At 35.7% G+C, this 72,089-nt stretch overlaps 2 protein-coding genes and 1 long non-coding RNA gene across 5 annotated transcripts; 1 reads left to right on the top strand and 2 right to left on the bottom strand.

Annotated features, from left to right (window-relative positions):
- Positions 1–25,278: 25,278 nt before the first annotated feature.
- LOC145011555 (uncharacterized) lies at positions 25,279–27,643 on the top strand. 3 transcript variants are annotated; one of them, XR_013664148.1, is made up of 8 exons: positions 25,281–25,534; positions 26,337–26,469; positions 26,597–26,731; positions 26,820–26,894; positions 26,992–27,035; positions 27,216–27,294; positions 27,401–27,464; positions 27,550–27,643. It is a non-coding gene; the product is annotated as an uncharacterized LOC145011555 (long non-coding RNA). The 3 variants fall into 3 exon arrangements; XR_013664147.1 differs by having other exon boundaries at positions 25,279–25,534; positions 26,980–27,035; positions 27,401–27,626; XR_013664146.1 differs by having other exon boundaries at positions 25,282–25,534; positions 27,401–27,626.
- Positions 27,644–29,336: 1,693 nt separating this feature from the next.
- On the bottom strand, positions 29,337–55,371 carry LOC145010241 (auxin efflux carrier component 5-like). Its single transcript, XM_078968806.1, has 5 exons — positions 54,695–55,371; positions 54,512–54,597; positions 54,217–54,374; positions 29,509–29,585; positions 29,337–29,412 (listed from the first exon to the last, which is right to left on the bottom strand). Exons 1-5 carry the CDS (start codon positions 55,348–55,350, stop codon positions 29,337–29,339), a joined length of 1,053 nt encoding a protein of 350 aa, XP_078824932.1. The 5' UTR covers positions 55,351–55,371.
- Positions 55,372–66,100: 10,729 nt separating this feature from the next.
- On the bottom strand, positions 66,101–67,091 carry LOC145010240 (protein FAR-RED ELONGATED HYPOCOTYL 3-like). The gene is made up of 3 exons (XM_078968804.1): positions 66,819–67,091; positions 66,529–66,714; positions 66,101–66,412 (listed from the first exon to the last, which is right to left on the bottom strand). The coding sequence occupies exons 1-3, from the start codon at positions 67,089–67,091 to the stop codon at positions 66,101–66,103; spliced, it is 771 nt and encodes a 256-aa protein (XP_078824930.1).
- Between the last annotated feature and the right edge of the window lie 4,998 nt (positions 67,092–72,089).

Here is a 72,089-nt window from a genome sequence, read left to right as displayed (position 1 = left end):
TTTTGTTTTTAATATATATTAAAGATTTTTGTGAGAGAATTGAATTAATTTAAAAAAAATGGTCCCTAGATTTTGTTGAACTCAACAATTTTGGTCTTATTTTTGTTTTAAAAAAAATGCTTTGGGCGAAGCCTGGGATCACCTATTAGTTTTATGAAAATTATAACAAAAACATTTCATATTATAATTTGCTAGAAGCAAGGTCGGCTCTCTTTGTTTTCAACAAAGATAGGGCTTAGGGCCCCCACTTCAATGGGGCCCCACTTAATCAAATACCGAATACCTATTACCTCTAATGTCCATATTAAATTAGTGAATCTGGATCGCTAGCCTTCATGTACGCCTCAAAAATTCTGTTCATTTTGTTCTACAAGCGACCATTCTTCTTCTTCTCACTTCTTGGACTTTGAATCTCTGATTAGCGATTACGATTCTAGGCTCCTTCTCCATTCTCAGCTAGTCGGCTTCTCCATGACAACATAATTGATATTCTGATAACTCCTTCTTACGATTTGTACTTTTGTAGGTAAACTCCATTGTCCAAAAATAAAACAATCACAATCTGATCATCTGAACTCTGAAGGAAAGATTCAAAGATCGATTATCTATCATCTACTCATCTGATTATCTATCACTGAAGGTAAACCCCATCAACCCATTGTTCAAAAATTTATGATATTTCTCAAACTAAAGTTCACTGTTACATTTAAACGGTATTTTATAATTTCAGTTATACTTTATTACTTTGTGAATTGTGAATTGTAACATAAAGGACCCCAAATTTTTTGTTCGCTTAGAGCCCCCAAACTTGTTGAGCCTCCCCTGGCTAGAAGGCCTGCGTGAAACCTTCTTTCGTACCGGATTTGTGTTCGATCCTTAGTCCCCCAATCTTTTGTTTTATATTACAGCCATATACGATTTTTACTTTGATTTTCGAGTGAGGTCACATTAATGGTCCCTTGAATATTGCTCATTTTCCCTACAACATCCCGTCTCTTATTTTCTTTTCTATTGTAGTTTTCTGAATTTACAAACTCACCCCCTCAAGTCTCCAAAATATCTTTGGAACATTCTAATCAAATTTATTCGGAAATTTAGTTTAACACCATCTATTTCATTTAAATATAAAACATGCTTTCTAAGTATTAGTTAAGCTCTAAAACTTGATTTATATACAAATAAGTCTTTTATAATATATTTAAAGTTCAAAATGTCTTACCCGGATTTACGTGTATTACAACTTTATATTCCATTGGTTACCTTGCATTTAAAATCTTATTTACGGTCCATAATGGTTACCTTATATATATGTTGAGTTGCATACCACTTGTAGAGTGTGCTTGAGAGATGTAGTTCATTGAGAGTTTTGAGTGAATTAATTATGTAGACTAGATTTAGTTCCTTTTTTGTAAACTCCTCATGACAATCGAATACAACTTTTAGCACCCAAATCATCATGTTCTTTGTGTTCTTTCAATTCCACATGCCAAATCACATGTTCATAATTCATTACATTTGGTATCAGAGCATGTGTTCTTGAAATTCTCAAGAATTCATCCATGATGACAACATGATTTGAGTGAATCTTCATCGTTGTGAGTTCTTGAACTTTGAGAGAGTTTTTGTTCTAGAAATCAAATTTATGCCTTGATTTGATTCAAAATTCGATTTTCCCTCTCTACAATACTTGTTAGTTTCACTTTCTCTCTCTAGGAATTGGTTCATATTCACTTTCTCTCTGTATAGATTTCATCTATATTCACTTTCTCTCTCTAGAAATATCTAAATTTTTATGATCATGGTGTATTTGGATTATGATTCTTAGATCGTGATGATTAAAGATGTCAAATACAAAGTCAATGAGAAGAAATTGTATGGGTTATTATTGAAAGGCGTGTTCATTACATGGGAAACTTTGATTTCTTATGAAGGCTTGAAAGATGATCATGGAATATTGATATTTCAACCCCATTCGAAGATTGGATGTTTGATTGAAATCCCCATGAATATGTTATCTTGGTGTGAAAATCAAAATAAAGGAAAAGAAAGAGAAATATTCAAAAAGGAATATGTTTCTCTTATTGAAGACCCAAATGATCTTCATGTTTGTAAAATTGTTGAAGTTCAAGAAATGGGAATTCGATGTGATTTTCATGAAGATGTGAAAGCTTTTCGTTCAATTTGAGTTCAAACCGACGAATGCTTGAGTTCTTGAGATTTATTTGTAGGAATGGTGCCATATCGAAAGCCTTCAGTCCAAGAAGTTCAACATATCAAACTCTAAAAGATTTAATTCAAAGTTTCAAAGTTGAAGTTGTCAAGAATGAAGTTTTTCTTGGATTCAAAACTTCAAGATCCAAGAGGAAGAAGAAGAAGAAGAAGAAGAAGAAGAAGAAGAAGAAGAAGAAGAAGATCAAAAGAAACAATTATCAAGTGTTGCAATGAATTTGAATTCCAAACCCAAAATTTTTGAAGATTCAAATGAAGATGATGCTACATCGTTGAAAATGGGGAAGAACGGATTGTACAACATGAATCGTGGGTGGTACAATGTAAAGATTAGAGATTTTCTTGTTCCAACCAAATAATCGAGATCTTTAATGATTGGCTCATGTATTGCAAATGGAAAAAGAATCATCAAGAAGGTTTCTTATATTCTTAAATTGATTCCAAAAATTTATGTTGTTATCAAAGATGAACAATCAAGTTTTTTCTCAAAATCCCAATTCAGTTTTTTTTTTAATCGTGCTTTTCATTTTTTATTGTCGATCATTTTGACTCCTTGGATCAAAATTGTTTCAACCCCATTGATGATCCAATAGATTTTTTTCTTAGATCAAGCCCAAATCTCAGCAAAATTCATAAGCCTTTTACTGTTAATCAATTCGAGCCCAAACAAATCATTGTTTGTTAATGTTCACTTAATCCAAATATATGAGCCGAAAATTTCGATCTAATACTATTCATTTGGTTAAGCCCACTTCAAAATACATTTTTTTTTCTATTTCTTTCTTGTGCATCAGACATGTATATCATTTCTTTCAATCGAAGTCAATTTATTGTTCGCTAAATTTGAAAGCCACACTACTTGATGATCAACACTATATTGGCTTGAATTCACGAGATTGGAATCGAAGGTGACTGCTTGAAATCAAAAGTCTACTAAAAGTCAAAATTAACTTTTGATTGAGAGCCTTTGTCTGAATCAATAGTAAAATCAAAAATTGTTTTTCTTTGGAGACGATTCAAGAGAATTCGATTTTGATGTTTGTTCGTCAAAGGATTGAAAGAAGAGTATTCGAAATCGATATTTCATCTACTTTAGGAACGAAAATTCAATTATCAAAGCATTAGGAACGAAGATTAAAATAGGATTTTCATGGGTGTTTCGGTTAACGAAAATCCGATGTTTAATGGTTGTTTGGAATCGAATGATTTGAAATTGATAGTTAAAATTGTTTTTGATTTGGATTTTGGTTGGCAAAAGCTTAAGGATCGAACGTTCTTGAAGTCAAACTCAATTTTGACTTACGTTCATGAGGTCTTGAAAGGAATAAAGACTTGTGTTTAGAAGTCGAAACTAGATTTTTGATCGCTAGAATCAATAGCAGCATAGGATGGTTGAGTTGAAATTGAATAGGATTTAGTGATTTCGAAATTAGATATCGCTTGGAAGTCGAATGCATGTATATGAGTAGTTCGAACTGTACTTTGTGAGTTCGATTGATGAATCAAAATTGACTTTATAGTCGATATTGATTGGGGTAGCTTTCATGGATTCGAAAGCCTTGGGTATTGATTTTTGATTTGGGAATGCCTTGTGTGACAACCTGAAATTTTCATTCGTACAAACCCTACAATCAAGCACTTCACATAAAAGTCAAATACTTTTCTGCTAATTTTTAGCTGGTTTAAAGTCCATTTGAGTATTTTTAATATTTGTTCTTCAAATGAACGAATAAAAGGACGTATATTCTAGGACTATGGGGCATCAACAAATCAACCAACAACTTGGTTAGGTGTTCATGGCCAAACAAATGGGTTTGGGTCGTGAACTCCTTGATGTGTTGTTATAGCCTTTCATCTAGTTGTTATACACCATTTCATCCATGAAATCTTTGCTTTTATATAGATCTTCAAGTGTTCTTCAAAACACCAAGAACACACACTAGTGTTCTTGAACCTTAAACACCCAAACAAGCTTCTATATTGTAAGTACTCTTGTCTTAGCTTGTTGTGTGCTTGAATGAACATGTTTACACCTTAGAAACCTCATGAAATCTGGAATGGATGAGAGTTTACGGCCAAGGCATCTCCCAAGGTCGTAAACTCCATATAAGGGTGCAATGTTTCCCTAACTTCCTTCCTAATGCATAGAACTTGGACTAGAACGAATCACCATTGAACTACGGACCTTAAACTTCAAGATTATGGAGTTTGCCATGGTTTTATGGTCGTAAACCCACTAGGGCCGTAAACCATAGGTCGTAAACTCCAAGGGAAGTGGTCCTTGGGCCGTGAACTCCATTGCAATGCCTTACACTGCTTTGATGCAACCCAATGGCCTTCTAACACTATGAACAAAGTGTTTTCGACACTTGAGGGTGTTTATACTAACTTAATTAGTGTTATTATCACTAATTATATACATACATATGTCTTTATATGTTATATGGATCATTGTGTGTGTTTAAGTCTTCACTTGACACTTAGCACCTTGTCCATCACTTCCATCCAAACCACTCACTACAGGTGAGTTCATACCCCTTAATTAACCTTTTAAATGTTTTAAATGCTTTTATGGGGGGGGGGGGATACAAGTTGAACCATAATAGTTATTATATCAATCACATCTAATTAATAACTAGCATACAAATGGATTTACTATACTTTAAACTGTTTTGTCATCAAAACCACTTGCAAATGATTATCAAACACTTTTACATGTTAAACCCTTTATAAAACTTAGTTTTAGTTTCTAAGTCTTTACTTTCAATTATTTAAACTCTTATATCATCAAATCATGTCTAACACATATATAGTTGTATAAGTAAGGTTTGAAGGACTTAGGACTGATAATATGCTCTATTTCCTGTTCTTCGTTTGGTTGTGGACTTAGAGAACCCTATTGTTTGTCTGAGTGTCGTTTGATCCTTAGTTATATATCATGTGTATATGTATAGACATAAGAGCTTGTTATCTTATTACGATACACTTAGATATACACACAACATTACTAGTAAACTATAATAGGTATAGTTTAGAGGTATACTACTTACTATTTCTAGTAAACATACAAAGATTCAGTTCATATATGAGTCAATACATACTGTAAACAATACATACACTACACTATACAACTGAACATACTATAACGAGATTCAAAGAGAACATACTATTCACTAGACAGAGAGAAAATACACTAGTACATACTATTCAAACACACTATATACTATACTAAAGAACTTACTATGATGAGAGTCACGGGAGACATACACTACACTAATACATACACTACATACACACTATAACATAAATGCGAGGCACTACTTCGGGGCATGGCATTTCTTTCTTGGCTCGTCTTATATCTAGCGTCCCTTGAAGGGAGAGTGTGAATTCGTGTATAGATCTATACTGGACTGACCGTTCTACACCTTGCTGCTAGCTATAATGGGACCTGCAGCTCTTCGGCTGATGAATGTCATAACATCTCGATGCCTTCGAACGTCGTGTTTCACTAGGTCGATCAAGTATAGTTACAATTAAATCACATTATACCTTAATTAAAAATTGGTTTAAGGTAGTTAGTACAATAGTAGTTATAATATCATAATTGTACAGTACTTCATTATTTTCCCTTTACATCTACTTTGTGATCTCCTCACAATAAAGAGTAATGTGAAATCTATATTTACTAATAATAGTAACAATTGGGAAAGATACTCATTTTTACAATGAACATACATACAGTACACTTGATACCTTGGTAGAAGGCTGCTTTTAATGAAAAATATAGGATTTTCTAGGAGATACAAACATTTTACGTACTTTTACATTTAAACACTTACAAACATTTTCATACAAATTATGACACTAAATACTTATGAATTCATCAACTTTAATGTTAATAAACTCTTTCAAAATAAGTTGTATTCTCAGGTCATCAGTAGACAGGTACCGAGGCTAGCTTTTGAGAAGATGGAGCGCACACAAGAATCATCTCTTATTTTGATTCATATTTTGGTGTCTTATAAACCACAAAACACAATTGTATTAAAATTATATTATTAATGAAATGGACGATGTTGTTTTCTTGTTTACTAATATTCTGTGTTGTGATACTATACATGATGTCCTCCGCCCCAGAACGCTTCCACTGTTTTTGGTTTTGGGGTGTGACAGATTGGTATCAGAGCATCTTTTATAGTGAATCTAGTATATCAACCCAAAAAATATATACTAACTATAAACACAATGAGATTAAAATAATCTGACCAAGAGTTTATACTTTTACATAATAAAATATTTAACTAAGTATACATGCCTGCATTCATACTACAATCAGTGTCACAATGACAAAACAAAAGTATTACGATTGTTGAACATCACAAGTAAGCTCGAGGATGTATGGTCAGTCCTGGGAGTGGCATAGCCTGCTCAACTATGCTGGTCCGAGGAGTGATTAGCATATGCCGAAGAATGGTTGTGATATGGCAATAAGTCTAAAAACTTAACAACACTACTACAATGAAAACATTGGAACAAAACTTAGGTCTAAAATTCTATAGGAGTATTTTGTGTTACTATAATTACTTATTTGAGAACTAAAAAGGATCTCTATCAAGTAGGTCAAGAGTTGTTAAGTGGATACGCTAAGGTTTTATGAAATTTAGGCGTCATAGACTTAGAATCTGTGATCTTTGCTTTACTTCCTATTCCTTGTTTGGTTGTGGATTTGGAGTTAGGGTCACTTATTCGAAGGTCAATCCTGTTTTGATTTCATATAACTGGTATACACTATACAAGTATTGAAATAATTGGTAACGATCATCTTATAATTATCTTAAGTAGTACGCCTATTTATATTAGATTCTTATACCCCTTCTCTTGCGTAGATATCATGGTTGGGTTCCATCATCATGGCGACCCGTACTTCCCAAACCAAGGCAACGCTGGATGGCTTGATGACGAGTAAGATGATGATCACCCAATCCTTTTGGATGATCACCTCGTAAAAGGCTTCTCGGATGGATCTGACTATGAGCCTGAAGTCAACAACCTACCCCAATTAGGTCACGCCCCAAATAACAACCCCCAACCAACGTTTTAGGGTCCCACACCCTTGTGGGCAACAAACTTGAATCGATGGAGCGACGAACAGGGTCAACCCTTACCCTATAACGGGGACCGAAGCTTTTACAACCTAAGCGATGGTGGCTCAGCTGATCGATTCCTACCCTCCATGGTCCGTAGTATTGATCGGAATGTCGAGCAAGGTCGAGCAGCCATTGATCGGACCATGGAAATTGATGCCAACTCGGGTGTCAACACGGTCCGCATTCGCCATCTTGAAGAGGCAATGGAAAGGACCAGGAGGAACAATGAGACTCTGTAGCAATAGCTAGCTACCTCCCGAACTGAAGTCATAGAACTTCGAGTTCGCTAGAGTGATCATGAGCGACACCTTAGAGAAGTGGTTCGTTAATTGGCAGATCTTAAGGTTCGCCCGAGGGATTCCATCGCCGATAGGAGATGTTTAGCACATCTTTTCTTTTGATTTAAGGAATAGCCTTTTTTAACTATGTTGTATGAAGCATTTGTCTGTAAAATATTACTATCCTCAAGTACTTTATCTAGACGTATAAAACTATCAACCTTTTTCCTTTATGGTTTCATGTAAGGCCTACTGTTAGGTCATATTTCCCCAAACTTGTTACATCAATAATACCAGTAATATTGACAGTTATCTAATCTGTTGGAAAAATTTGTACTCTTGTATTTCCCTACTCTCCTACTATACTACTATTACAAAACATACACTCATTCAACTGATGGAATATGGCAATTTAGCCCACGGAACACTCTCACTATACTTATAGTTGACTCTAACTATCCCACTCATCTTTATAGACTTATAGTTGAAGGATCCCTCCTCGAAAACCAACGAGGTGTAATCCTCCACCTCCACCACCACCTCCTCCAGTAATCGATACAGCAGCTCTGAATGTTGCAGTAGTTGCGGCAGTGGCAACTGCCATGGATCAGTATCACTCCACCAGTGCCAGCGGAAGTGGAACGCCAGTTCATTCTAATTAAGGTGAAATCCTTGTGCGCTCGAGAGAGTGCTCGTACAAGAACTTCACTAAATGCAAGCCAAAGTCCTTCAAAGGTACTGGCAGAGTCATTGCCCTCTCGCAATGGTTCGAGAAGACAGAGTCAATCTTCGAGATTTGCTCCTGCCCTGCCGCGAGCAAAGTCAAATTTGTTGTGTGCACCTTCGAAGAAAAAGCCCTGACATGGTGGAGTGGCCATGTCAAGTCACTAACTCTCATAGTGACAAAGGACATGGGTTGGGAAACTCTGAAAGACCTCATGATCGAGGAATACTGCTCGAGGGGAGAAATCCAGAAGTTGGAACAGGACCTATGGAGCCTAACCATGAAGGGCTCTAACATAGTTGCTTATACCGCCATATTTAGTGATCTGGTGGCCCTCTGTCCCAACATGGTTCCCACCGAGGGAAAGAAAATTGAAAGGTACATCTGGGGGCTGGTGCCTCCGTATTAGGGGAATGCCTTATCTTCAAACCCCGCTACCTTTGACAGTGCCAAACGATTCACACAACGGCTCATCGATCATGGAGTCCAATCTCTATCGTCAACAACAACCCTAGCCATCTCAGAACCCTCTAAAGCCGCTGACAACAAGCGGAAGTTCTGGGATGACACGAAGAAACAAAAAGCTGCCAAAAAGCAACAGGTTGTGACAGTTCATATCGCGATAGCACCTGCCACTACTGCTCTGGTGAAGCAGTACTCTGGAAACTTGCCTAAGTGCAACAAATGCAGTTTCTACCACAATGGACTCTACCGGAAATTGCAGTGCTCCAACTGAAACAAGAAGGGACACAATGTCCGCTTCTGCAGATCCCCGGCAAGGCCAATCAACTAGGTCCCTGGTGCTGGTGTGACTCAGTCATGCTACGGATGTGGCGACGTGGCTCACTACAAAAGGGACTGCCCCAAAGCAAGAAAGGTTGGTGGAGCGGGAAGAGTTCTGGCTATAGGCCATGGAGAAGCAGTTGCTGACCCTACGGTGGTGACTAGTACGTTTCTCCTTGAAAACTCTTATGCATGCATGCTATTTGTTAGTGGGGAAGAGAGAAGTTTCATAAACCAGAAATTTGCATGCATACTTAAAAAAAAAAAAAACCACGCACACTTAAGGAACCATTCACTGTAGAAATGGGTAACGGAAAACTGAGAGCACTAGAAGTATATACATAGGATGTACCCTAACTTTGGATAACCACACATTTTCAATCGAACTCATGCCAGTATCAATTAAAAGTTTCGACATCATAATCGGCATAGATTGGTTGAGTCTTAATCGCACTGACATCATGTGCTACGAGAAAGTTGTTCGCCTTAACCTTCCGTCTAACAAAACTCTTATCATCTATGGCGACAAACCCGACACGAGTCTTCATATCATCTCAAGTATTCAAGCACAAAAGTATTTACATAAGGAATATCGTGCGTTCCTTGCTCACGTTGTCGATACGATCCTAGAAACGAAAGACCTGAAGAACATTCCAGTAATGCGTGATTTCCCCAACATCTTTGCAGAAGAACTACCCGGATTACCTCCACAACGACAAGTCGAGTTTAGAATCGACTTAGTCCCAGGAGCTACCCCAGTAGCCAAATCGCCCTACCGATTAGCACCAGCTGAGATGCAGGAACTATCTGGTCAACTTAACGAACTAATCAGCAAGGGCTTCATCAAACCTAGCGTCTCGCCGTGGGGAGTACCAGTCTTGTTTGTTAAGAAGAAAGATGGATCATTCCGTATGTGTATCGACTACAGAGAACTCAACAAACTCACGGTCAAGAATCGTTAACCTCTGCCTCGCATAGATGATTTATTTGACCAACTGCAAGGGACGAGTTACTTTTCCAAGATTGATCTAAGATGAGGATATCACCAGTTACGAGTGCTAGGGGAGTATGTTCCGAAGACAGCCTTCCGAACTCGTTACGGACACTACGAGTTCGTGGTGATGCCATTCGGATTGACCAATGCACCTAAAGTATTCATGGACTTGATGAATAGGGTATGTCGTCCTTACTTGGATCAGTTTGTCATCTTCTTAATTGATGGCATACTGATTTACTCTCGAAGTAAGGAGGAACATAGCGATCATCTGCGACAAGTTCTAGGAACCTTACGATCGGAGAATCTCTATGCGAAGTTATCTAGAGGTGAATTTTGGATTCGAAGAGTCGAATTCTTAGGACACGTGGTTAGCCAAGAAGGAATCCATGTGGACCCTTCCAAAATCGAAGCCATTGAGAACTGGTCAGCACCAAAGATGCCTACAGAAATCCGTCAATTTCTAGGTATCGCTGGCAACTACCGCAGATTCATATAGAACTTCTCTCGGATTGCGGAACCTTTTACTACTCTGACCCAGAAAGGGGTGGCCTTTGAATGGGAAGAGAAACAAGAAAAAGCATTTCAAACGCTGAAACGAGCCTTATGCACTGCACCGATACTATCCCTCCCCGAAGGGATAGAAGACTTCGTTGTATACTGCGATGCATCCAACCAGGGGCTCGGTTGTGTTCTGATGCAAAGAGGTAAGGTCATTGCATATGCCTCGAGATAGCTAAAGACACATGAAGTCAACTACACCACACACGATCTCGAGCTGGGAGCAGTTGTGTTTGCCCTGAAGATCTGGAGACACTATCTGTATGGTACGAAAAGCACTATCTTTACAGACCACAAGAGTTTACAACACATATTCGATCAGAAGGAGCTCAACATGAGACAACAACGATGGGTTGAGCTACTCAATGACTATGAATACGAAATTCGTTATCATTCAAGTAAAGCCAACGTAGTAGAGGATGCCCTAAGTCGGAAAGAATATTCTGGTCGAAGGGTTAAATCTCTGACAATGAATATCCATTCACATTTTTCCACACAAATGAAGGAGGCTCAACTTGAAGCCTTGAAACCTGAAAACGTGGCAGGTGAATCCCTTAGAGGGATGTATAAGAACTTAGAAGTCAAGGACGATGGAGCCTTATATCTCATGGACCACATCTAGACACCAAAACACGGTGGCTTCAGAGACTTGGTCATGATCGAAGCGCACAACACTCGATATTCCGTCCACCTAGGTTCAGATAAGATGTATCTGGATCTTAAAAAGTTATACTGGTGGCCTAACATGAAAGCAGAAATTGCTACCTTCGTGAGTAAATGCCTTACTTACGCTAAGGTCAAGGTCAAATACCAGAAACCCTCCGGTTTACTACAACAACCAGAGATACCAGAATGGAAGTGGGAGCTGATCACTATGGACTTCATAACCAAGTTTCCCAAGACAACGGGTGGACATGATACCATTTGGGTCATCGTCGATAGATTGACCAAGTCCGCACACTTCCTACCTATCAACAAAACTGAAAAAATGGAGAAGCTTACAAGAACTTACATTAGGGAAATCATACGACTACATGGTGTCCCTATATCCATTATCTCCGATAGAGATAGTAGGTTCACTTCAAGGTTTTGGCAGTCGCTACAAAGTTCCCTAGGGATGAGGCTGGACATGACTACAGCTTACCACCCACTGACCGACGGACAAATTGAGATAACAATACAAACACTGGAAAATATGTTGAGAGCCTGTGTGATTAACTTTGGGAAGGAATGGGATACTCACTTAGCCCATGTCGAATTTTCCTATAGAAACAGTTATCACACGAGCATAAAGGCTTCTCCATTTGAAGCCCTCTATGGTCAGAAGTGCAGATCCCCTCTGTGTTGGGCTGAGGTGGGTGACACCTAGTTAGCTAAAGGACGAATTCTTGACAGCGCTCTCACAGGTCCAGAAATCATTCGGAAAACGACAGAGAAGATCATTCGGATTCATGAACGATTGAAGGCCTTTAGAGACTGACAGAAAAGCTGCACAGACAAACAAAGGAAACCTTTGGAATTCCAGCTGCGAAACCGCTTTCTTTTAAAAGTCTCACCCTGGAAGGGCTTGATACACTTCAAAAAGCGTGGGAAACTCAATCCAAGATACATAGGGCCTTTCAAGATTCTCGCTAGAATCACCCTGTTGCTTACAAACTCAATCTACCCCACAAGCTCAGTAACATACATTCTACATTCCACGTCTCAAACATGAAAAAGTATCTGTCCGATGAGACTCTTGTAATCCCACTCAACGAGATTGAGATCAACGAGAGCCTCAACTTCGTGGAAGAACCGGTGGAGATCATGGACCGTGAGGTCAAGCAACCGAACCAAGTCGCATCCTAATAGTGAAGGTTCACTGGAACGCCAAGCGAGGAACGAAATTCACATGGGAGCGCGAGGATCAAACGAAATTGAAATATCCTCATCTATTCGCTTAGTTATTTGTAACTACTTTATTTGGCTAAACTCTAATTTCAGGATGAAATTCCCTCTAACGGGGGGATGATGTGACAACCCGAAATTTCCATTCGTACAAACCCTACAATCAAGCACTTCAAATAAAAGTCAAATACTTTTCTGCTAATTTTTATCCGGTTTAAAGTCCGTTTGAGTATTTTTAATATTTGTTCTTCAAATGAACAAATACAATGAAGTATATTCTAGGACTATGGGGCATTAACAAATCAACCAACACCTTGGTTAGGTGTTCACGGCCAAACAAATGGGTTTGGGCCGTGAACTCCTTCTGGCCGTAAACTCATGCATATAGCATGAGTTTACTCCCCATTTCACTCATTCTTCACTTCCTAACTCAAGAACTCCCACTTTCTCTCACATTCTATTTCCAATCCTCCAAAAATGTAACTGTTTCTACCCTTGATTTGTTGTTATAACCTTTCATCTAGTTGTTATACACCATTTCATCCATGAAATCTTCACTTTTGCATAGATGTTCAAGTGTTCTTTAAAACACCAAGAACACCAAGAACACACACTAGTGTTCTTGGACCTTAAACACCCAAACAAGCTGCTATATTGTAAGTACTCTTGTCTTAGCTTGTTGTGTGCTTGAATAAACGTGTTTACACCTTAGAAACCTCATGAAATCTGGAATGGACGAGAGTTTACGGCCAAAGCATCTCCCAAGGCCGTAAACTCCATATAAGGGTGCAATGTTGCCCTAACTTCCTTCCTAATGCATAGAACTTGCACTAGAACCAATCACCATTGAACTAGGGGCCTTAAACTTCATGATTATGGAGTTTGCCATGGGTTTACGACCATAAAACCCCATAGGGCCGTAAACCATAGGTCGTAAACTCCAAGGAAAGTGGTCCTTGGGCTGTGAACTCCCATGTAGTGCCTTACACTCCTTTGATGCAACCCAATGGCCTTCTAACACTATGACCAAAGTGTTTTCCACACTTGAGGGTGTTTATACTTATTTAATCAGTGTTATTATCACTAATTAGATACATACATATATTTCTTTATATGTTATTGGGATCATTTTGTGTGTTCAAGTCTTCACTTGACACTTAGCACGTTGTCCAGCACTTCCATCCAAACCACTCACTACAGGTGAGTTCTTACCCCTTAATTAACCTTTTAAATGGTTTTACGGGGGGGGGGGGGGGGTACAAGTTGAATCATAATAGTTATTATTGTTGGAATAGTGTCTAAGGCTGCAACTATATTAGGCAAGTATTTGACCCGGTTGTGCATGGTCCTTTTGGGTTGCCTTCACCATAGCAACTTGATGGATGATTTCTTAAGAGAGAGTAAATATTATAAGGAATAATATATAGTTATTTGATTAATATACATCATAGATTAATTGGAATTAATTTGGTGACTTAAAGAGATTAATTAAATAAGAGGGTATAAACTGTCAATTGTTTGATAGTTACACTTTAGATTATAAATCCTTATCCAAGATAGGATGGATCATTTCTAGGGCTTGGATAAGCCAAAAATCGTCCATAGGGTTATCAAGGAAAGGATATGGATTAACTTAAAGTCTAAGTTATCCAATTAGGGTTAAAGCTGTAATCCTTAAGGAGTCTACAAGTATAAATAGACCCTAGGGGTGAGGGAATTCGACACACCATCTAAAGTAGAGACACTCTGGCCGAATTCCTCCCCTCTCCTCTCTCCTAAATCATCTTTCTTGCTATTGGTGTTTGTAAACCATTAGAGGAGTGACATTTGTGACTCTAGAAGCTCCAAGACAACAAGATCAACAAGGAATTCAAAGGTATGGTTCTAGATCTATTTCAATGTTGTTATTTAACCTAATTAGGCATTAGAAGTCTTGGATTTAAAGCATGTTTAATTAGAAAGCCTAGATCCGAGCATTAGGGTTTTGCATGCGCACATAGGAAAGTTCTTATGGCTAAAACACATCAGTGGTATCAGAGCCTAGCTTGGTTTTCTTTAAATTGTTGCTTGATTAACTGAAACAAACCTGCAAAATTCGATTTTTTGGGTTCTGAGTCATGGACTCGGTGAGTTCCAAAGTGGACTCAGCGAGTAGGCCTGACTCGGCGAGTCCCTTTGTGTACTCGGCGAGTCCCGGCGTCAGGATTAGCCAAAACCGGGATTTTTTCATGTTTATCTTATGGAAACTTACCTTAATCATATTAGATCAACCCTAATCCGATTTTTTGATATATATGACTATAATCTTGATCTAATTAAAGATATTTATCATCTAATAAAATATTTAATCTCCTTATATGCTAATTGATTAATTATTTTGATAATTATCTTAAAAGAAATCTTGGATAAATCAAATATAGATTATTAGAATATTAATTGTTAATTGGAATTATTTGTTATTTGATCCTCCATGGTTTAAATGTTTAAAACTTGCCCTCAAGTTTTGAAATTTATATTTGTGATTAAAAGTTTTAATTTAGACAACTTAAATTTCAAACCCTACGTTTTAGAAGGTTTAAAACACAACCTTATACTAATATGATATTACTAGAATAATATATATATATATATATATATATATATATATATATATATATATATATATATATATATATATATATATATATATATATATGTATAAATAAATGCTAGTCTTACCGTTAGTAGGCCTCATTCACGAAGCCGATCTATAAGGTGGGTATAAGGTTGCGGCCTATAAAATGGCGCTTAATGGGTGTACACTCACACCCACCGCTTACTTGATTGATGGAGGGTCGTTAGCCGAACGGGTAGGATAGGGCAACCTCATCCTCTCATTAAAAGTATGATAACTAATACAAAGTAACTACACGTTTTAAAAATTTCCCAATGTTAGTTACTTTAGGAAAAGTGAATTGATGCAATCCCATGAAATTACACTTTGCACCCTTGCTAAGAAGTTAGTGGAGCGTGTGTGGTTTACCGGAACACTAATTGGTTCTAAGCAAAGGTGGCAAATGGTGATTCATTGTTTATCATAGTTTGATGGAGCGTGTGTGGTTTACCGGCACATCGAATAGGTGATCGTTACAATGAAGGCACCATGTGAATTTGCATGGTAATTCACACCCGCTTTGTGATCCTCGGCATCCCAGTCACAAACAAGAGGGGCATATCGAGATTTAAACATGCCATTGAATAGTTTCAATGAATCTCATCCGAACCTAGGAATTCTCAATACACTTAGGACTAATAGTCTAGGTTTTGTAATGGAGAATTAGTGAATCTTCATTCACTTACCTTCAATTTATTTTCATGTTAGATTACGGCAACCCTTTTCTAATATGTAAATGTTATTGTTGGATCCTAACCCTAATTTTTCTTATTGGGTGATAATTAGGGATTCTTATTCTAATCTATCTTTGTCCTTTCTATAGATGTCGAACGCAAACAACGCTGCTGCTAGTTCTTTCACGTTGATGAACCTTTGCCAAAAGGTCACCTTCGATGGAACGAACTTTAGCGAATGGATAAGATACATTCGCACCATTGCTCGCTATAAGGATAAGGAGTATGTCCTCGATGAAAAGCTCGAGAAGATCAACCCCGAAATCGCTACTCCGGCCGAAATCACCGCTTTTGAGACTCATGAGCGAGATGCAACGAAGGTACATTGCATCATGATTGCCACCATGAACTCTGAATTCCAAAAGCCCTACGAGGACATGTATCCATACGAGATGCATCAAGACTTATTGGAGAGATACCACCAAAACGCGAGACAAGAGCGTTATGAGATTTTCACTAACATGATTTCCGCTAAGATGGGTCATGGAGAATCTCTTACCGTGCACCTGCAAAAGATGCAAAGGTATGTCGATCGCCTTCACAAGTTAAATGTTGACTTTGGGGAAGACTTGGCGATCAACATGGTGCTTCACTCTTTGCCTCCGATGTACAACCAATTTAGGATGACCTACCACATGAACAAATAGGAGGTCACCCTAAGCAAACTCCAAGGTCTTTTGAGGGTCGCTGAGAGCAACTTCAAAGACAAGTCTGTTGCACCTACTCCCAATCCGTCTGCTGCTCCTATCTTGGCAATTGGTCAAGGAAAGGGAAAGAAGAGGAAGGCTTCATCGAAGAACTATTGCAAGGTTAAAGCCCGAGATGGTGCCTCTTCTAGTGGGACCAAAGTTGATCCCACTAAGCCCTATCCTAACCCGAAGGAGGCAGAGTGCCACCACTGCCACAAGATAGGACATTGGAAGAGAAGCTGCCCAGAATACCTGCAAGCAATCAAAGAAGGAAAGATCAAGCCATCTTTCACAGGGACTAAGAAGAAGTAGGGATGTGGAGCAAGGAAGGATCAATCTAATCATGGGGAACAGAAGATCGTCGCCTGTTACCAAGATTGGAGTGTATTCTTTAGTGCTTAGGAATAATTTATGTTTAGATTTGAACAATTGTTGCTATTCGCCAGAAATGGCTAGAAACATCATTTAATTTCATGGTTCATATAGACAAGGATTTAGATTCTCTTTTAATAATGAGAATGGTTCTGTTTTGGCTTATCTAAATAGTGTCTTTTACTTTGAAGCTATACCGTGTAACGGAATATATGAAACTGTTATGATTGTTGATAACTTAGGAAATAATGTTTTGAATTGATTCTTCCACTAGTATGGATAAAGCATCCTTGTGGCATTGCCGTCTTGGACATGTCAACAAGAAACGCATAACCCAACTCCAAAAGGATGGAGTGTTGGAGTCATTCGACCTTAGGGAAGATGACACATGCGAGTCTTTTTTACTTGGAAAGATGACTAAGTCACCCTTCACGAATACTTGTGAAAGGGGTGAGGGGCTATTGGACCTAATACATACCGATGTATGTGGACCCTTTAGATCAACCATGAAGGATGGGAACCGCTTCTATGTGACTTTTACAGATGATTATAGTAGATATGGGTATATCTATTTAATCAAGCAAAAGTCAGAAACCTTTGAAAAGTTCAAAGAATTCAAGAATGAAGTGGAGAATCAATTGGGCAGGAAAATCAAGATGCTTCGATCCGATCGAGGAGGAGAGTACCTAAGTCTTGAATTCCACGATTATCTCAAGGAGTGTGGAATAGTTTTGCAATTGACGCCTCCTAGGACACCGCAGTTGAATGGTGTGGCAGAAAGGCGTAATTGAACCTTATTGGATATGGTTCGCTCTATGATGAGTCGTGCTTCACTACCTATCTTCTTTTGGGGGTATGCCTTAGAGATTGCCGCCCATATCCTTAACCGAGTCCCTACTAAGAAGGTTGCCAAAACACCTCACGAGATGTAGACGAGGAAAGCTCCCTTGTTGGCACACATCAAGGTTTGGGGTTGCGAGGCTTTCGTAAGACGAGATACTCACGACAAGCTTGAACCTCGAAGTGAGCGATGTATTTTCATCGGCTACCCGCAGACATCCTTTGGATATCTCTTCTATAGACCGAAGGACAACATTGTCTTTGTTGCGAAGAGAGGAGTTTTCCGAGAGCGAGAACTCATAAGCCAAGGAGACAGGGGGAGGAAAATCGAACTTGAAGAGATTCAAGAGTTGATAGATGAAGGAACCTCTACCACCGGCACTCAACCCGAGGAGGAAACTCCGGTTGAACCAATTGACGAGTCCTTACCTCTTAGACGTTCCGATAGAGTTAGAGTTCATCCCCAGTTTTATGGTTTTCATATTACTACCGAAGGGGACACGTATATTAGTGATGGTACACTAGTAAATCTTGATGAACCTAATAGCTATAAGGAAGCCATGGCAGGCCCGGACTCTGCAAAATGGAAAGAGGCAATGGATAGCAAGATCCAATCCATGTACGATAACCAAGTTTGGAATTTGGTTGATTATGTGCCCGAACGTAAGACCGTTGGGTGAAAATGGATCTTCAAGAAGAAGACCGACGTGGATGGGAACGTACACACGTATAAAGCGCGATTGGTTGCGAAGGGCTTTACTCAAACTCCAGGAGTTGACTATGATGAGACCTTCTCACCAGTTGCGAAGATTAAATCTATTAGAGTGATGCTAGCAATTGCCGCATTTCATGATTATGAAATTTGGCAAATGGATGTCAAGACCGCCTTCCTTAACAGAAAGTTGGCTGAGGATGTTTACATGGCTTAGCCAGAGGGGTTTGTGAATCCGAAGCATCCAAATAGAGTGTGTAAGCTTGATAAGTCCATTTATGGACTTAAGCAAGCGTCTCGCAGATGGAATCTTTGCTTCGATGAGAAAGTCAAAGAGTTTGGATTTGTACGAAGCGAAGACGAATCTTGTGTATATGTCAAAGTCAGTGGGAGTATAGTAAGCTTCCTCGTTCTATATGTCGAGGACATATTACTCATAGGAAATGACATTCCGACTCTGCAGGAAGTCAAGTCCTGGCTCGGGAAGTGTTTCGCTATGAAGGACCCCGGAGAGGCTTCTTACATTTTGGGAATAAGGATAGTAAGAGAAAGAAGTAAGAGACTAATTGGACTTAGTCAGAATACTTACTTAGAGAAGGTACTAAAACGTTTTAGTATGGAAAACTCAAAGAAGGGAGAACTACCGATACAAGGAAATGCCAAGTTGAGTAAGACTCAAAATCCGAGTACTAAAGCTGAAATAGCAGAAATGAGCCGAGTACCGTACACTTCCGCAGTTGGCTCAATCATGTACGCTATGACTTGTACTCGCCCTGATGTAGCCTTCGCTTTGAGCATGGTTAGCAGATATCAAGGGAACCCTGGCAAAGCACATTGGATTGCGATAAAGAACATCCTTAAGTACCTTCGGAGGACGAAAGAATGGTTCTTAGTCCTTGGAGGGAGTGATGACTTGAAGGTGCGAGGGTATAGTGATGCCAGTTTTCAGACCGATAGGGACAACTACCGTTCGCAGTCGGGATGGGTCTTTACCCTAAATGGAGGAGCAGTAACTTGGAAGAGTTCCAAGCAAGAAACTGTAGCTGATTCAACGTGCGAATCAGAGTACATCGCAGCGAGCGAAGCGTCGAAGGAGGCAATATGGATAAAGAACTTCATTGGTGATCTTGGAGTTGTGCCTGCCATAAAGGAGCCCATGGAGATTTTCTGTGATAACGAAGGTGCGGTTGCCTTGACCAAGGAACCGAGGGATCATGGTAGATCAAGACATATCGACAGAAAATATCACTTCATTAGACATCGTGTAGAAGAAGGACAACTCATAGTTAAGAGGATATCATCAGAAGATAACCCAGCAGATCCGCTTACAAAGGGACTGAGTAGGGTTAAGCACTTGCAGCATGCTAGGAGTATTGGGATGAAGGATGATATTAGTATAGATTAGATAGTATTAGAAACGTATAATAGATAAATGTAATTAACATTTGGCGATTAAATAAAGGAGTTTTAATTATGAGTAATGTTACTGTCTTATGTTAATCATTTAACTATTGTTTCACTTTGCATGTTTTGACTTCCAGAATAATTGAATTTATTAGGAATAATCGAATTGTTCAAATTGTCCACAATCGTTCATATGTTGGAAGTAGATATGAATGAAGATTGTCATGAATTGGTGTGTAGATTGTCTAAATGGTGATAGACATAGCAAAGGGTTGCTGCAACGTTCATGAGTGCTTATGAACTGGTTTTGAGCATTGGAACAAACCCGCGCTTGCTGGAATCACTTTATGGAATACGATATAAAAGGTGATCGCAAGATGATAATATCATATAGTCTTAAAACCTAGATATATGGTTTATTATTTGTTAATTGATTGTACATTGATAATGCGAAAACGCATCAGTAACTCGGTGTTATAAAACGCATTGTTGTGTATAGTTGGTTAATGAATAAGTAAATGCATATAAGTCGAAGTTTAACTGTAACTTTTATCAAAAGGTAAAGGCGATATCTTGGCCACTCGATGATTTGATTTGACTTATGTGTCGGGCCCGGTCAGAACTGAATTGATGTTTTTGATTAAGTTCTATGTCAAATAAATCGGAGATCGAGAAATCAAATGCTAGACTAACCATTCCATAAGATTGTCAACATGATATCTAACAGAGGACTGTACGATCCCTTATCTAAAGGACAAGATTGATTAGATCAGAGTTTGACAGCGTCTTTGAGAGCTACGATTGCAAACCGAATTGTACTTGTATAGTTACTAGACTTATCCAAGTGGGAGACTGTTGGAATAGTGTCTAAGGCTGCAAGTATATTAAGCAAGTATTTGACCCGATTGTGCATGGTCCTTTTGGGTTGCCTTCACCATAACAACTTGATGGATGATTTGTTAAGAGAGAGTAAATATTATAAGGAATAATATATAGTTATTTGATTAATATAAGTCATAGATTAATTGGAATTAATTTGGTGACTTAAAGAGATTAATTAAATAAGAGGGTATAAATTGTCAATTGTTTGATAGTTACACTTTAGACTATAAATCCTTATCCAAGATAGGATGGACGATTTCTAGGGCTTGGATAAGCCAAAAATTGTCCATAGGGTTATCAAGGAAAGGATATGGATTAACTTAGAGTCTAAGTTATCCAATTAGGGTTAAAGCTGTAATCCTTAAGGAGTCTACAAGTATAAATAGACCCTAGGGGTGAGGGAATTCGACACACCATCTAAAGTAGAGACACTCTGGCCAAATTTCTCCCCTCTCCTCTCTCCTAAATCATCTTTCTTGCTATTGGTTTTTGTAAACCATTAGAGGAGTGACATTTGTGACTCTAGAAGCTCCAAGACAACAAGATCAACAAGGAATTCAAAGGTATGGTTCTAGATCTATTTCAATGTTGTTATTTAACCTAATTAGGCATTAGAAGTCTTGGATTTAAAGCATGTTTAATTAGAAAGCCTAGATCCGAGCATTAGGGTTTTGCATGCGCACATAGGAAAGTTCTTATGGCTAAAACCCATCAATTATATCAATCACATGTGATGAATAACTAGCATACAAATGGATTTACTATACTTTAATTTGTCAACAAAACCACTTGCAAATGATTATCAAACACTTTTACATGTTAAACCCTTTATAAAACTTAGTTTTAGTTTCCATATCTTTACTTTCAATTCTTTCAACTCTTATATTGCCAAATCATATCCAATACATATATAGTTATATAAGTAAGGTTTGAAGGACTTAGGACTGATAATACGCTCTATTTCCTGTTCCTCGTTTGGTTGTGGACTTAGAGCACCTTATTGTTTGTCCAAGTGTCGTTTGATCCTTAGTTGTATATCATGTCTATATGTATAGACATAAGAGCTTGTTATCTTATTTCGATACACTCAGATATACACACAACATTACTAGTAAACTATAATAGGTATAGTTTAGAGGTATACTACTTACTATTTCTAGTAAACATACAAAGAGTCAGTTCATATATGAGTCAATACATACTGTAAACAATACATACACTACACTATACAACTGAACATACTATAACGAGATTAAGAGAGAACATAGTACTCACTAGACAGAGAGAACATACACTAGTACATACTATTCAAACACACTATATACTATACTAAAGAACTTACTATGATGAGAGTCACGGGAGACATACACTACACTAATCCATACATTACATACACACTATAACATAAATGTGACTCACTACTTCGGGGCATGGCATTTTTGTCATGGCTCATCTTGTATCCAAAGTATCCTGAAGGGAGAGTGTGAATTCGTGCATAGATCTATACTGGACTGACCATCCTCCACCTTGCTGCTAGCTATAGTGGGACCTGCAGGTCTTCGGCTGACGAATGTCATAACATCTCGACGCCTTCGAACGTCGTGTTTCACTAGGTGGATCAAGTATGGTTACAATTACATCACATTATACCGTAATTAACAATTGGTTTAAGGTAGTTAGTACAAGAGTAGTTATATTATCATAATACTACAATACTTCATTATTTTCCCTTTACATCTACTTTGTGATCTCCTCACAATAAAGAGTAATGTGAAAACTATATTTTATTAATAATAGTCACAATTGGGAAATATACTCGTTTTTTACAATGAACATACATACAATACACTTGATGCCTTGGTAGAAGGCTGCTTTTAATGGAAAATATAGGATTTTCTAGGAGATACAAACAATTACTACAAACATTTTACGTACTCATACATTCAAACACTTACAAACATTTTCATACAAATTATGACACTAAATACTTATGAACTCATCAGCTTTAATGCTGATAAACTCTTTCAAAATAACTTGCATTCTTAGGTCATCAGTAGACTGGTACTGAGGCCAGCTTTTCAGAAGATGGAGCCCACACAAGACTCATCTCTTATTTTGATTCATATTTGGTGTCTTATAAACCACAGAACACACTTGTATTAAAATTATATTATTAATGAAATAGATGATGTTGTTTGCTTGTTTACTATTATTCTGTGTTGTGATACTATATATGATGTCCTCCGCCCCAGAACGTTTCTGCCGTTCTTGGTTTTGGGGTGTGACACCTTGGACATCAGGTCGAACGAAATTGCCTTTAATTGGAGTTAGATTTCGCATCTGGAAACGTTTTACATCGAAAGCATGTTTAGCAGTTTATTTCGAATTGTGTTGGAGTAGTTCAAATTACGATCAAACATACTTGGAGTCGAATTGGAGTCTTGGGGACGAACGAGTTTTCGCATCGAACGATTATACTTGGGTCAAAATTGGTTTTGATGTGCACCCGATAATTTCGACATGTGAAGGTCGAGTTTGAATTGACTTCCCTTTGGGTTGATCGATTTACATGTCGAACACAATTTCTATATGTTGTTCAATGTGGTGCTTGCAAATTCGATGTATGATTCTCCTCGTTCGCATCTGGGAAGCGAAGTAGGGAAGAAAGGAAAATATTCGCATATGGTCCTTACAGTTTCAATGTTTTGGCAGCTAATACCCATATTCGACTTGGGAGTAAAGTTTTGTGATGAATGCAAAAATTTTGATTCGAACCCCTGAAGTTTCAACGAATTGGCAAATTTTACGACATTAGGGTAAAATTCTTTGAAGTGGGAAGAATTTTCAAATCTGGTCCCTAAAGCTTATGCGAATTGTCACTTTATGCTCAGTTTCACATTTGGCGTAAAGTTTCGCATTTGAGGCTGTTTTGGTGTAACGGGTCCCTGCAGAATTATGAAGTTGACAGTTATTACCTAGTTTTCGAAATTCTTGCAACTCTCACCTAAAAGTCGAAAATTTTCACAATATTTGGAAAATTTTCTCAGCTTTTCATGATTGTTTTTTGTGCAAGATTTTTGCGATTGCATTTTTGTCACACATCGAGGGGGACATTCGTCAAGTTTATTCCTCGAGCGCTTCTCATCCTTTGTGGGTTTTATAATCACTTATGTAGATTATAAAAGGGGAGAATGTAGAAATGGGTATTCGAAACTTCTCGGGTATTCATTTGCTGATTTGAAGAACAGTGTTATTTCAAGGGGGAGTTAATATTGATCGCGCGAGCTCGTTTGGAAATTGAAGTCAGGACATCCAATCCTAACTTTGATGGGGAAAATGTTAGGGTGTAAAGTTCTCGTTAGATGTGGCTTACCCTCTTGTATGTAAAAATGGGTTGATTCTTTCCAATAAATAGGAAGTGAGTGATTCCCATTTAGTTAAGAACTTGTAAGACCCATTTAAGAGTTAGTTTAGTAAGAGAATATTCAAAACCCATTTGTACTCTTACTATTCTAATGGAGCTTAAATGTATTTATTTACTCCTTGTGTTCTTGATGTTTGTATGATTCACTAGATATTTATAATTATGCAGATATCATCATATTTAGTGTCACTACAATACATATACCATTAAACATTGAAACTTAAATATGATAGGTTTATAATTCTCACATTAATTTTCTGATTTATTTTGGGTGGGTTATGATTATTGAGGTGTCTCAACTTGCATGACCTAACTAGAAACTAATAACTGATCTATATATTGCACAAAAAAACAAGCAACTTAAAACCTTAAGTTCAGTGTTACCATAAACCGTCCTCGGAAAAACTCTCTTGCAACCTCACTAAACACCACTTCTGTTATAGTCAATTGTCTCTACACTTCCTTATCTTCCATCTCGTTTCCATTTTGGTGTCTCTAAGGATGGAGGGTATTGTCCTATTTTCATTTTTATATCCCTAGCTATGTCAATATCAACGTCAATTTATACTCACTTCATCCATCAACCATCTCACAACCTTCACTACAAATAAAATTGCATTTAGTGACATATATTTTTAATGTCATATCTTTTTTATGCCACTATACTATGTTTTTAGTGACATATTTTATATGCCATTAGAAATTTAATATATTTAATGACACTTAAAAATTTATGTCACTAATATTAAAATTTGTTAATGGCATAAAAATTTAAAATGCCACTAAAAACTTTATATTTTGTGTCATATATTTTTATATGCCACTAAATTTTTATTGTGCAATTTTACTGATTTATTTTTGTGCCACTAAAAAGATTGAACTTATTCTTATTCCCTGTTCAATAATGAATCAATGTTTATAGCTAAAAAGTATATGTGAAATTTAACATTTCCCGGTTTCTTATACTTGTCCCCTTTTACTTTGTAGTTCTTAGAGAGCAGAGACTAATTGGTTTTTTACCCCAATTTCGTCAATCTCTTTTCTCTCTCATACGCTCCGATACCTAACACTACCTCGATACTGCCATTGCCGCTCACTGCTTCCATCTCTGATATCACAATACCAACGTTGCTACGCTACACCACTGTGACACTATCTGCCACTATACAATAGAAATTTAGACTCTCAACAACAAATCTCCATCTATTCTCCGCTCATCAGGTACTCTTTTCTTCACTCTAACCATCGAAATCGATTATCTCAACCAGAAGATAACATTGTTTGGATGCGAGGCTTTAAAGTGAAGTGAATAATCAATATTAGATAACCAGAAAATCACTTGATTAGTTTAAACTTCAAAGAATAGATACCTAATTCTATTACTTCCGTTCTAAAAAAAATGGAGAATTAATTCCCAAATTCACGTCATCACTTCGAACCTTACAGGGGTGTGCTCCCTATTTTTCGTCCCTAATTATCTTCGTCTCCCTTATAAATTGAATTCTTCACAACTATTGCTTCTCGATTTCATGCTTCGACATATATTCAACGAGTTTAGTGGTGATTTATTTGAGGGTTGATTTTGCAGACCTAAATTCCAATTACTTGAATTGTATTTCTTGATCGATTTATGATCATTGGTCGATTTATTATGTTGATTTCGTCTATTTATGTATATGGTATGAGTTGATTTCTAGTTTGATGAGTCATTGAGTCATTACTGTGTGATGGAATGCAAAACAGGATGAATAATAGTATAGTAGTTGTGTTCCTGCTTCTTTCAGTCATGTTTGTTATTGTTGGTATCTCCATTTTCAATTTAAGGATGTTAATTGTGAGAGTATAAAGCAAAAAGTTGTTCCTAAGAGCTAGTGGATAAATAAGGTCGAGTCATAGGTTGTTATGGGCCAACTGCTTCTCCATTATTCATTCACGGAACAATATTCCATGCATATGTATTCTCTATTATGCATCACATGCAATGAATTTATTATTAAATTTAACATATTTGTTGCTATTGCAGGGAGATATTCAAAAAACATTGATTGCAGAGTGAAAAGCAGCTAAAGAAAGGGGGTTTGCCTTTATAAAAACTAGCTAAAAGTGTGATGGTTTAAACCCTGAAATCTCCATAAGTCCATAGTAATAACTAACATGTATGATTGCTTTTACTTTCATTCTCATAGTTTTTTCTTTAATGGTGAAGATGTTACGTTGAAGTTTAAGCTTATTGTTGCATATTCATTGGACTAACAAAACACCATGAATTCCTCATCTAATCAGTATCTCAACTCAAAGAGGATGGATGTAGATGATCTTATACATTATTTTAGTATATGGGGAGATTTCAAAGGAAACAACTATGAGGATGCATATGCTACCATGATTATAGGGATGGATGCAAAGCTAGACAACCATGTAATCATTTAAATGCTCATCTTTCTTGTTATTCTCATGACTTTTATTGCTTTTCTGAAGAAAAAAATGTATATTGTTGTGTTTTTAGTCAGAGAATGTTTGACACACAACAATTGGATCTTCTAATCATTTCGATCAAGAAGCAAGTAAATCATGTGATAAGGTACAATATGCCAATGACTAGCCTTGCTATTGATCGATATTAGAAGTCATGCTATTCTACTTTTAGTTACTATTAATAACTAAAGTTTACTTTACAGGTTCAAATACTGAAGAACCTCGTAAAATCCATTTGCAGAAAAAGGTAGGGGATATGCAAGAGAAATCACTTTCCTTTTCAATTTAGAATTCTAAAAATTGTCTTTTATTTTATGTTATGAAGTTTAAATTGTCATCTAGTTATACAAAAATATGCATAAAATTATCATTTTTTTAATATGCTTTCATTTAACAACTTATTATGAACCTTGCATTTTCTTATTAGTAAGCCTATATGTTCGGTACAAGTTAGTCGTTTGAATCTGCTTCATCTTGAACAAGAACTTGAACAAACTAAGGCACAGGTAAGTTAACATTGACTTTTCATCTGTGCCTTATTTTAAGATACTTATCTTCCCATAGCTTCTTTTTGTCAAAGACGTTTAATTATTAAAAAAATAATTTATGTAGGTTGCTTTATTGAGTGGTTTATTCAATGCTAATCATCTTGGGATCATTGGAGCTGCAAACTCAGGTTGCTTTATTTTTCTTATTTTAACATTTCGATTCTTTATAAAGGGGAGAAAACTCAGTAAAGACGACAATGTTGATACAATTAGGAAGCGGGTCAAAGTTTACAAAATTACATGAAGTCTGGGGAAAATGTTCAGCTGTAATGAATTGTATATATATATATATATATATATATATATATATATATATATATATATATATATATATATATATATATATATATTTGTTACTTTTGTTACTTTGTTTTTTTATATATTTAATGACTATGTGGTTTGACATTTAAACATATTTGGCATTGATGTAAAACAGTGAAATTTTTATTATTTTATGTGGATTATATTTTCATTAGTTTTTTATTTTATATCATAACTAAAAAGTATGTCACTGTTAGTAGTATAATTCTAAAATCATATTAGTATTTCATGGCACAAAATATATGCTACAAAAACTTTAATTGCACTATGACAATTAAAAAGTGTCACTAAATCAGCATAAATTCTAAAATTGAATTAGTATTTATCGTCACAAAATATGTGCCACAAACAAAAATTCTACCATGGCAAATAAAAATATGTCACAAAAGCATTAAAAGCTGCAGCGTCACAAAAAATAAGCGCCACTAAAGGATTTTAGTGGAGGCATTTCTAGTGATACTTATTATGTGTGCCGCTCATTCTCTGAAAAGCCTTTAGTGACATATTTTGTGGTTTTTAGTGATATTTTTTGTGTGCCAATAAATGACATATTTTTGTAGTGTTTGAAAATTGTAATCTTTCTATTGCGTTCCAACTTTCACCTTTTTAATAAGAAAAATAAAATATATTAAATTAATAAATGAAATATGTTATTAATAGAAAAAAATTAGAAGACTAAACATTATATAAAAATATTTTATTTCCAACCCCAACATGTGTTATATTGCACGCTTACGCGTTGATACCGCATTCACCTACGTACGTTCTAGACTTCTAGTCAAATAGTAGAGTATATTGGAAGAATGTTTTATTAAAATGGCTCAAAAAAATAAGAAAGTTTAAGGGTATTTATATGTTTTTTTATAATTTATTATTATTATTATTATTATTATTATTTTGTAAAACTACTCATTTTGGGTTATAAATCATCACGACAACCTTGCAGTAGAGGCTTCTCTTTTACCGTGCCAAGTGGTGGGAAGGTGTTCCCTCCGGCACCAGTATGTGTGCTCTAAGATCGATGGTATAAACCTCTATTTATATTGGTTCACTCAATCTCCGTTGCTTGGTAATCAAATCTTCTAAATACACGTATGGTCCCTATGATTTTGGGTAATTTGCGCATTTGGTCCCTAATTTATTTTTTTAATTCGGAAAATCCCTAATGTTTGTTTTTGTTACGCGTTTGGTCCCTACTTTTGTTTTTGTTTCACGTTTGGTCCCTGTTTTACCAAAAAAGACTATTATTTTAATAGAAAAAAATGGTATGTTAGGTAGGATAATGTGAGGGGGTTGGATTTGGGGATGTGTTTATTTAGATAAGTTAAAAACTCAAGGGCAAAATAGTCTTTTTAGCTGAGATAGGAACCAAGCGTGTAATAAAAACAAACAGTAGGGATCTTCCGAGTTAAAAAAATAAGTTAGGGACCAAACACATAAATTACTCTAAACCATAGGGACCATTCGTGTAATTTACTCAAAAAATTGTTACTAAATAGAAGCGTACGTACTATAAACGAACTTATACGTATGATGTTAACCAAAGGAACCGGACTTTATGTAGAGGTGGATTGCTTGTGAATGTTCAAAGAAAAGTTTTCACATTATTGAAGTGTTACAATATCATGTGAATATTCAAATATACCGACAAACGAAAATAATAATAAAATATAACGCCATTATGTTACTAAGACGTCTAGTACAGCATAATATGCAATCAGCACAGGAATGGATACAATTGTGCCAAATATGACCCTGGATGTTAAATTGTACAACTGTGAGATCAAATTAATTGAACATTATTTTTAATTTATCACATTATTTATGAAATGGAAGTGTAAATGAACTTACGCTGTGCTAAGCACATTCGTATGAAGTTGGTATTCCTTAGCAAACACAAAAGACGCAATGGCTTGTGGTAGCGCAGCCTGTAAACCATGAAAACAGTCAATTCAAACAAGATGAAAATGGAGGAAGATATAGGTGAATTATTAAAATAATGGTAACATACACATGGACTTTTCTGTTATATTTTTCTACTTTAGACATTCAAATTAATTTATACTAACAATTTTCAAGCACCATATGTGCCCAAATTTTATGGCGATTACAATCAATGGAGGTTTGTTATTGAAAACCTACTTCATCCAAATTTAGGAATATTGGAGGGTGATAGATATTGGAGAAATTTTTTTGAGCAGTATGTTGATTGTTTTCTAGTGTTTGGCTACATTAGGCATGTAGACGTACATGCCTAAACAAATAAGAATAAAGCTAAATAACTATCACGCCCCGTTCTTAAAGTATTTAATTATGAGTTCCTGAGATTTAAGAGAAAGGGTAATTTTGGTCCTTTTGCGGGAAATGGGTTTTATCTGAGAAGGTTTGGTCTGGTGAGTGTGTTGATAGAAGCATAGGACTTCTCGCCACCCTCGTGTGAATGTAAAGTTTATTGAGAGCGTGTAACGCCCGCAGATCCGGGCTAGTCAATTTAGAGGCAATAGGGGTCAAAAATGTCTTTTCGACAAAAGATTATTTAGAATGAATAGTCTTAACCAAGTTTTAGAATATTTCACAAGGTTTCCGTACATATAAAGAACGCCGAAATCCGAGTTATAACGAAGAAGTTATGGCCCGCCGAAGTTTTACGGCAAAACCGACACAACACCGGAAGACGTAAATAGTGAATTTACGATAGAAGACTTTTTAGCCTTAGCAATCTAAACAAAAGTCGTATAATATGTTAAACTAAGAGCGTCGATAAAAAGAACGCCCAAATCTGACTTCGTATGAGGAAGTTATGATTTTTCTAAGATTCGGCTTAGCAGTGTACAGCCCGAAACTCGAATTTTAGTTCGAGCGGTTTTTGGCTTACGTGAAATAAATGAGAGTTGAAGATCTCATTAATAGGAACTCAACGGTAAAAAGACAGACGAAAACGGAGTCCGTATGAAGGAGTTACGAATTCTTTGCGGTCATTTAACAGTCTAAACGCCTCGTACTGTTAAATTTAAGATTGGTCGAGAATTAGCCGACGGAGTCAAAATGAAAGTTGTAGATATTATTTTTACCTACGCGTGGATATAAAGAACGTCAAAAACGGAGGTCGTATGTGAAAGTTACGGATTTTAGAAGTCGGAAGTGTGTTGTGCGAAAATGGGTGATGTGGCACAATCTTGGCCATTGCTTTCTCCCCAAGTTTTGCCACTAGATGGTGACATGTGGCACCAAGTTCAGCCATTTTCACCCTATAAATACCACCTCTCCCACCCTCATTTTCTTCACACCTTTCCCATTCTTTCTTCTCTTTACTCTCTCTCTAGAACCTCTCTCTAGCCCCGAAATCCCCCGAAAAGCCTAGGGAACCTCCCTAGCACGAGGCGGAAGCCCCGGAGTGCTCGACGGCTCCGAGAAGAAGAGCTTTTCGGCTCGGAAACGCTGCTCCAAGCAAAACCTGGTTTTCTATAAAAACCCGTTGTAAGTGAGCTACGCCTACGCTATTTTTAATATAGTTTTTATTTAATTATATTAACGTTATTAAGAACATATAATAAATACTTGGGCTATTATTATGGGTTATATAAGTATTTTTTTAACGTTTATATAATAGTAATAATAGCTAGACTATTAATTAGTCTCGGCGAATAATAGACTAAAATCTATTGGTGATAATACTAGGTTTCGTCGAAAGAAATTATTTTAAAGTAAACGAAGCGCTGTCCGAGTACCGAGTCACCACCTTCTCAGGTGAGTGCATGGTCCCTTTCATCTTACACATAGATATGAAGTATTTATTATATAATTTACGTGTTGTGAGTGCATAGTCTCTTTCATCTTACACATAGATATGAAGTATTTTATATAAACTACGTGCTATGTGTGCATATTATCCGAATACTTGCTGTCTATGCTGGATGAACGTTTTATACATGTTTTAAAGGATTTAAACTGTATACGTATTTTATATATACGAATATGTTGGGTATGATGATGGGTAGATAAATGATGATAGATAGAAGATGATGTGAGTATACATTCGCAGCTATAGACTTAGTGCCTATGGGACAAACACCGGTAGCTATGGACTTAGTACCTGTTAGACGTTGGTAGCTATGGATTTAGTACCTGTTGAACATTGGTAGCTATGGACTTAGTACCTATTAGATAAAGACTGGTAGCTATGGATTTAGTACCCGATGAATAGACTATAGCAGCTATGGAATTAGTGCTTTATGAACGAACATTGGCAGCTATGGATTTAGTGCCAGTCCTAGAACCCTGGAAGTAAGGGACTTCGGAATAAACGAATGAAGAATAGATGACTCTTAGGATAAATCCTTAAAGAGTAAAAAAAAAGATAACGGGGATGGGTAATTGGGTTGATTCTTTGATTGAACATAATAATTATATTATTGTGGGTTGAAAACCCTATGTACTCACCAGGTTTCCCAACCTGACCCACTCGGTTTATTTATATCACAGGTGTTGATACGAAGTCACTTTACACTGAGAGATTTAAAGAGATGTAGATCACTAGTGTAAATACATGTAAGTTCTGTTTATGCTTATGTTTCTGTATTAACGATGACATCCCAAACGTTTTAAATGAATAAAAATACGTTTCTTCGAAAATGTTTTAATAACGTATTTATCGTGTTTTTCTGGGAACAAATTCCGCAACCTTTTTATAAAATGAAGTACTCTGATTTTTATAAAGCATAAACAAAATCGGTCTTTTCTGGCCGTGAAAATGGGGATGTCACAGTTGGTATCAGAGCATTAGTTTAAGCGAACTAGGAATATGGATTTATTTCTAGACTTAAACTTAGAATGCTAAGCGATGATTGTGAGGTGTGAGCACTAGATTATTTTAGGAATTGTGCCTAAAATGCTTTTATGTGCTAAATACTTGTGCCTGATATGCTGTTAGTTGTTCGGATCTATGGTCTGTTGCCGACCGGATCTGGAAACCTTATGTGTTTAGGATTCTAAACGTACGACTACGATATTAGAACTAGCATATAAACGTTTCGGAGTGATAAGGATGATTTAACCATCAATCCTAAGTAAAGATCTAGATTCACCTTATTCGGTGTATAGATCAAGATGGCAAGAACCCGTAGTGGAAACATGAATGCAAATGGGAACAGAAACCAACCCCCAGTGATTGAGCAAATACCGGTGATAGAAGCCGCCGCTGAGCCAGTCCCAATGGCCGGAGTGCAAGCGATGATCCAAGCGATGTTGGATCGTCAAATGGAGGAAACTAGATGTTTGCTCCAGCAAAATCGTGAGGAAGCCACTATTCAGATCGAACAGCCCGAGTTGAACGAAGGGCGGACTGAGGAAGGAAACTACAGTGGGACTGTTGGTCAAGTCAACCCACCAATAGTTCGACAAAACAACCAAGATGACGAAGTCGAGAGGAATGGATGCAAGTACAAGGATTTTCTGACTTGCAAGCCATCGACTTTCACTGGAAAGGAGGATCCGATCGGGGTCATGGATTGGATCTCGGAGATGGAGTTAGCCTTCATGACATGCGGTTGCAGAGAGAAGCTACAGACCACATTTGCAGTGCGTCAGTTTCGAGGAAGTGTTGTACGTTGGTGGAATACCTTGGGGAAGACTCTGAGCCCTAATGAGCCCCTGCAACTGACATGGGCAGAATTTCTGGTGCAATTCAAACGAAAGTACTGCTCAGCTCAAAACCTGCTTGAGCTAGAGAACCAGTTTCTAACCCTGAAGAAGGGAAGCATGTCAATCGATGAATACACGAACAACTTTACAGAAAAGATGGAGTTTGCCTTGCGTCTTGTTCCGGATGAGCTGACGAAAATCGACAAGTACGCAAAGGGACTTCCATGGGAGTACGCGGTGCCAGTGCGTCAGGCACCTACTCTGGAGGCAGCTATCTGGGCTGCCAAGTATGTGGAAGATATGATTAAGGGAAGAGCTGCCAACAAGATTGAGGTTGGCGAAAAGAGGAAGTTTGAGGAATCTACGAGGCCCAATAAGAAGATCAAGTCTGGTTCAAAGGAGTCTAGCGGAGGAGGAAACAAAGTGAAATGGTGCGAGAAGTGCAAAAAGAATCACTTTGGGAAATGTAGCGAAGAAGTGACTTGCTACAAGTGTGGGAAGACCGGACATTACGCCAACGAGTGCAAAAGGGTGTGTTATGAATGCCGTGAAGAAGGGCATGTTGCTAAGGATTGCCCAAAAAAGAAAGAGGCGGAAAAACCAAACATTCCGCCAAAACCGAAGGCAAGAGCATTTCATATGATCCTAGACGAAGCAGATGACAATGCGAGGATTCAGGAATGACGGCTTGACATCCAAGGATCGAGTTATAATGTAGCCATAGAATCATATGATGTAGCCTATTAGAGGCATAGTCTAGGGTGAACTTAAACACATATGTAATCGTTTCAAGAAATAATATGAAACCTTTGTTTTGTTATCTGATGTGTTAAGTTGTTTTTTTTCTTGTATGGTGACTTGGAGAGACTGCGGGACAATACTTGGGACGAGTATGAGTAGGTGTGAATGGTAGTAGAGGCCTATACTACCGGAAGCACAGGACTCACACTTGGATCAGGGAAAGTCACAAGGTTACCAAGAAGCCAGTAATTGATTTCGTTTTATTCAAGTATGCCGTTACCATTGTTTCGGTAATGACTAAGAAGATTGTTGTTATCCCGACCCTAGTGGTCATATCACCTTGAGTCCGACTACGATGAGTAGGTTACGTGGTTCAGAGAACCAAGTTTGATATAGAGTCCGACATAAACCAAACGATTAATAATCAAAGCGATCAATAGAAGTATCGCGCTCGTTGGTAGCTAGAAATGCTACATGTTAAAGTATGATTATATCACATTAGAACATGAAGGAAGGCTTAGTCTATTTTAGAATTTAAGAGACCTGAGTCTAAACGTACATCACATGATGATAGGTCATAATTTGGAGTCTAATATGAGGTAGAGAGCAGGTGCACGATCAAGTACTGCTTACAGTCAATAAGTCTAAGAGATAGACTTGAAGGAATAAAGAAGTTATAATTATTACCTAGGATGAAGAGATGACGTATGGAGTCATTATACGATCCTTGTTTCGTTGATGATTCCGGGACGTAATCATTCTAAGGGGGAGATAATTGTAACGCCCGCAGATCCGGGCTAGTCAATTTAGAGGCAATAGGGGTCAAAAATGTCTTTTAGACAAAAGATTATTTAGAATGAATAGTCTTAACCAAGTTTTAAAATATTTCACAAGGTTTCCGTACATATAAAGAACGCCGAAATCCGAGTTATAACGAAGAAGTTATGGCCCGCCGAAGTTTTACGGCAAAACCGGCACAACACCGGAAGACGTAAATAGTGAATTTACGATAGAAGACTTTTTAGCCTTAGCAATCTAAACAAAAGTCGTATAATATGTTAAACTAAGAGCGTCGATAAAAAGAACGCCCAAATCTGACTTCGTATGAGGAAGTTATGATTTTTCTAAGATTCGGCTTAGCAGTGTACAGCCCGAAACTCGAATTTTAGTTCGAGCGGTTTTTGGCTTACGTGAAATAAATGAGAGTTGAAGATCTCATTAATAGGAACTCAACGGTAAAAAGACAGACGAAAACGGAGTCCGTATGAAGGAGTTACGAATTCTTTGCGGTCATTTAACAGTCTAAACGCCTCGTACTGTTAAATTTAAGATCGGTCGAGAATTAGCCGACGGAGTCAAAATGAAAGTTGTAGATATTATTTTTACCTACGCGTGGATATAAAGAACGTCAAAAACGGAGGTCGTATGTGAAAGTTACGGATTTTAGAAGTCGGAAGTGTGTTGTGCGAAAATGGGTGATGTGGCACAATCTTGGCCATTGCTTTCTCCCCAAGTTTTGCCACTAGATGGTGACATGTGGCACCAAGTTCAGCCATTTTCACCCTATAAATACCACCTCTCCCACCCTCATTTTCTTCACACCTTTCCCATTCTTTCTTCTCTTTACTCTCTCTCTAGAACCTCTCTCTAGCCCCGAAATCCCCCGAAAAGCCTAGGGAACCTCCCTAGCACGAGGCGGAAGCCCCGGAGTGCTCGACGGCTCCGAGAAGAAGAGCTTTTCGGCTCGGAAACGCTGCTCCAAGCAAAACCTGGTTTTCTATAAAAACCCGTTGTAAGTGAGCTACGCCTACGCTATTTTTAATATAGTTTTTATTTAATTATATTAACGTTATTAAGAACATATAATAAATACTTGGGCTATTATTATGGGTTATATAAGTATTTTTTTAACGTTTATATAATAGTAATAATAGCTAGACTATTAATTAGTCTCGGCGAATAATAGACTAAAATCTATTGGTGATAATACTAGGTTTCGTCGAAAGAAATTATTTTAAAGTAAACGAAGCGCTGTCCGAGTACCGAGTCACCACCTTCTCAGGTGAGTGCATGGTCCCTTTCATCTTACACATAGATATGAAGTATTTATTATATAATTTACGTGTTGTGAGTGCATAGTCTCTTTCATCTTACACATAGATATGAAGTATTTTATATAAACTACGTGCTATGTGTGCATATTATCCGAATACTTGCTGTCTATGCTGGATGAACGTTTTATACATGTTTTAAAGGATTTAAACTGTATACGTATTTTATATATACGAATATGTTGGGTATGATGATGGGTAGATAAATGATGATAGATAGAAGATGATGTGAGTATACATTCGCAGCTATAGACTTAGTGCCTATGGGACAAACACCGGTAGCTATGGACTTAGTACCTGTTAGACGTTGGTAGCTATGGATTTAGTACCTATTGAACATTGGTAGCTATGGACTTAGTACCTATTAGATAAAGACTGGTAGCTATGGATTTAGTACCCGATGAATAGACTATAGCAGCTATGGAATTAGTGCTTTATGAACGAACATTGGCAGCTATGGATTTAGTGCCAGTCCTAGAACCCTGGAAGTAAGGGACTTCGGAATAAACGAATGAAGAATAGATGACTCTTAGGATAAATCCTTAAAGAGTAAAAAAAAAAAGATAACGGGGATGGGTAATTGGGTTGATTCTTTGATTGAACATAATAATTATATTATTGTGGGTTGAAAACCCTATGTACTCACCAGGTTTCCCAACCTGACCCACTCAGTTTATTTATATCACAGGTGTTGATACGAAGTCACTTTACACTGAGAGATTTAAAGAGATGTAGATCACTAGTGTAAATACATGTAAGTTCTGTTTATGCTTATGTTTCTGTATTAACGATGACATCCCAAACGTTTTAAATGAATAAAAATACGTTTCTTCGAAAATGTTTTAATAACGTATTTATCGTGTTTTTCTGGGAACAAATTCCGCAACCTTTTTATAAAATGAAGTACTCTGATTTTTATAAAGCATAAACAAAATCGGTCTTTTCTGGCCGTGAAAATGGGGATGTCACAGAGCGGGTTTAGAGTTGAAGAGTTACGGCGTTTCGAAGGTGATACCAATTATAGCTCCTTAGGGGTAATTAGAGAAAAAGGTCCCATGCATGCATGCATGCATGTTTGAGTTGGCTGGGTACGCCCAGCGTAAGCTGGACATACGCCCAACGTAGTGAGGGAAGAAACGCGGGGGGCAAGGACGAGTACACCCAGCGTACTAGAGGTACGCCCAGCGTACTCTCAGAATCCCCAAACCCTGATCTTAAGGGCAACCACTATATAAGGAACATAATGGTTCCCTCCTAAGCCTCCATAGACACTCTCTTAACCTCAGGAACCCTAAATAGTCGTCCCACCTCCATTGTTGGGTGTCTTTGGCCTTGGAAAACTTATTTTGGAAAAGGAAAAGCTAGAAGAAGAAAGGAGAAGTTGTCAAAGAAGGAGAGGAACGATTGGAGCTTATAGATCTGGAAAGACATCATCCTTTGGAGTCTATTTGAGGTATAAAGCTTCTTTCTTGACATTCATATTGTGTAGATCTATGTATTGTGAAGCTTTGACATCATTCTTGTCCCAAAAGTCCTCATCTTGTTGCATGTTTCAAGTTGGTCAAGATTATTTGTCCTTTCAGACCTTAGGAGAGGTCTTGAGTGAGAAAAATGAGGTCCCAAGGGTTGTGGTTGTTCCATGTGTGAGATAAGTAGGTCTTAATGGATTAAGACTTTGGATTAAGAGCTTTATGGACGTCCCGAGTGATAAAGTTCGAGACTTTATGGATCCTAGGCATATTTGGCCTAAGGATCTGAAGTTTAGGCTTAAGAGCTTAAGTCAATAAGCAGTTGTATGATTTTGTTGAGCCACAAGGTTACGCCCCGCGTAGAGAGTAAGTACCCCGATCCCCTTTGCGAATCAATGTTGTACGCCCAGCGTACCAGAGAGGGTACGCCCAGGGTACTCCCCCTGTTGGATTTCCATTTTCGGCTGCTATTGGGCTGTTGGATTTATGGGCCATAACTGGAAATTATGGATAGAGTATTTTGGGCCCAATTATTACTTATTATGGACCTTGGATCTAGGCCCATTTGGTGAGGGCCCAATTTAGTAAATTGGGCCAATATTGGTCTTTGTAGAAGATCTGGACTTTGGCCTTGGCCCGATAAGTGGATGTATGTTTGGCCTAATGATTATTTTGTTATGATGGCTAGTTCGGGATTTTCGGTGAGTCGGTGATTCGGGAATCGGCTTCTTTAGTTCAGATTTTCGGCAATCGTGAGGTGAGTTATCCTCACTATATCAACAGGGTCTAAGGCACAAAGGCCGGTCCTTTATCGGATTGAGATCCGGGTATTGGTTGTTATGTTATTGCTTTGATATGTTTGCATCCTGGTAGCTATGATGGTATATGTTAGAGACTTGGTTAAGATCGGAATCCTGTATTGTAGGATGATGTTATGCTAGTGACTGGTTAGGTCAGTATCCTGTGTAGGATGATGATATGTTATGTGATCTGCTAGATCGTCTTGTTGACTGTGAATTGTTATATGATTGTATGTTTATGTGCACATGGTTGTTGGACTGGAGTTGGGTTGAGGCGGGTCCTGCTTTGTGTTGTAGGCCAAGATACCCAGGGTGGACCGGTTGTCCCGAAGGCCCAGCGAGCGGTCCGGATAGGCTATAGGCCCCAAGAGGGCGGACTAGACGTGTCGCGGATCGGAGAGTGGACCAAGCCTACTGAAGGCCCGGTGCGGGCGGACCAGTCATACTGTAGACTCAGAGAGTGGACCAGGTGGATTGAAGACCCGGTGCGGGCGGACCAATCACACTGTAGACTCGATGTATATGGCTAGACTCGGAGGGTAGACCAGGTGGACTGTTGGCCGATGCGGCGGACCAGTCACATAGTAGACCCGATATGCATGGCTGTTCTGTCAATGTTATATGTGTATGGTATATGTGGTTGGTATTTTGGGGGTATCTCACTAAGCTTTCGGGCTTACAGTTTTGGTTTAATGTTTTTCAGGTTCTTCAGGAGACCGTGGTAAGGCAAAGGGGTGATCGTACCACTCCTCGTGTTTATGTTTTATAATATGGTTCTAGGAATACTCTGATAATAAATGTACTGAAAACCTTTTTGTAGTAACATTATTAAAATGGGTTGTTTTTGAAAAGCTAAAATTTGTTGAAATTTTTCGTCGTTACAAGTTGGTATCAGAGCCTTGGTTTGGGTGAATTGGAGGAACATTCGTGTGAATACAATCTCAAATCAAGGAGAGTTTTTAAAAGAGAATTTAAAATGGTTTTCAAATTAAGTAAAAGGAGGACGCGGAGGTACGATCAGTCGGAGCCAGTAAGTAACCCCAAAATACCATACATGATATTTGTTTTCGAGCTTTGATAGAACAACATGCTAGTACTAGGCTAGGGATCTTCAGGATTTCATGATAATGTTGCCTGTTTTATGATGCCTGCTAGCCTAGGGTTTCCCTTTGGTATGAGAATTCCAGTGTTCCTCTAGGAGTGAGGATTGAGCGCTTGTTATGTATATTTGTCACTAGGGTGTTGTGGTAGTACTTTATACAAATATGGGTAGGTGTGGAAGGTAGTATGGGCCCGTACTACTGAAAGCACAGGACCCATATGCGTATCAGGGAAACCATGACCTCTAGGGTTGAGTTGGGAGTTGGTTCCCAGGTTAATGGGAAGTATCTGAGATTTTGTGGTGTTTTTCAGTATGGTGGTCACGAGGCATGCTGGGAGCGGATCTGGGTCAGGATCGGGAGCAGGTAAGGGAGGTCAGGGCGGGTCAGTACCGCCTGAGGTTATTGGTCAGATGAGCACAGACGAGTTGGATGCTAGGATTCGTGAGATCCTGCATGATGAGGTTGTTGCGCTGTTCCAGGCTGAGCTTTCGGAACTGTTTGGGTCAATCAATACCGCTATAGTTAAGTATTTTGATAAGCGTTATGCGGCTCTCACAGAGACGGCTGCCGCGGCAGATACAGCGGCGGTAGCAGCGGCATGGGGAGGAGCTGGTAGAGGTTTCCAGTATCGGGACTTCGATAATACGAAGCCCCCTACTTTTGATGGAGTTCAGGACCCGATTGTTGCTATGAGATGGTTGTCAGACGTGGAAGGGTGTTTCTTTACATGTTCATGCCCTGCTGATCATAGGGTGAGGTGTGCTCTGAACCTGTTGAGGCTTAGGGTGAAGGATTGGTGGAGATTGACCACGGGGTCAAATTCAGATGCAAAGAGGGATGCAGTTTCATGGGATCAGTTCCGAGAGATGTTTAACACTCGTTATGTTCCGCGGGTTGAGAGGGAGAGATTGGCTCAGGAGTTCCTTGAGCTGAAGCAGGATTCAGAGTCGGTGATGGAGATCACCGGGATGTTCACTGAGAGGGCGATGTTTTGCCTCGAGTTTGCTTCGGAGCAGGCTCAGATGTCACAATATCTGAGTTGCTCAAGAGGGATATCAGGAAGTTCGTGTCTACGCAGAGGTGCGAGACCCTGCTAGAGTTGCAGGAGGCCGCCAGGTGGCGGGAGTTGGAGATTGAGTTGCAGTTGCGAGAGTAGAGGCAGGCTCCGGTACAATCGTAATCGGCGCCGAAACGCCCTAAGACCGTCGATTCTAGATTAGGAGATCAAATTAGCCACACTTGTGGGAAGTGTGGGAAGGGTCACACTGGAGTTTGTCGGTTCGGTGGTGCATGCCGCAAGTGCCGAAAGGAGGGGCACTATGCGGGGGATTATCGGCAGGCAGCCCCAGGTCGGGATTTGAGGATCTGTTATCTTTGTCATCAGGTTGGGCACTTGAGGGTCAACTATCCACAGCTTGTTGCGGGACCAGTGCAGGGTCCAGCACCGGCCACATTGAGAATCACAGGTGGAGGTCAGGGTGGAGCGGAGCCCCCAAGGGCTCAGGGTCGTGCTTTCCAGCTTACAACGGAGGAGGTCAGGGCAGTGCTGGATGCAGCTGCGGGTATGTTCTTATTGATATCTTATTATTTTATGATTATTGTGGGGTATTGTTTATTTTCTAGTCTCGTTGTGTGGTTTTCGGTATTTTATTCATTGATTCATGACGGTTATTCGTGGGAATTGGGTGTTGGTTTGGATATCGGGTAGCATCTGCGGTCTGAGGAGTGGTTAGCTGAAGATCAAGTTTCTTTCGAGCCGGGATGATCAGTATTGATGTGTGATTTGTGAAGGTTGCTCGTGTTATTGGGAATCTGTTCGCGTGTAAGTGTTTGTGTCGGGAAGGTTTGTTGAGGGAGGTCGGCAATGGTGACCGGTGGTTGATAGTCAGTGCTCTAAGTGGGGGAGAATTGGAGAATTCTCCAAAAGATCGATGAGTATGAGAGGTCTTTTAGCTGCATGGGATTCAGTAGTGTTTTGGCCAGCCAAAAGCGTAGGCTGGTATGAGTGAGTGGCAGGCGTGCGAGGCGGGATACAGACCAAGGGTGATTGATTGTGGAAGGCCTGGGATCGGGCAGGGACTGAGTATGTAGGATGGAGGTAGAGTTCGGAACCCCTAGATGGATAGAATAGTATGCATGGGAGTAGCCTCCGGAAGGAGTATCTCAGAATGTTGATTGCTAGTCGAGCGGTCCGGATACACTGAAGGCCGGTAGGTGTACTAGTTAGGCCGAAGGCTCGGAGAACGGTCCAGCCAGACTGAAGGCCCTGGAGGGCGGTCCAGGTCTGCTGAACGTTTTGAGAGTGGTCCAGTTTGACTGAAGGCCTGGTAAGGCCGTCCAGTCAGGCTGAAGACTCTGTATTTGTCGTTAGATCGGTGCGAGGAAATGGATTGAGTATGTCGCGATACGTTAGCGTTGGAAGGTCTGGCCCTGGGTATTGATCATGGTGGGAGCTCAAGTAGGGACTTGGCAGTCTTCGCGAGCGAATCCAGAGTATGTGTGGTGCATAGGATAGCGGTTATGCTATAATAGCACGATGTAGTTTTGAGTGAGCACCGGTGCACTTGTGGAAGTGTCGAGGCAGCCAAGTGGGTTTCCTTGGTAAGGGAAAGGAAGGGAATGTAGCCCCGAGAGGGAGTGTAAGTTCACGGAAGTGAAAGCAGTAGTGTAGAGTTATGATTAGAATCACATCCGGGTTGGATGGTTGCTGAGGCTCGGAAGGAATACAGGGATGGAATCTTGGATTTCCAGTTTGATTTGATTTATGTGGTGGAAATTCATCCTGTAGGATGTTGGGAGGTGTCATCAGTGTATCGGGTTTTCCCAACCCAAGGATGCTAGGGCCAGTTCAGTGTGGTTACGAGATTGCGGTGGAGAACTTGTGGGAATTGCTCTAAGGCTGAAGCATGTGTCATCCTGTCAGCAAGAAAGGGAAAGTTGGGTTTCGGGTTTCGATGGTCGTGTCTTGAGGAACATGGTCCAGTGAATGCTAGGTGGTGCATTACGGGGGTAGTTCGGGAGTTGAGTAGCCGCAGGCTTCGAGGACGAAGCCTAATTTAAGCGGGGGAGAATTGTAACGCCCCGTTCTTAAAGTATTTAATTATGAGTCCCTGAGATTTAAGAGAAAGGGTAATTTTGGTCCTTTTGCGGGAAATAGGTTTTATCCGAGAAGGTTTGATCTGGTGAGTGTGTTGATAGAAGCATAGGGCTTCTCGCCACCCTCGTGTGAATGTAAAGTTTATTGAGAGCGGGTTTAGAGTTGAGGATTTATGGCGTTTCGAAGGTGATACCAATTATACCTCCTTAGGGGTAATTAGAGAAAAAGGTCCCATGCATGCATGCATGCATGTTTGAGTTGGCTGGGTACGCCCAGCGTAAGGTGGACGTACGCCCAGCGTAGTGAGGGAAGAAATGCGGGGGGCAAGGACGAGTATGCCCAGTGTACTAGAGGTACACCCAACGTACTCTTAAAATTCCCAAACTCTAATTTTAAGGGCAACCACTATATAAGGAACATAATGGTTCCCTCCTAAGCCTCCATAGACACTCTCTTAACCTCAGGAACCCTAGATAGCCGTCCCACCTCCATTGTTGGGTGTCTTTGGCCTTGGAAAGCTTATTTTGGCAAAAGAAAAGCTAGAAGAAGAAATGAGAAGTTGTCAAAGAAGGAGAGGAACGATTGGAGCTTATAGATCTGGGAAGACATCATCCTTTGGAGTCTATTTGAGGTATAAAGCTTCTTCTTGACATTCATGTTGTGTAGATCTATGTATTGTGAAGCTTTGACATCATTCTTGTCCCAAAAGTCCTCATCTTGTTGCATTTCGAGTTGGTCAAGATTATTTGTCCTTTCAGACCTTAGGAGAGGTCTTGAGTGAGAAAAATGAGGTCCCAAGGGTTGTGGTTGTTCCATGTGTGAGATAAGTAGGTCTTAATGGATTAAGACTTTGGATTAAGAGCTTTATGGACGTCCCGAGTGATAAAGTTCGAGACTTTATGGATCCTAGGCATATTTGGCCTAAGGATCTGAAGTTTAGGCTTAAGAGCTTAAGTCAATAAGCAGTTGTATGATTTTGTTGAGCCACAAGGTTACGCCCCGCGTAGAGAGTAAGTACCCCGATCCCCTTTGCGAATCAATGTTGTACGCCCAGCGTACCAGAGAGGGTACGCCCAGGGTACTCCCCCTGTTGGATTTCCATTTTCGGCTGCTATTGGGCTGTTGGATTTATGGGCCATAACTGGAAATTATGGATAGAGTATTTTGGGCTCAATTATTACTTATTATGGACCTTGGATCTAGGCCCATTTGGTGAGGAGGGCCCAATTTAGTAAATTGGGCCAATATTGGTCTTTGTAGAAGATCTGGACTTTGGCCTTGGCCCGATAAGTGGATGTATGTTTGGCTTAATGATTATTTTGTTATGATGGCTAGTTCGGGATTTTCGGTGAGTCGGTGATTCGGGAATCGGCTTCTTCATTTCAAAGTTTTGGCAATCGTGAGGTGAGTTATCCTCACTATATCAACAGGGTCTAAGGCACCAAGGCTGGCCCTTTATCGGATTGAGATCCGGGTATTGGTTGTTATGTTATTGCTTTGATATGTTTGCATCCTGGTAGCTAGGATGGTATATGTTAGAGACCTGGTTAAGATCGGAATCCTGTATTGTAGGATGATGCTATGCTAGTGACTGGTTAGGTCGGTATCCTGGGTAGGATAATGATATGTTATGTGATCTGCTAGATCGACTTGTTGACTGTGAATTGTTATATGATTATATGTTTATGTGTACATGGTTATTGGATTGGAATTGGGTTGAGGCGGGTCCTGCTTTGTGTTATAGGCCAAGATACCCAGGGCGGACCGGTTGTCCCGAAGGCCCAGGGAGCGGTCCGGATAGGCTGTAGGCCCCAAGAGGGCGTACCAGTCGTGCCGAGGCTCAGAGAGTGGACCAGGTGGATTGAAGGCCCGGTGCGGGCGGACCAATCACACTGCAGACTCGATGTATATGGCTAGACTCGGAGGGTGGACCAGGTGGACTGTTGGCCGGTGCGGCGGACCAGTCACACAGTAGACCCGATATGCATGGCTGTTCTGTGAATGTTATATGTGTATGGTATATGTGGTTGGTATTTTGGGGGTATCTCACTAAGCTTTCGGGCTTACAGTTGTGGTTTAATGTTTTTCAGGTTCTTCAGGAGACCGTGGCAAGGCAAAGGCGTGATCGTACCGCTCCTCGTGTTTATGTTTTATAATATGGTTCTGGAAATACTCAGATAATAAATTTATTGAAAACCTTTTTGTAGTAACATTATTAAAATGGGTTGTTTTTGAAAAGTTAAAATTTGTTGAAATTTTTGGTCGTTACAATAACAAGAGTTAGAAAGATGTTGTACTTGGAGCAAGCATGTATTCAAAAGCATACCTCATACTATCTATGTGACCCATCTTTAAATAAGTAATCATTAGTTGGGATATGTCGAATAAGAAGCAAAATGGGATGAAAGTGTTGTATCAATCATATTAACCTATTTTAAGATTTAATGAATTAACAACTTATGGTCCCCATTTGATCCCTACCTAACCGATTAAGTCTTTAACGCAGTCCACTGACTAACTAACGTTGAGCATGTTTTACAACCTTGTTTTTAAGTTATCACAGTTTGACTTTATTGAGTTATATGAATATGTATGATTTGATGTTGTTTCGATTATTGCAGGATTATCAAACAAGTTTTTCATAATAAGGAATATGATTAATACAACACTAATCATTCGTCAATTGGTTTCGATTGATATGAAACTTATTCAATGTCTTCAAATTTCTTTGTGTGCAACTGCTCCGCTCATTTTGTAGGTAGATATTAATCACTAGGTGCCTTATAGTCGGTCGACTAGCGCCTAGTGACAATCGGAGATTAATCGATACCTAATCTGGATTTTTACAACACTGCTCGAAAGAAATAGAAGCGTACGGGCTCTGGGAGCCAAAGTGCTAAGTGCTAAGCAAAAGCACTCGCCTAGAGCATACAAAGCGCCAAAATATCAAAATAAAAAAATATGAAAATAATTATAAATATATTAAATACATATTGATACATACTTATAAACTACGAATAATACATTACTTACATACTTATGCCTATGTGAAAAATATAGACTTTAGAAAGAGAGTGAAAAAAGAATCTAAAATTGGTACACCATCTAATTTTTTTTATTTTTTTTTTTGGGGGGGGGGGGGGGGGGGGGTTGAAAATAAGAATGTAAATGTCTCTCAAACTTATCATTGGTAAACATTATATATTACAGGTCAGTATTTGTTTAGTGACAATTACTAAAGGTTTAATTGGTAAATATATTGTGATATTATTTGTTATCATTTTTATAGAAAAGGGGTAAATTTGTTAACATTTTTTTAGGGGAATGCGGCTGGTTTCATTCGTACTACAGGTTTGACTAGCAGGTTTTATCCGTTTCTTGAAGTTGTCGGATATTACTTGGATCTGGTGATTTTCTCCATGTTTCAACTCGATGTATATATTGTGAATTTTGTGTTATTTTTCTCATAACTGAGAAATATAACACATACACACTTCAAGTATCTCTCTCAAAAACAAGTTAGGGTTTCTTCATCTTTTAGGGTTTACTCATACCCTGTGTTCTTTGTTCCTTTGTGAGGGCATGATAGAAGAGTGTTCTACCGAGGTTATTTGTAATGAGTGAGAGATATTTATGTAGTGAGGTTTTCTTATGTAAGTATTTTAAAGATAATTCGGTCTTATAGGTGAAATTTGAGCATCCTTATTCCTAATGAAGAGGATAGAAGACTATCGACGCGTTTGAGGTGAGTTCATTACCCAAATGTCCCTTATATAAGTCATATATGTGCATTCATGAAATGAATTTTGAAAGGAGTTCTTGAAACGGGGACAAACATTCTAGCTTTGGAATGGAAATTTAATCATGATCATGATGAGTTGAGACTTGTGTGACACTCATGAGTACCAAAATATGGAAGTTTGAGGTTTATTGTGATGATATTCTAGACAAGCCTCACTTCCAAGATGATATTTGCTATCCTATATATATATATATATATATATATATATATATATATATATATATATATATATATATATATATATATAGGGGAGGGTTCACTTAAAAAAAGGTAGAGATCTTGAGATTCAACCTCAGCCACATATTTCTCATTTTCCGCTCTAATGCTCAAGTGTATCGGCAGCAATAACGTATGCCTAATCATAAATGATTATATAGTAGAGAGGTACAATCATATAGGATTATACATATTTATACGTATATGCCTAATAATAAATGATTATACATATATGTCTGTTCACAGATTGAGTAATCATAAATGATTATGACAGTTGATGGCAGAAAATGTGGTGGTGACAGAGGTAACGGTGGTATAAGTAACGGAGGTGATTGTGGTGGGGTCAATTGGTGTCAAAGGTGGTGGTAGTGGTAGTGGTAGTGGTGATGGCGGTGGCGGTTATGGTTGTGGGGATGTTGGCGGAGGAGAAAAGAACGTGCGATACTGTATAATCATTTATGATTATACCAGGCAAGTCGTGCCGGTATTCTGGAGGGTTAGAGTGGCAGATGTGAAATACATGGCTGAGGTTGAATCTCAATACCTCTATTTTATTTTTAATTTCAACGGAACCTACCTACCTACCTACTACCTACCTATATGTACATGATTGCAATATGTACATGAGAATGAACTGATGATGAAAAGGAAGTGATGTTTTCTCATTTACATATTATATGGATGAAATTGGATATGTCGATTGTAGAGGGGGTGTCTAGATGTTATTTCTAAAAAAATAGATAAGTAGGTATTATTGTGATGATAGTACCCATTCGTAAGGTAGTTGCTCATGGTCCTGCAAGGAAAATGCCTTGGGGAAATATGGATCATATTGATATGCATTTTCCTTATGCTTGTAATAAATGATTTGTATTTGAATCCAATCCATAAGAAAATAAAAAATGATAATCATTAGACTCCACAAAAAAGAACCACCGAGTTTTATGAAATTCTCCATGCTTACATATGTTGTTAGTAAGGATGAGACTGAATTATGGTATGAAAGATGTGTATGTAAATGTTTTTGGAAACTAATCATAAATGTTTATGTATTGTATAAAACATATGCATATAACAAGCAAATGTTTATTTTCATCATGCCTCAAGTTCTAAATTAAAGTGATTATAGTATGAGCTCATGTAGATAGGGAATTTTGGTGATCAAATGATGAAAACTTTTAGGGATTGTAAAGAGAGAGGGCAAACTATGTAATTCCATTTTGTTATACAAAAATATAAAGGTATATAAACGATAATGGTATAGGTTGTTTTTTTCTGTATAATTTTTGGTCATGTTTTTAACACCTAGGGTATGTTTGATTTTCTTTGGATAAGGATGGACTAGGCTTCCATTTGGATGGATATTTACATATATTAATTTATAAGTTTGAATGTTAGGGTTTTATAAAACATCAAATCTCTTTATGCTTTTGCAGACTCCACATTTTTCATGAGAATACAAAAAAAATGTTTTAATGGTGTAACTCTTCTTGGCCTTTGAGTGGCCTTTGAGTGTTTTGGAGGTTCCAAAATGTGGTAATTGTTAGAAAGGATAAGCATCATAGAGATTTTCTATTCGGGTTTATTGTTTAATTCACATATAATTGGATATCAAGTAGATGTAAACGACATAGGATTAGAGAGGTTGGTTTGGATGTCATGCCCATATCGGTGATTTCCAATTGATAATTTTCTAGGTTTTTTCTAGCTTATGGTGGAATTAGACAAGATGGGCTCCCTGTCTTGAAAGGTCATTAGTATTTAGTAAGGGTGTGCTTGGGTTTGCTTATTTAAGGTGGTTACTGATTTAATAGGGGTTGGCACAAGTAATAAAGAGTTTTATATGTTTGGATAAAAAAAATATTTCATAAGCACTTACTGACTTAAATAATGAGTTTTTGATAAGTCATTTCCTAATTACATATAAAAACACCATTTGCCAAAAAAACTAATTTATCAATTTATTATGTTTTGCTACAGAATAAATTAAACCAAATAGTTTTTTAAAACTTCAATTTGACACTCAAGCTAATAAACACTTAATAAAAAACTTAAGTTTTTTTTTAAATAAGCAATCCGAGTCATCCCCTAAAATAATCACCCTAGCCAATAAAATATATATAAGATCTTTATAGTAAAAGTGACATCGAAAAGGCTTTTAACTCAATATATTAGATTTTTTTGACTCTGTGATGACACAAATAGGTTTCAATGATAGAATGTCTAATGGCCTTATATGTGCTCATATTTTAGCGCTAGTAAATGGATCCCAAACTTTAGAATTTTTATGACGTGAGGGTTTGTCAACCCATTTCCTTCCATTTGAGTAGTAGAAGGCATTAATTTTTCTTTGGAATAAGGAAAAGGAAAACGGTTCTTCAAGGGCGTTTGTCTTCCACTGATTAACATTCTATATCTCACTACAATATGAGGAAGATACCTTTTTTTGGGTTATTGGTCACTTGATAATTCCGTCAATCTTTCCCATATTACTAGTTTCTTTATTTAGCATCATCGCTTAAGGTGGATCGGTCAAAAAGTAGCATTATTATTGGTGTTGACACACATCCCACAAAGGTGCTTTCTATGGCTTGCGCCGGCTAAATTACGAAGCTTTCTTATTTTCGCTAACCTATATTGGCCTCCTTAGTAGGATTTCAATAAAAATATCATCCCCATGATCTCTATCATCAAAAAATTCAAAGAGAATGTATACAATTAGAAAGCCCATAATCACTCCATTCAGGGTCATTTAACACTTTGTAAAGTCTTATAGAGTTTATTATTTCTCAACTTTTAACATACTGGGATTATTCTAGATTTGGATCAAATTTTGTATAGGGTCTTTGGAGGAACAAAATATTACATGGGTGACATGAAATAAGTCCTTATCATCTAAGAAATATGAAGGCCTTGGAATTTGAAGTCTAAAATACAAAAGAACATGGCATTTTTAGCAAAATCAGGGTGGTGATTCCTAAAGCATGATGGGAGACTATGGTAGCAACTAGCAAGTAATCACTATTTTTTTTTTCTGACCACAAATATTGTCTTAATGGGATCCGATCACTTCATAAAAAGAACTAATGTTCGGGCTTTTATTATGGGTCTCCATAATCAATGCAATAATCTAAAAGTTTGCCATTAACTGCTTTGTTTTAGTAATGTATCGGTTGAAGGTGCGTGCTTAACTCTTTTCTATGATCATTGTTTCCATGGATCTTTGTTTTGGAAAATGATAAAATCTATAACATCATGGATAAAATCTTATATTTCTAGATTTTATTTTTTGCAGGTGCGGGCTTAGAGATGTGATCCATCTACGAGAGGCCTTGTGGTCAAAATCCAACACTTAACCAAATTGATCGGTACTTTATCCATCCATCTTAAAACTGAATTGTGGCAATAATACTTAAGTAGCTAAAAAATCATTACAACAGCTTTTCATGATTAGCAATCGAGGAGTCCTATTTGGAGCGATCTTGTATAGGAATGTGATGGAATATTTTAGGAAAAGTAAATGCTTTCTTATAATGTTTAAATCTGGATCACATTCCTTCTCGTTTAAACTTCTAAAAGATTGGAATTTTAAAACTCGTTTCTTCATGCGTTTTATACGAAAAAACTCTTGGTCTTTTAATGCCAATTGCAAAAGAGGTTTTAGGGTTAAGTATTCAAATGGTGGTAGTTAGGAACATTTGATTGCAATGTGTATCAAGTCTTTACTTCTTCACATGCCAATGGTATGGGATTCCTAATTTTAGAAATGAAGCCTCAATGTACGTAGTATTATGGGTAAGACTATGCTTGATCCAAAGGTTTTGAACAAAGAATACCTTTACTCGATTGATCAAATCGCACATAATGACAGACTAAATCCATAGTTTTTAATGCTTTCAAAAAAAGCCTAACCAATAACTTGCAAAACAATGAGCATCACAAAAAACTATGATCTATGTTGAGGTAGCATAATCAAGAGCCCCAATCTAAATTGAAATTTTTTACTTCTACTTGAGATTGAAGTGAAAGAGTTAAGCACATTGTTGAATGATACTAAGTCACAATAACCTCTTAGCATGTTTGACATAATGTAGTTTCTTACATCCCATATCTTATAGATATGGATTCATAGACTTGTTTGTGCCATTTGGAACCTTAAGTTCCACCAAACGTTGATCTTAAGAAGAATCCGCCTTAGCGAAGGCACACTCGAAAAACAAATGACTAGAAGTATCCACATGAGTTTCCTAGAGGGGGCATAAGATATTGTCAATGTCAAGGCCCATTCTGTCAATATGGGTCTTTTTGGGGGATTCCCTCAAGATTCAGTCACCAACCAAAATATTAACTTCGTTAGGAATCATCTTGATCTGGTTGGTGTAGTTAGAAGAAGTAACCAGAAGTTTTTCATCAATGGTACTTAAGAACAACAATCTATCCCACTTGCCTCAAAGGTTCATTAGCACGTATCTCTCTTTCTCTTTTCATTACTTTCCAAAACTTCTTTTTACATGGTCATGTCATCCTTCTAGGCTCCATCTCACCTCCATCCTCCAACAATATCCTTAATCTCCACTATTGTAATACTCCACTACTGTAGAATGAAGCTACTAATCAAGAGCACAAATTATAGGGCAAATGATTTTAGTGGAATGTTGCAATACTACAGGTCTAACCAAAAGTTTGTATCCTTCTTGTCTCCAAGTTTTTTTTTAACATAAGCACTGTTACATCTATGTTTTTGTCTTTAAGAAACTAGACAACCCTTTCGAAGGGCTAACAAGGTATCTTCTAATCTAAAATGGACTTAGCACCCTATCTACACCATGTATACTTTTAACTACACTAACTCACAAGCTATCATTCTCCATTTTGAATATCCAAATCCATTTGGAGAGCATAACCCTTGCAAACAGAAAAATAAGGTTCCCACTCCTCAACCCCCTTTATCTTTCTTTGCTAACACTTTATTCCATCTAACCCATGCCATGTGTTTATATGGACCCTTGATTCTAAATGAAATTTGTTGTGTGGTGTATAACTAAAAAAAGGTATTGGTGTTTTAGGTCGACATAGAAGAATCCTATGACACTTATATCATGGGAGTATTTGGATTTGGACGGCTCAATGACACATATGGGCTTGGTACAAAGTGAGGTAGATGGGTTAGAGCTTGCTTGCATTCATCAACCACTTCGATTTAAATTAACAGCTACTCCATGATCGAGTTTTCTACTAGATGATGCCTCAGATTGGGTGATGTTTATCGACACTTCATTATTGGTTTGTACCCCATAAACTTTCTTCACTAGTTCTAAGTGAAATAAACATTCTTTCTGGTAGGAGTGTCAATATATGATACGATACGACAAAAATACACGAGACGAAACGAAATCGAGACGAAATCAAAATATGAATTCGTGTTCGTGTCGTGTTCATGTCAAGATTAAAAAACTGATGTCGTGTCGTGTCGTGTTCGTGTTCATAAATTGACATGAAATTGACACGATTAAGCATATGGTTGTCGGGTTTTTCATGTTATATATCTTTAAGTATGAATGAAATACATTAATAGTTATGTAATATTATCTAGGGGTGAGCGTAATAACCGAAAAACCGAACTAAAACCAAATTAACCGATATAACCGAACCATTTTAAAAACTGTTGGTTCGGTTTCTAATTTTTGTTAACCGATAACTAACGGTTCGGTTAGGGTTTTATAAATTAACCGAACCATTATTAACCGAACCGCTAACTTTATATTTTAATATATATATAAAGTATAGATTATATATAAAATAATATAGTCAAACTTATTTAAGATCCATTAAAATTTTTGAAAATATAATCTATTAATCCTCACTTATCAGGAGACAAACGAGCAATCAAACCATCAAAGACTGGTCACTCAGACACACATAATCTTCCAATCATATATTGAGTTAGATTATTAATTAATGTTGTAATTCATAATAGGTTAATTCTACAATTTGTAAACATTATTCACAATTAGATTAATCTTCATACTCATAATCCTAATCTAAGGCTTCTCACATCGTTAATCCTATTCAAAGATTGTTTGGACTTTATAGTCCTATTCGAAGGATTTTTTGACTTTATAATCAAGATTTCTAGGTAAGTTAAGTTTTTTGTTCTTTTTGACTATGTGATATATTAAGAATGTATTTTTTTTTTTTTTGAATTTTTTTGATTTTTTTAATTGTTTTTGACTTAATCACATTGAATGTAGATACGCGATTGATTTTATTTTTTTATTTTTTTTTTAATCTAATAACACATAATATGAATGTTTGGCTCTTTTATTTAATATTTTAATTTAATCGTATTGAACGTGTATGAATGTTTGATTTTATTTTAATATTAATGTCAATTATCAATATATGAAATTATTAATGTCAATTTTTTTAATGTTTTATATTTTTATTGAATATTTTTGATTTTAAATGTGACTATGTGTTATCTCACTCTAAGTATTAAATGTACACATTTTATTCTATTACTATAAGTTAGGTTACAAATATCGGGGTCGATGACTTTTTGGTATTCTATTTTCAGTTTTCATGCCAAAATACTTTGGTCGTTTATATTATTTTGAACATTATGGTTAACTAATATTAACCATTAACCAAAACCGTTAATCGATAAAAACCATTAACCATAACCAATATTACCTTTACCCAATGACTACCAAAATGCATTAACCAATCATAATGGTTATGGTTTGGTTTTAATCAATAACCGAACCAAACCGCTCCATACACACCTCTAATATTATTTTTATCGTATCGTGTCGTGTTGTTGTATTTTAATTGGTTCGTTTTCGTGTTAATGAAAAAAAACACGACATCGTGTCGTGTCGTGTTTGTGTTGTACAAAAGTTGTTGTGTCGTGTCGTGTCAAACAAAAACACGACACGACTGCCCGATTTGATAGCTCTACTTTCTGGGATTGTCATTTTTTCAAATTTATGCTCAATATGTGAGGATTAGTATGAATATGAAGACAATCTCTTTCAATTATGTCCCATGACTCCCATCGGTTGGATCTTAATCTTGAACGTGTTGAACCTCGAATCCTTTAGTATTTGAAGTATCGGCTGCCTTTTTATCATGGCAAAAGATCTCCATCTCTTGGTCCCTCAAGCTACTTGCTTCACGGTGCAATCCTCTCCTGCGTGTGGGCTATTTGGAAAATCTGAATTCTAAAGGCTCGTGCTGAGGTGGTTTCCTCACACAACTTTATTGCGGATGAGGTGTAAGTTTTCTCATTTCTTTGGATCAATAGACGTACGAAATGTAGTGATATTAATTGGTTCAACCCATGTAGTAATCTTGGTTGGGAGTGGTCTGTTGTGTTTATCTCCAAGCTCCTCCATATTTAAATATGTTTGTGCTTTGTACGTTAAAAACTGTTTGATTAAGGTTATATGAAAATATTGATCCTACAATCTAGCTATTAAAGTACAAGTAATTTCTTTGGTGGTAAAGAAAAACTCCACTGAGAAAACCGATCTCATAACAGTTGTTGAGTAAATGATCTAGATTGATTTTAAGTTTACCTGAATGATGGCAATACATAAGACATCACCGCGTAAACCCACGATAAGAGAACAAACTGCCATCGATGCTGGTGCTACCACAAACCTCAGTAGCATCCCAAATGCAGCTAAGGTTGCACCACAATCAATTATCTTTCGTTGTAATGCCATGAACAATCCTGCATGTACATACTAAAAGCTTAGCATATCCTTCTTTAAGTTCATGTGAACAGAGAAAGGAAGGAGATATGCTAATTTTATAAACCGGATTAGCAATATGCAGTAATGTGCCATGAAAGGAAGTGAAAACTCTCACCCATGCAAAACATGGCAAGACCTGAACCAGCTCTAGACATTATCAATACTGATCCTTCCACAATGCTAGGCATTTTTAAATCCCACCTGGAGTAGATATGTACGCAATTGCAATCTATTTAGAATAATAATAATACATGATAAACAAACTCAATCTGTTTACAAATTAAACAAGTTAAGTTACCTGTAGGATACTAGCGCCCAAGCAAGACCAAGGATGCATGCATACGAGTTAGGGTTCTTAGCGAGTTTTAACCCCACAATCTTCATTAAAATAAGCAGAGATGGTCTTGAAGGTGTGGTAACCTCTTCATTATTGCCTTCCAGATCCCTTGTTGTAACTGCTACCGAATCATCAAACGATTTGTTTGCACTCCAGAACTCGTACATCAACAGTAAGGATATAATCCACACTGTGAATTGCAAAATGGAGTATTGGATGACAAGGTTTTCACCAAATGTTCCATACATTGCTCGAATAAGAGGCACCCCTACAACAAGTGTATTACTCAAGCTTGACAAAGAGAAGCTTGTGATTGACCACGGATAGTTTCCTTTCGTAGTGAACTTAGCCCATGATGATATTATTATGATGATTAGGGCTTTGGAGATGGCATCTGCCCCTAGGAAACGGAAGTTCATTTTATATGGATTGACGCGAGTTGTGAAGTTAAATTGGAAGAGAGGCATGATAAAGTAGCAATTGAGCTGGTTTATTGCATCACAATGGTCGGGATTAAACATATGCCACCACTTCACTGAGCCATAGCCTAACATTAGTGCCACATAGAGTGGAAACATTGACGTTATTACCTTGTAAATGTCATCCCACCCTATCATTTTTCAGTGTGTGTGGGTTGTCTTTTTCTTGGAGTTGCTTGTTCTGCAGAAAATGAATCAATGAGTTTGTTTATATATAGTGCACAAGGAGGTGACACTAGTGCACATACCTAAGTTTGTTGAATGGAAGGAACTTGGAGGTTTCAGTAGCATCTTTATGGGACTCCACAAAGTCTTTTTTCCGTTTTTTTCACAAACCTTTGCTGGTTTAGGAATCTTTACATCTGCTCGTGGGATTCTTCGGAATCACACGAAAGGTTTTCCGAATTTTCTTTAGCTTCCTGCGTTACTAACGCAAAAACCAAAGAATTACTCAATAATGCGCTAAATGCACAATTGTTGATAGACTATTCTCTAAAGACACATTAAAATGTGCAAGCTTGATCATCTAAAATGATGTGGAATGCATTTCTTGCAAAAGCATCCATATGAATCTTCAAAAACATAAAGCACTTGCAAAAATCCCAACAACACAAGTCAGAGGGTGTTAAAATCGTACATTTAACAAAATTCCAACTTATCAATCACCCGTTATCTCAAACCATAAAAAATATTAGTAGTTTAGAATTTTGTTTATGAGAACTAAATAAAAGCTTTATGTGGCATTTAAGAAGGTGATCCAAATAATGAAATAAAGATCGAGTATGAATACTATTAATTAAATCACAGAAAACAAGAATTAGTAATTCACATTGACATCACATTAATAAATTAAAAAAAAAAATCAGAATTGGTCACACAAAAATGAATAGGTAAGATCTTATGAAAACTTATGCCTTTAATACTTTATGTAAGTGAGTACAAGGCTCTAGGGCAAAGTCAAGACATAAAAACATTTAATTAGCAAAACGGGAAATCGTAAATTGTCAAATTGATATTACCGGAGATTGTAGAGAAAACGCAGGCATGCGCAACTGATAACTTGGTAAGGCGATTTTGAATACTCCAAACTCCAAAGCCAAAGAGAAAAAAGACTATTGATTAAATCGTGAGAATTAAGACGTGAGAGCTTAGATACAGAGGACTAGAATAGACGAGATGGCAATTTTTATTTTTGATTTAGACTCCAAAGCATAGCACACTTGATACAGATTGGCAGGACGATAGGATTATAGACGTAAAACATGGCAAACGAATGGAATTGCCTGATTTGTCTCCTCGTCTTCTGTTCTACGTGCCCATATCTTTCCTTATTGACTAAACTGCAAATTTGGTTCCTGTTGTTAGCAAAAAAAAATGCGGATGAAGTCCAAAAAATTTCCAACTTGCACCATTGGTCTAAAATTACAAATTTTTTGAAATGTCTTTTTTACCCTTTTAGTTTCTTTTTTACATTTTTTATATTTATTTTAATTCATTTTTAATTTGAAATTTAATAATAAAAAAATTATCCAACCCCCCTCTTCCTTCTTCCCCCTTCTCTCTCTCATCCCAAAAAAAACTAGATCCACCTAAATTCACATCCCCTTATCTTAATTTCATCACCAACATCACACTCCATCTCCACCTTAGATCCACTAGAAAATCAACAATGCTCATTGAAATAATGCCTCCCACCTGGTGCGATGATTTGTGAACAAAGACGCGAGAATGAAGCTGCAGAGTGAGAAGCAAAGAACACAAAATGAGACCATTTACGATTATTGAGGATGGGGAGTGAAATCAATGGTGGTTCTAAAAAGCTAAAAATGTTTCAAAATCATCAAAAGTGATTTTGTAATCCTTGCGAGGAGCTTGAGCAGTTCATGAAAAATGATGTCAAGTGTTGAAAAGCAGATGACAAAAACTCATTTATTGAAACCCAATGGAACGACACCAAACGTCTTAACCAAGAAAGGAACATTAAGAACCAAAATATATAAGGATACCCAAGAAGGATGACTACAGAAGGGTTCTCGAATCTCGGTTATTCCTGATACGATCCAATTTTTTCATAATAAGGTCGATGTATTTGGTTCCAATCCCTTTATTCATCCTTCACAAATTATTACGGCTCCAATTTGTTAATCACAGACTTGAAAAATGGATGAAAAACCAGAAAATATATATTACTAGTTTTTGGAGATAACATCCCATATCTTTGAAACTCATGTTAGAAGGATGAATACTAAATGAGAAAAACATCTTCTTCTTTAGATTAAAAAACCCACCTCATTCTTCTGTTTGCAAGTTAAAGGACATGAAATGAAGAGGATGAAGGTTGCTGACATATATCCAAGCGATTTATCTGAGATTAGTTGGGTTTTTTTTTTTTTTTTGTTTAAAAGGGCTTTTTGTTCATATGCATTTATGAGTTTTGATTTGCAAAATAGTGATGAAGAAGAGGACTGAAAAGAGAGTCAAAAAGAGAATAAAAAAGATAGGGACGGTGGAAGTGGGTATGGTGGAGAGGGGTAGGGTGAGATTTTATTTTCTATTTTCTTATAAGTATTTAAATATTTAAATAAACAAAAAATATGTAAAAAGTAAATGATAAGGGTAAAATAGTCTTTTCAAATCCATCAGGGACCAAATCCACGGAAAATTTTAGATTTTGGATCTTTCATGCAAGTCGGAAATATTTTAGACCTTATCTACATATTTTGTGAAACCACAAGGACCAATTTCGCAGTTTAATCTTCCTTATTCTACGTGCCCCTAACATTAGGATGTGCCAACTAATGGGGACCGAAACCCCAACAAAATGGAACTTAGATGTGGTTTTTGGTTCCTTGAATCTACATTTTTCCGTTTCCATATTTTCAAGTTCCGAATCTGTTCGGTTTGCTTCACAAACCGAACTCCTTAGCCATGGGCCATAACGGTGATATCCTTGGACGGCCCTAAACTTATGTTAAACTAAAAATAAATCATATGGTCGCATAATAGAGGGATTTAAATTTTCAAATAAATTAGATAAAATTTTCAGGCAATTAGTGTTAATTTTCCGGCTTGCAACCCCCAAAATCATATATGCTATACCTTAGACTTTATCATGATTTGCCCAAATTACATACATACATACATACATACATACATACATACATACATACGTACGTACGTATGTATGTACATACGTACGTACATACATATATATACATACATACATACATACATACATGCATGCATGGATGCATGCATGCATGCATACATACATACATGCATACATACATGCATACATACATACATACATACATACATACATACATACATACATGCATACATACATACAGGGCAGTCCATAGGTTTTTGTTGCCCTCGGCCATGAGGCTTAACAATGCCCCTATATATGTACAAAACTATGTAAAACAAAATCTAAAACAAACTAAACACATCTTTTTATTTATAAATTCATATTCAGATAAACTAAAAATCTCAGTAAGACTAAAAACCACATATTAAATTGTTCTATACAACATTAATACTATTTAAGGATCATAAAACCTAGCCATGCCTCATCATAGAAGTAATCATGAAGTGATTACCCCCCCCCCCCCCCCCCCCCCCCCCCGATCTTCAAAGTGAACAACTTGATCAAGTCTGAAATATCAATAGTGAAGGAAGGCATTGAACTATCAAATTAGAAAAATCTCATCCCTTGACAATATGCGCTAAAAGAGATTTGTACAGGATCATTGCACTTATTAGATACATCAACATTAAATATCAAACCACATGATAAAAAGAAGGGAAAATGACATTTGATAATAGAAATTCAAAGTAGTTCTAGGCAATTTTTAAGTTAAACTTTTGTAGCTAGCTAACCAACTAAGACCATGTTATTGATTTAGTACTTGATAAACTGCTAGCTTTCAATCATCAAATCATGGGTGTAAAATATATATTCATCATAATTCATGAAGAAACTTATTTTAGATGTCAAATGTATCATTTGAAAGGAAATATGTAGAGAACCTATGGTTATTTAGTTGGGTTTGGAAAAACATTTTGTTGAAAAATCTCGAATCTTAAACTAGAAAAAGATAACAGTAGGGCCTATTCAATTCTTTGAGATAATATTTTTTTTGTTTCAAAATTACTCACCAATATCTAATAGCATTTATTCACCCAATGGCAATGTGCGGTCTCCATAGGAGCTAACATTAAGAAAATTGAAAGGCTTCACAACAAACAGGAGGCGGTGAGAAGTCAAGAAATAGAGAAATCAGAACTTGAAATTAATGAAATTAGAGTATTTAAAAATCAAAGATCGACTCATAAACACTGTGGGATCTATGTAATCGACTGATAAGTGAGAAATTTGAAATTTGAAAGCATAATATATTCAGAGAGAAATCGGTTCTTACTTCTAATTGAGGAGGAGATCGACAATTAGAAAAAGTAATAACGACATTTGAAATCGATGAATGTATTTCTAGGCATTGAGTTCTCCAATCAACAACAAATGGGTGTGGTTCTACGCATATATCAAATGGCATTTCGTTTTTCAAGGAGCCTTTTACGACGGCCAGTCTCTTGAGTTGTTTTGTGCCCTTGCTTCCCTTCTTGCGACACACGATAGAAATCAGACTCACAAGATACCGGGCTAATTTTTCTAACCAATATTACATATATTATAAATGATTGGACTAAACTTATGCCCCACAAAAAATTTGTTGCCCTGGGCCTTAGCCCAACTCGCCCATGTATTGTGTCGGCTATATATATATATATATATATATATATATATATATATATATATATATATATGTGTGTGTGTGTGTGTGTGTGTGTGTGTGTGTGTATATATATATATATGTTGGTTCCCTTTGAGAATAAAAAAAATTAGAGATTGTGAGATATGTGTATAACCGTTTGATTTGCTTATGTTTGTCTCTGAAGCTATGCGGTGGCATATTTGTAATTATGTTGGTAACTTATTAAACTAACACCGTTAATTTACGATTGTGGGGCTATTGTTGTAATTTTACAAAGATTGAGATGAATTTTGCAGGCTACGATACTGTAACCGCCTATTGTTTTCTTTTCTTTCTCGATCAAAGTCTCAATTCGAACTCTCATGAAACCCTCTTTTTCTTTCTTTATCTCATTTTGCCCTAGTTTTCGTTTCTTACTTGTTATTGAGAAATCAGTAAATGTCTTCAGGAGAAAATATAAACGAAGTTGCATCTTCCTTAATCGAAATGAAAGGTTATAATGGAAGTTATTTGTCATTTTATTGATAATGCATGTTTTTATTAATTAGTTAACTGTCGTTTTATGTTGATAATGGTGTTTTTTGTTTTGATTCAATAGGTTTTTCATCATTTTAACTTGATTTTGATGATTGTCTCGTTTAGAGTTGATATGTTTTTTATTATGTTTGTTTGTGGTGGTTTTTTATGTAAGTTTTTGTTTATATTTTCACAGATAAGGATTTCAAAAGAAACTATGTTCGAAAAAAATTCAAAAATCAGAAAAATATCGAATGCGGTAGAAGTGTTGTTATTTCCGAATGTATAGTTCAAAAAAAATCATCTATGATTAGAAGTAGAAATAAACATATAACTTCCTGTTTGAAGTTATTTGTTGTAATCATAACTGATTTTTTTTATTTTTTCAGTGTATTGAACATAACATTTAGTTATATGTTTATTTTTACTTCTAATCATAGATGCTTTTATACGTTTGTATATAATCATTGGTAACTAGTAATGATAAATGTATTTTTATGTATCAAACATGAATATAAAGTTATTTTTGTAATCATAACTGATTTTGTGGTTCTTTTAAGTGGATTGTATATAACATTTAGTTTGTATTTTTATTTGTTGTTCTGCTTATAATCATTAGTGAATAGTAATGATAAATGTATGTTTTAGTTTTTACTAACACTATTTTTGTAATGAAAATTGTATTTAAAAAAAGGGAATGTAGATAGCTCAAGGAAGACACGGTCATCTTCCAAAAGAGAGAAGGCGAATGAGGTGTCACAAACACGTAAAAGTACATCCAAAAAAATAGTTATTGAACAACCAAAAGTGAAGCTGAGGGTTAAGGTCAAAACTGTAAGTAAGAAACGTGAACTATCTGATGAAGATGATTCAGATTTTCAGATTCATCCTGGATCTTCAAAGAAACCAAACAGAGAAACTAAAATTTTGAAGAAAGATAAAAAAAAAAAAAGCGTTGAAGATTTTTTATTATGTTCTTAATCATTTTAATTTTGAATCTTTGAAGGTGGAGTTTGATAATTGTGAAGTTAGTGTTGATAGTAAGTCTGTTCAAAAGATGTTAGGATTACCATTTGGTGGCTCATTACTTTAAAATATGGATTACATTTCGGAGAATAATGAAGAGTGTTGTATGTTTGAGAGGAAGAAACAGTATTAAAATATTGATAAATTGAGATTGAAACAGCTAAAGAATGAACTTGTTCAAACTAGTGCTGCGGATGACAACTTCAGAATCAATTTTTTGGTTCTTTTTATTAATACTTTTTGTGAGTCTACAAGCATGGGTAAATGTAATCTGAATCCATTGTATTTAATCAGAAGAGATACTGATTTAAGTAGCATTGACTGGTGCGATTACATTGTGGATTGTTTGGTAAGGACAAAGAAGGTTTACAATCCAGAGAAATAATCTTCTTTCTTTTATGGACCAGCATCATACCTTATGGTACGTGAGTTATTTTTTGATATTTAGTATTCTTGTTAGTTGTAAAAATATGTTTGTTTTTATAATAAATCATATATGATTTTATCACATACAATCATATATGATTATGTAGTATAATTTTTGTTTAATTATATATTACACATCAAAATCATATATGATGTTATATATGTTATGATTTTATATATGTTTTTTGTAGTTGTTATATGTGGATACTTTCAAGTTTGATCATTTGCAAGTCACACGTAAACGTCCAACTATTTTTTATTGGATGTCAGAGAAGATAAGGTTTCTTGAGGATATTTTACAAGAGAGTGGAGGATTTGGATGTGGACATGTTAATGAAGCATATCTGGAAGAAGAATTTCAAGAATCTGAGTATAATGAGGAGGAATCTGGTGGTGATGAGGTTGAATCTGATAGTGAAGAGGATTTATGTGATGAGGATGAACAAGATTTTGATGTTAATAAAGTTAGTGATGTGGAGGTAATTCTATAGTTTTATTCATTTATGATTTAATTAGTTTATTCATTTATGACTTCTTATGTTTAAGTATTTTAGTTGTAAGTATCTTTTTTTCTTATGTAGGTGTATGAAAGTAAAATTTCATGTATGTATCAGAAGATGGAGGATTTGAAAAAGGATCTTGTTGTAAAGACAAATGAGGGAGTGTTGAAGTTTCCTCAAAGTAAAAATTTGAAGAATTGGAAATTATTATTTCATGTTGAAGATTTAAGCACAGAAACTTTTGATTTCTATTATGTTTCACAAAAATATAAAGAACTGATATTAACACCTGGTTTTGTTCAAGTTAATGATGAAGATTATGGGAATGATTTTCTTAATGATGATGAAAATGTTGAAGATTATGATCAAGGGAAATGTTCTGGTGGTCAGGGGGATGGAAGTGGTCCACATGAGGGCAATATTGGTAAAAATCACGTTGAAGGTAAAGGTGATTATGATGAAGATGATGAACAAGGAAGTGGAAGTGGATGTAATAAAGAAGAGGACATGAATTTAAATTCTATTGTCGAAAATGTTACTAAGAGTGTGGGTCTAATTGATAGCCAGGAAGGTGTATCTTTTAGTCAATTTATTTGCGATCAAGTTGTTGAAAGTTTTCTTAAAACTTTGGGTCAAGGTAGGCATATTTTATTATTATATATAGTTTAATCATATGATTTTAATTTTTTATATTTGAATTTTATAGGTACTAATGGTTGTTTAAATCAAAAACTAGTTGAAGATGATGTGAATTTGAATTTGAATGGTATTCATGATGGTAAGTATTTATTTATGTATTTGTAATACATAAAATATATATATATAAATATGTTATATAGATTATTCATTTATGATTTTAATAATTTAGGGACTGTAAATTTGGGTGAGGATGATCATAAGAATAAAGTAATTTTAGATCGTAATATTGATAAAATTATTGTAGCAAAGAAGGACAGAGACAGTGAAGATATTGAAGATTGTTCAAATAAAAATAAAGATGGAGGTAAATTGTTTATAATTATTGTTTATTCATATATAATTGTGTTTATAATTATTGTTTATTCATATATGATTTTTATAATTTTATTGGGTAGAAAATGTTGAAGATTTTTCAAATAAAAACAATGATTCAAATGAGACTCGATCATTGAAAAATGATATTGTTCCAAGTTTTAGTCTTGGATTTAGTCAAGATTCTGAAGGTTCCAAGAAGTCATCTTAAAGTCAAATTTCTTCTGAACGGATGACAAAGAAAAAGATTAAGGATAGAGTTATTTTGGGAAACCCAAGTGCTAGTCCAGAGTGTGTTATTCCAAATATGGATGTTATTGATGCTAGTCCAGTTTCTTTTGCACCCCCTTTGGGTACATTAGAAGGACCATCAAAACCTGTTTCTGGCAAACATAAAGATATAAATGAAGAAGCAATCTCAGTAGTGGATGTCAAAGGAAAGAGACAAATGAAGTTTTCTTATGTTTATAAGTCACCATTTAAGGAAAGGTTGATTGATTTTAAACCTAGTTTGATACAAGTAGAAAATGTTGTTTGTGAATGGCTTTTCAGTCTTCAAGGAAATCCAGGGTAATTTTTTTTAATATAATTTTTTATTTTTATAATTATAATTTTTTCTTTTAAATAACATTTAAATAAATATATATAGGGATATTGTATTGCTTACGGAAACATATGTTATTAGGTTTAGAGCTAATTATGAAAGTCTTTATAAAAAGCCCATTTGCATGTTAGTGTTCTTGACTCATGGTCTCGTATACTATATCATGAAGAGAAATTCAGAGGTGTTAATTCTCCACTGAGACTGTTCATGAATTCTAACACTGTAAGTTTTTATTTTATTATTAATAATTTTTTTATTAAATATTTACATGTTTTTATATAATAATTTATGATTTTCTTTTATTACAGACTTTGTTAGTTGAATATACACATTTGAATGAAACTGGAAAATATAAAGTTTTCAATGAGAGCTTTTCTCGCAGTGTTTGTGGTGATAGAGACTTGAAGGTTTTGAAGGATGTTGACATTGTATATTATATATATATATATATATATATATATATATATATATATATATATATATATATATATATTATTTCTAATATTATACATGTTGATGTTAAGTATTTTTCACGGTTTTGAAGCATGAGCACATATATCTTATTGTTATGAATTTGAAGAAACGTGCTTTTGAGGTTATTGATAATGGTGCAGATGATGTTGATTTCGATGATAAGTATGGTGCAGTGTTTAAACTTCTTGTAAGTTTCAAATGACATTTATTCTTTAAATTTGAAATCATATATGATATATGTTATAATTATTATACTTATATTTTTCTGACTTGAAATCATATATGATTTTCAGAAAAAGTCTTTTTTGAAGTATCTAAAAGAGATCGGTCATGTTAAAGCAAATGAAATGGCTGATAATAGTATTACTCTAGTAAGATTTACAATGTCATGGAGGACAGTTTATAACTAAGTGGATTGTGGAGTTTTTGCTATGAGACATATGGAGAGTTATTTTGGAGAAAAAGGTTCTAAATGGAAATGTGGTCTTCCAAAAGAAGGTGGTTCTCAAGAAAAAATTCTGGAAAAGTTGAGAATGAAATATGCAGCAGCAATCTTAACTTATGAGATTAATACAAAGAGTGATGATGTGTTGAAAGCTGCATATGAGTATCAAAAAGTTGATCAAAAGATTTGTGGTAAGCATGCATATGATGCTCAATGGAATATAGAAAGAAGGTTGTCAAATTTTTTTTGATTGAGTATTTTCTGATTGATGATATTATAAGAACAAGGTTGTTTATGTTGTGTATGTTATAGATATTGTGAAGAATGTTTGTTTTTATGATGATGGAAAACATGGTGATGGAAAACAAGTTAATATGTATTTTGGTAGATTTTATTATCTAAGTTTGTTTGTGTGAATTATGTTATTGAATGTTAATCATAAGTGATTATATTAGATATGTAGTAAAGACTTGTTAGGTTCAATGGAGATAATCTTTGTAAGTAATGGTGGAAGACTTCTTGGAGTCAGCTACAATATGTATGAAAATCTAACTAGGAATATGAAGAACAAGAATCTTGGAAAATGGAGAACTTGATATTTGAGACTTGTGAAATTGTTTATTATTGAATATTTTATCATGTTTGATGTTATTCTATGATGATGAATATTGTTATCTTTAGATTTTTTATTAGTAGTGTTGTTTATTTGTTAGGAACAATGTTGTTGTATATGGTTATATGTAATGGTTAGATGTTTTTTATGTGTAATCATATTTTTAATTACTTATGATTAAACAAAACATATGAAGTAGTATTACATAATATTTTATGATTTTACAGATGAATAATGTATATGGTTGTGCGTAATGATTACATGTATTAAATAATAGTTATATGTAATCTTAAATGCCTGTAGTAACATTTAATAAAAGTTTAATCATGAATAAATATATTATCAAATCAAAGAAAGAATTATCAAAGTAGATTAAATCCAGAAGACAAAATCAAGTAAATTCTGTTTTATAAAAAGAGTAAAGTGTACTAAACAAAAAGTATATTATTTTGAAAAAAAAAATATGACTTATTCATTACTGATTAAAGCAGTAAATATCTATGTAGCTTTTGATGATTGTTCTACTGCAAGTTTGATTGGGCATGTCCGCAAGTTATGAGGAGCCCTTTCTCCACATCCTGAGCATCTTCTTCTTTTCTTGTTTGAATTTTTATACGCTATTTCTGCTGCACTTTGAATTCTACTTTTCTTTCCGCATCCTTTATTGCTTTGAATATTTGGAACATTGATGTCAATGTCTTTTGGAATAGTTTGGCCCATAAGCTTTCCTACCTCTTCAACATTTGTCCTATTTTTCTGCAATTCATTTGTAGGATCGTTTTCATATTCCTTCAGCATGCTTTCTGTTTTCTTAACAAACAAATCCCTTTTTTCTTTATTTTTCTTACGTATTCCAAACATGCTTCAAAGTTGTAGTATGCTTGATTGACAGATCTGTTAATTTCACTGTCTCCTGTATCATATACATGTCTACCAAAATTATAATGCCTTGATATCACATCCTTTCTCCAACGATTCTCAATGTATTGTTCAGGTATCTCCTTAATTCCATGTTTCATGAGTATGTTGAACGCATGTCTGCACAAAGTCCCAAAGCGGTTGAAGTGTTCACATGTACATTTTACATCATTTGTTGGAAGTTTTATTTCTACCTGTTCAAAATAAAATTAAAGCATTTAGTGTTTTATAATCATAAATGAATATTTTTTTTATATTATGTGCTGATTCAACAAAAATGAAAATAAGAATATATTACCTCAAATTCTGTTTTTAGATCATTGTTTTTGTTCAGTTGTTCTACTTTGTATAACTCCCATTCATTTTTTGTTGCAAGATGTTCGTATTGGCAGTACCAGCAACCTTTATAAATTTCTTTTTGTACTTCATAAAACAATGTACTTGTATAAACTTTTGCAACATGTTTTTCTATTGGTCGTGGTGAAATAAATTTATATACCGCCTTCTTTGTTTGATGATCAAGCTCTTGTTGTGTATTTCTTTGTTTTTGAATTGTTGTGTCATAGCTCATCATGAAATATAAAAGTAAATTTCCAGATTAAGAGTAAGTGTTGAAGAAGCAATTCATGCTTTCTGATCTTGAAGTGGTTTTCATCAATCCAGACATTCTTGTGTCACTGAAGTATGCAGGTATCCATTTGTCATGTAATTCAAACATATCATTGAACCATATTTTATCTTCCAGATTGAATTCATTAATGATCAAATCCCACTTCTTTTCAAATTCATCAGGTTTGATATGCATGTTCCAAACAAGCTTGTTAAATCTTTTCTTGAAGTCTTTGTTTTTAAATAAATCGCAGTAATCTATGAATGAACATTTTTGCTTATATAAATATAAATTATATACGTATTTCGATATATCATATATGATTAATCATATATGATTGCTGTAATATAGGATATACCATCTATGATTGATCATATATCATATATGTACTGTAATCATATATGTATAATCATATATGATTATTTAATCATATATGATTAATCATATATCATATATGTACTGTAATCACATATGTTTAATCATATATTATTATATAATCATATACAATTAATCATCTATCATATATGAGTAATCATATACGATTACTGTAATGTAGGATATATCATCTATGATTAATCATATATCATATATGTACTATAAAAATATGTGTTTAATCATATATTATTATTTAATAATATATGATTAATAATATATCATATATGTACTGTAATCATATATGTTTAATCATATCTGATTATTTAATCATATATGATTAATCATATATCATATGTGTACTGTAATCATATATGTTTAATCACATATGACTAATCATATATCATATATTTACTGTAATCATATATGTTTAATCATATATCATATATGTACTGTAATCATATATGTTTAATCATATATGATTAATCATATATCATATATGAGTAATCATATATAATTAATGTAATGTAGGATATATCATCTATGATTAATCATATATCATTTATGTACTGTAATCATATATATTTAATCATATATGATTATTTAATCATATATGATTAATCATATATCATATATGTACTGTAACTATATATGTTTAATCATATATGATTACTATAATGTAGGATATATCATGTATGATTAATTATATATGATTAATCATATATCATATATGTATTGTAATCGTATATGATTAATCATATATGATTATATAATCGTATTATATAATCATATATGATTATATATTGTATCATCATAATCATAGTATGATATATGATAACTTATATTATTATAATAATATATGGTTAATCATATATAATCATATATGATTATATAATCATATTATTAACATACTTAATTATACATCATTATATCAATCATATATGATTAATCATATATGATTAAGTATTTTAATAATATGATTATATAATTATATATGATTATATAATGTATTATCATATTACATACTATGTAATCATATATGTTTATACAATATGGTATCTGATAATTCATATTATTAGAATAGTTAATCATATATGATTAATCATATATGGTTATATGGTATGATATCTGATAAGTCATATATGAATCATCTGTCATAATACTATATAATCATATATGATTATATAATGCGTTTTTATTATACCTTTGCTTGCAGTTTTTTCATTATGTGCCGCATGCATAGTCTGTGTCTTGAATTTGGTAAGACATATTCCACTGCTTGTTTTATTGTTGTAATTTGATCAGTTAGAACAATTTTTGGTGCTTTCCCTTCCTGAGCTCTAAGAAAAGCTTTAAGCAGCCATTCATACAACTCAATTGTCTCTCTACTTAGCAACCCAACACCAACAGTAACTGATTTCTTGTGGTGGTCAACTGATGTGAATGGAACAAATACCATTTTATACCTATATAAAGAAAATGTGTTTAGTACAATCATATTTGATTAATAGTATGTTTGAATTTATATACATTAACTTACTTGTTTGTTCTAAAAGTTGCATCGAAAGATATAACTTCTCCAAACTCTGCATAAAAGCCTTTTTTCTTTCATCTGCCCAAAACATAGCAGCCAACAGATCTCCATCACGTTGGAACTCATATGAATAATTTAGGTAATGATCTCTATGATCATTCATTTTGTTTATCATTATTTGAGCATCCTTGTAACATAAGATTATATTTACTCATCTCCTCAAGTTTTTGTAGTCTGTTACTTTCGCCCCTACATATTCATATCCTCCTTTCAAAACTACTCGTATTTTGTGAGCCATTGTGGGACCAATTTTAGCATTTGATGCACGTATTACAAACTCTTTTTCAGAATATGACATATTTCTTGCCTTTTTCGTATAAGGTCATTCCCCACTACTTTCCAGTGGGTGGTTGTGTATTTCAAAGAATTTCTTAACTTTGTAATTTGTTGTTCCATAAACATTTTCAAATATAATCTTTGTTGTACACCTAATAATTATCTTGTTTGAATTTGGTTTCCTCTTGACAGAACTTGTAGCCAACGTATCACAAGGTTTTGGTTTATCCTTGCCACCCCTATTGCATATAACATATTTTTCTTTTATTATTTGGCTATTGTATTTTGATTGGCTACTCAGTCTTGTATGAAAACCTACCATTTCTACATAATCATTATACATTTTTACTGCCAAATTTAGTGATTTGAGAACACTGTTTACAACTGGTACAAATTTTGTAGGGACATCTGGTTTATATTCAAATTCTTCAATTATGTTACTGCAATATGATTCATTTGTTGAATTGGAACTTTCACCTGATAAAAGAAGGGAATGAAAAATATGTTATTATATAATTTTATGTTGTAATAATCATATGTGATTGATCACATAATATACTGTGTAATCATAAATGATTATACGTATCAATTTATAAATAATCATACTTGATATTGTTTAATCATGTATGATTAATCATATGTATTTGTAGTTTGTAATATATGATTAATCCTGTTTTATGATGTATAATCATATATGATTATTCATCCAAATGTAATATTAATATAGATTTCAATTTGAAAACATATATGATAAATCAGAATTACAGACTATAAATACATATGATTAATCATAGATATGAACAGTCATATATGATTATTCATCCTTATATGATTAAATCACATATTGTATTGTATAATCATATATGATTATTCATAATTTATATTGTATAATAAAAGAATCAGAATGAAATGTAGAAACTGTCATGTAATATGTAGCATTAAAACGAATTAGTTGTACCTTCAATACGAATCGTATTTTGATGTTCTTCAGAAGTGAAAGAAATTGAATCGATTTGTTCCTCTTTAGGATATGAATTGATTTCAGCTATAATAGTATCTGTTGCGATTAACTTGTCAATTTCTTTTGGATGCGACATCATTTATGAAATTTGATTTTGATTCGATTTTCAAATGCTTTGTTTACATTGCGAGGTGCTTGTTTCTTCGATTTGAGGTTTATATCTCGTATTTATGAGGATATGAACTGATGCTCTGTTTCGATCGTTTTTTTCGATTTGAAGATTGTGAATAATTTGATAACAGATTCAGTAAAAATAGGATGTTTTTTATTATATTGAATGAGTTGTTGAAGATTGGATGATATGATTACGTGACTGATACTGAAAATCGATGATTTAGCGATATGATGATTTTTAGAGAAGGAAGGTGTCCGCTTTCTCAACATTAATCTCAAGTTGACGTTAAGTTGAAGTTTACTATTATACCCCTTAATCATTTAACAGCTGACATTAGTTGACGTTAAGTTCCATTGGCTGATATTTAATCTCACAATCTCCAAGTTTTTATTAATCTTAAGAGAATCATCCCTTTTATATATATATATATATATATATATATATATATATATATATATATATATATATATATATATATATATATATATATATATATATATATATCACATCAATATTCAAACTCATATTTTAATATATTTTAATTAAGGTTAAACTAATCTAATATTAATTTTTTTTTATCTAAAACTCAAAATTCCACATGATATTATTAAACTACCCTCCTCGTATTAAAGATTAATATGAACTCAATTTAATTAGGTTAAAACCACTTATTATTCAAAGGCTTCAAAAATCGTTTGTGTAATGAGATCATGGTTTCACATTCATTTTTTTTTATTCCCACTAATGGGTCACCATGTTTTCTATATATATATATATATATATATATATATATATATATATATATATATATATATATATATATATATATATATATATATATATATATATATATATATATATATATATATATATATATATACATCAGCTTTTATACGTAGACCCACTCTTAAAAGGTAAGAATTGCACGACCTGTAAAAACACACTAAACGGTAGAAGGTTGTCGATTTAAGGTGATACACGCAGGCCAATTGTTTAGGATATGTAATCAAAATAGAAGTAACATTCAAAAATTTATAAGGAAAATGAAATTTTCCCTTATTTGAATATACCATTTCTTCTTGATGATAGAAAGAAAAACAATCATATAACCCAAATTTAAGACAGTCTACTCTACGAGCACTACAAAATTAATTAAAGTTATGTATATATTAGCAGCTCAAAATTCTTCATTTAGACTTCTGAACCAATTCTTTATAAATTTCAAGAAATCTAGTTTGTTTCCTTTTTATCAAGCTCGACACGAAACCAACCTGTGACATTTTGTTTTTTGGTTTTGCAAAACCATTGGGTTCGGCTTTGTATTTGTGTTCGGTTTTCGGGATTTCCATTTTAAATTGTGGGTTGTGCGGTTTAGGGTTTTGGAGTTTTATGACATTCCAGGTTGAACCCATTTTCGAGCACCACACCATTTCACAATCATTCACGACTCATATAGCAAGTATCATAGTACGCTGATATAAACGACTTAAGATCTAAACCAAATGCAAAATACATTGCTATAAAAGTATACACTAAAATCAAACCAATCGCCAAACTATCAAACTATATATTTAAGATCAA

This window comes from Lactuca saligna, chromosome 8 (assembly GCF_052625555.1).
Source record: "Lactuca saligna cultivar CGN05327 chromosome 8, ASM5262555v1, whole genome shotgun sequence".
NCBI lineage: Eukaryota > Viridiplantae > Streptophyta > Magnoliopsida > Asterales > Asteraceae > Lactuca > Lactuca saligna.
The sequence above is the reverse complement of the archived record's forward strand: the minus strand, read 5'-3'. Positions and strand labels throughout refer to the sequence as shown.

Bases quoted from the DNA above. Each gene is read 5' to 3' on its own strand.
- LOC145010241 (XM_078968806.1), bottom strand. From the start codon at position 55,350: ATGATAGGGTGGGATGACATTTACAAGGTAATAACGTCAATGTTTCCA. The intron at 54,598-54,694 runs GTAACTTAACTT...TATCTACTCCAG, and splicing joins TGGGCGCTAGTATCCTACAG to GTGGGATTTAAAAATGCCTA. The intron at 29,413-29,508 runs GTAAGTTCATTT...TTTAACATCCAG, and splicing joins ACGAATGTGCTTAGCACAGC to GGTCATATTTGGCACAATTG.
- LOC145010240 (XM_078968804.1), bottom strand. From the start codon at position 67,091: ATGAGCTATGACACAACAATTCAAAAACAAAGAAATACACAACAAGAG. The intron at 66,715-66,818 runs GTAATATATTCT...TATTTTGAACAG, and splicing joins ATCTAAAAACAGAATTTGAG to GTAGAAATAAAACTTCCAAC. The intron at 66,413-66,528 runs GTATATGATACA...TTGTTTGTTAAG, and splicing joins ATTATAATTTTGGTAGACAT to AAAACAGAAAGCATGCTGAA.